Raw genomic sequence first — 72,089 nt, forward strand, 5'->3', positions numbered from 1 at the left:
ATGGGTATAAATCTTGGTCACAATAGTTCTGCTGTGTGTGTGTGTGTGTGTGTGGCTTAGCAATCCAGTATTCAAGTTGTGTAGAAAGTTGCACACTGTACAAATGTGGACATTATCAGTAGAGACTGCATCATTAGTGTATTGGAAGACGATGACAGCCCACGTCACTGCAGTGTCCTGGCAGTGGAATGCCACCTAAAGCAACATTTCATGACAACTGACTAGATTTCTGGAGGGCGAAAACGCATAACGGCAGTATGGTAAAAGTTTATAAGGTGACAGATTAAATGCATGTCAATTTCGCACCTTACATGAAAGTTTCCATACTTCATAACAGGAAGGTGAATATGTCACCTGACATACTTCGGCGAAAATGAGCAGATTTGCCTATTAAAATGTACAGTATGCAATGCAAATGGATGACACGCAATCGACAGTATTAACACACTGAACCTAAATCCTGCATGTCAATGAGCAAGAGGTGAAACAAGCTGCCGGAGGAAACGTTTTGTTTGGGAGCAGATGCGAGTGGGGATGTCACAGGCCGAGTACAACGGAAAGTTCTTAAAGCGACCCGCGGCACGGGGACAACGAACGGGCCAGGTGACTCATCCAGGAGGGCAAGTAGCAGGCCACCGGAGTGGTATAGGAAGGATCTTTAGAAAACTGCATTGGGGAATTTCCAGATGGATACGAACAAACCAGTGGTGCAGTCGATCACGTGAACTGCGCATGGTACCCTCATGATGTACGCATGTAACTTTTAGTCGTCTGGTGTAGGCACAAAATGTCCGATTGGCTGACATGAACTAGGAAGGAGTAAAGTGCCGAAATTTCGACGCAGTTTGATGGTAGGCCCTTTGCGATTAGCAGAGATAGTTTCCACAAAATAAAAGGAACACTCCTATTAGTCGGAAAAAGCTGTGATATGAAGCACAAAAGGACCCAAGTGGGGGACAGTTTTGCTACGAGAGACACAAGACCGAAAATTTGGTGGACTCTCCTCAGAGTCAGCATCAAGCGCAGAGTGGGACGCATAATGCTCTGTACGGCGCAAAGGAGGAATTTTGTGTGAACATTGCATTCACTTTGGCTGACATTTAGCTAGATATTAGCTGTAGCGTCGTTGAGCTCCACCAGCGGAGAAACAAAAGAGCCACATAGTTAATTGTTCTTGTGAGAACTGAGAGGGCACTGTAATATGCACGCTGCTCCATCCATGCGCGTGCAGATCGCCATATTTCAAGACTAGGGATGAGTGCATGTTTTCTCGCCTAACGAGAAACATAGGAGAGTTTCTGCTGATAAAATCAGCAAAGGTTTTGATTAGCTTCTGTAGGACTTTCACAGGACGAGAGCAGCCATGCAACCAACAGCTCATCGCAGCTAAGGTAAATACCGCGAGCAGAGGCATAAAATTGTTGGTTCACCAGCTTGTGTCCACTGTGAACTGGAGCAATCTATGTAATCATTTGCTCAGCCTGTCACAAAAACTAACCATCACAAAAACCAACCATCCTCCATAGACTTGATTGTCATCCTGAATAGTACCGAACTTTGAACAGGAATCAGATGATTTGTCGTAATATTGGCCAACTTCACGGTGTAGTAGTAAGAATGAGTTCGTAAAGAACCTTCTGGTTAATATTTGATATTGTTGCGTTTAGAGTTATTTCGATTAATCAGGACGAAATGCGTTATCTTGATAACTGTCCTAACATTATCACATTACAACCTATGTAAATTCGCGTATTTCTTTTATAATAATTCTGAATTAAAAACAATTTCTGAACAGCTTAAACACCGTTGCGCTCTGTCATAGAATAAGGGATCACTCCTTACCACAGTCATTTATTCTATAAATGCTAACGCACTCACGGGGTGTTTATGCCGATGTCTGACGAAAGAGAAAAGGAGTGGAGTGTCAGAAGTTAACTACGTACAGGGAACGACAAAAATATGTAAGCACCACAAACACATACACATTACCATGACTCATATGGTGTAGGAAAACAGATGGCAATCAAAACAGTTTCCGGTCGCCACGCTATGGTTAAATACAGGTCCTGTATCGTTTTCAGAGGAATTTCATACTATTCTTCCAACAAAATAGTGGCTGGTTCAGGTAACAACAATGGCGGTTGACAGCAATGACGGACCCTTCTCTCCAAAGTAGACCACAGTGAGTCAAAATACTGAGAGCTGGTGAATACTATGGCCAGGGTCGACGTGGCAGCTTATTCTTATAAAACCAGACTTGAAAGATGCGAACTTTATGAATAGAGGATCTGTCGTCTTGAAACACGGCATCACCACTGGGGAATAAGATCTGTTTCATAAAACAGATCTGAAGTTGGTCATTATAGATCGAAAGCGGTAGTTCAATGAAAAAAAATTGTGACAATAGACGTGAAGTAAAGGGAATTTATTTTATATTCGTGTCACTTTTTTACTTGCGACCATGTCGCAGCTAGTGAAATAATTATGGAACTGATCAAGCAAAATGGTCACATAATCTTGGCAGTAATGCGACCATGCAGGGTACCCATTGACCATGGAATATCATCATACGGCTGCCCAAATCATCACCGAATTTCCACCATGTTTCACTCTTGGAACTTAAACTCAGCAAGAAATTGGAAACAATGTGAACCAGATTCATCTGACGAAATGACTTTCTTCCTTTGCTCCACAGTCCAGGTTTTATGGTTTCGGTACCACGTTTTCCTGTTACGTGCATTTATATTTACATTTTAGAATTCAATCTCGCCCTGCAGTTCCCTGGTTATGGGGCTCACTTCGTGGTGTTTTGGTGCTGACATGCTTCGCGAGTGTGACTTTCAATTCTGCAATGATTTTTGCAGATGTTGTACTCTTATTTTTCATCACAATATTTTTCAATGACCGTCTGTCACGACACTCAACACACATTTTTGTACGCACACTGACTTAGTGGATGATGTTTTCCAGTTTTCGTTGTACGCGGAGTAACTCTTTGATACAGTGTCTGTTGAAATACCAAACACTTTGGCTACATTGGTTACGGAAGCACCTACGATACGAGCAGCAACAAACAAATTCACTTGGCTCCGATGCAATGAGGTCATAACTACACAAAACACTGTTCACACCTTGACCGACGCCTGCAACCTATTGAGGACATTGCAGAGGTACAGTTCGTGATTAAATGTAGTAGTGCAACCTGCAGGCTTGACTAGCATCTGCAATCATGTTTAAGGACGCATTTCTCGGTTCCACCCAGTGTAGTTCAAGACAGTTCGAGGCACGTTACTGTGCCTTAAGTGTCAGAAGACCTGCAACCAGAACGGCCTTGGCCTGGCGTGATACACACTTCTGCTTTGTGGTTCGCAAATTACTCGTCAAAGTATCGACGGCTTTACTAGAGGATATTGCAGGCACCAGCGAGAGTCATGTGTTAGTGTCTTGCATTATCAATGTGCGCCAATATTCGTTAGACACACGCGGAAAAACTAATCGCGATTATACCTTCTGCTGCATTGCATAAATCCCATTCAATGTCGACAAGCGTGATTTACCGTCAGAAAACATAACGTTTATATCAATCATACGCTGGCTTACTTGCATTCACCTATATTTTATCCGATGGAACTGAGGAACAGGCTCACAGCATCTGTAAAGCCAAAGTGCGTATGTACTTCTTATTCATGATTTAAAACTTTACAAAGTCCTTCGTTTAAGTTTCCAGTGTCTTCGAAGATATGATGCGGCAGTCCTGAAGGAAATGAGTAATTGAGCAGATACATTTAACAACAAACACACTGAGCCACGTTCAGTTTCCCGAACATTATTCTGTTGAGCGTTAAGTCCTATTCTCTGACAATGAATGAATTACTGGTAAGTAAAAATACTAGATAACTGAAAACAGATGGGAAACTTACAAGAAGGTCACCACATATGAATATTTGCAAACAATTTTGGTGAAAAATTGTTCACCATATGCGGGTAGCTACTTGTGTAATGATAGAGTTACTATACTAGATGGCCTGTGAAACTAATTAGTTTCCATTTTGCTTTTTACTTTATTGTGGAATAAATGCAGCAAATTCTAATCAGGCAGGCTAATTACAGTAATGCATGTGAGTGTGGCGTTTGAAATCAATACAATTGAAGGATTAGATGCATCATCTGTGAGAACGTAATTAAAGCACATCGAAATTGGTTTCATTTCCATGTGGTTTACCCATATTTAACGAGGGTAGTTACCTTCTACAAAAAACTTAACACTTTACTGTGAAGTGCTTAAACGCAAACAATTAACATATTTTCAACAAAACATTTCAGACTGACATATACTCTTCCTACTAGCAGTGATCTCGGGGTTGGTTTGAGACAAACAGAACGTCGGCGGATGACATTTTTATAAGGCGCTTTTGTATTTATCATTACCAGGTGCTGCGTAAACGGGGTGTCTGCGTCAAGCGACTCGTACTTTCCTCGGATATCAACTTGTCCAGAGAACCTGGAAAATCAAGAGTTCACAGGGAAATTGATTTTGCTGGAAAAGGGTAATTCCTAAATACTCGGGGAATTCTGAGAGACTCTAGGGAGAGTCAGCTATTCGTTGCTCTGAGATTCCGCTTCGCCAACAATCGGTTATGGGGCCACATAAGGAAAAGTGAAGAAGTGCTTTGAAGTGTCGAAATATATTTTGCTCGGTGCATTTTGAATCTTGGTGGCAGTTGCAGTTGCATTCAGCACTCGAATAGTTGGTGCAGTGGCTACTGCGGAATCCAGCGGACACGCAAGGAGCAGCAGCAGCTACTGTTTATACACAAGATGATGTTTAGTTTCTGTTCTCACGCGCTTCTGCAAAGATGTGAGCGGTATCCGTATATTTCACTGTGTTGATCAGCGTATACTAAATTATTCTAAGTCTTAGTGCCGGCCGGTGTGGCCGTGCGGTTAAAGGCGCTTCAGTCTGGAACCGCGTGATCGCTACGGTCGCAGGTTCGAATCCTGCCTCGGGCATGGATGTGTGTGATGTCCTTAGGTTAGTTAGGTTTAATTAGTTCTAAGTTCTAGGCGACTGATGACCTCAGAAGTTAAGTCGCATAGTACTCAGAACCATTTGAACCATTTTCTAAGTCTTAGCGTAAATTTTATTGCGTTTGCATTGTATGAGCCAACTTTGGAGTGTAGCAAGAATCAGAAGTAGTGTAACAGTAGTGCGTGGACAGCGTTCAGCAACTTTTTGGGTTACTGTTATATTCTTTATGGTATATACGAGTGTTGATTAAAGATGGATAGGAACTGGAGCAATTGTGTACGGATGCAGTGGAACTGGGAACGGTCTGCAAACGGCTGGAAGCTGTGTTGGCCGCAGTCGATAGGCTTCATGCTGCTGTCCGGAACAACAGTGGCTTTGGTGCACATGGGACGACCGGTTTGGCACATGTGGTGCCTACGGCGTAGCCTGGCATTCCCGATGTCCCAGCGCCTGACAGCTCACTCGTCCTGGTCGGTCCGACAACCACCTGACGGGGAATGGCGAACAGTGGTGGAATCACGAATCTCTGGGCGGAAGACGAAAGTGGGGACTGGCCGCACACCTACCCACTTACAAACAAGTTTCAGGTACTGCCCTCTGCTGAGCTGCATCTGTTACAGCACAGGCAGCATCGTCTATGGAGAGTGGGTCCGATCTTCTTCGGAGGTCCGCACAAGCGCAGAGGGTGGGACTGTTTGTCACTGGGAGCTCCAGCGTTAGATTGGTGATGGAGCGGGCTGCTCGGTAAGAAAGGCCAGTATCCTCTCTCTTTGCTTGCTGGGGGAGGTGGGCGGAGGTTGCGTCCTGGATGTGGAGGATGTTCTGCCAGTAGCGTTTGAGCGCACTGGGTGCACCCGCCTGCAAATTGTGACTCATGTCGCCAATGTCGCCTGGGTTCAGAAGTTGTCCTCTGTTCCTATAGGCGGTTGGGTGCTGTTAAAGACAATTATCTTCGCGTAAAAGGTAAAAGATGAATTAGTGCTTTGTAATATCGTTCCCGAAAACCATAGTAGTCCTCTCCTTTGGCGCCGACTGGAAGGCTTAAACCAGACGCTCTGACGGTTCTAGTACGATCTTGAATGACTACTCTTCCACCTCCACTATAGCAGAAGAGAACTGTTGGATCCTCCCCTCCCCCTTAATGGATCAGGCGTGCGCTACTCACAGGAAATGGTTACTAGAGTGGAGGAGTATGTGTGGCGTGTACATGTAAATCTACAAGACAGATAAATTCCTTGGCAGGCCCATTGACATACTTTCTGATTTCAGACAGGAAATTATACTATCCCCACTAATTACAGAGAGTATCATTAGTTATGGCAGATGAGGAAAGAAAATTTTATTATATTAGATAACTGCAGGAGCGGCTATGAAAAAGTCATTTTTTTTTCCTTTACTGAGTTTCGATTCCCCCCGAAGGCGGCAGGCTGGCAGCAGCTTAGTATGCCGCTCTTCAGCCTACAGAATTTGTTTTAAAAAGATGAAGATAATAAATAATAAAAAATCGGAGACTTAAATGGTAACATGGCGGAAAAATCGTGGAACTTAAAACATAGAACAAAGGGATGATGATGCTAATAAAATACATATGAAGCAGACAGGTAAAATAATAGAAAATAAAAAAACACGTCGACAGTCTGGTTTCTGTTCACAAGAGACACAAAATTCACACCCAGCGACAGCACGATTTCTGTTCGCAACACTTTGGAAAGACGAAAAACACTGAACATTCACTTGAATCCTGCACTAAAAAGTTGGCAAATATGACATACCAGAGCCGAGGCCAGGTTGGGGGAACCTTGACAGATGATGGGAAAGAAAAGGGGGGAAGGAGAGGAAAAACGAAGGGAGGAAGGGGGGAAAGGAGCCAATGGAGTATGAGGACCCATAAAAGAGCGGGGAGGGCTGGGCAGAAGCAGCAGGGAGTGGGGAAAGGCAGAGGAGGGGAATACAAATGGACTTGGGGGGGGGGGAGAAGGGAGGTTGGGAGAGGTTAGGTGGGGAGAAAGCAGGATGGAAGGGGGAGAGGGAGCCCAGGGAAAGGACAGAGGAAAGGAGGGGGGTTGATGATCAGAGTTGATAGGAGGGATAAATGGAGGGACAGAGGGCATCATCCGGGAGGGAGAGTTGATGGAAGCCACCTTGGGAAAGGAGATGAAGGGTGTAGAGATGGAGGGTAGGGGGGACACAACAGTTAAGGTGTGGCAGAGGGCGGGGATGGGAGAGGAGAGGAGCAACAAGGGGGTGCGGGGGGAAGGCGGCGGGAGGTATAGAGTTTGTGGATATGTTCGAGGAATAGGAAAAGATTGGGAAAAGGAATGAGGTCATAAAGGATCCGCGTGGGAGATGGGAGGCTTATAAGGAAGGTGAGGTGGAGTGCATGACGCTCAAGGATCTGGAGGGCTTATAGAATTTGGGGGGGGGGGGGGGGATATCCAGGTGTGACTGGCATAACAGAGGATGGGATGGATTAAGGATTTGTAGGTGTGGAGGATGGTAGAGGGGTGTAACCCCCATGTCTGGCCAGAGAGGAGTTTGAGGAGTCGGAGGCGGTTGTGGGCTTTGGATTGGATGGAGATGAGGGATCCAGGTGAGGTGACGGTGAATGGTGAGGCCAAGGTAGGTGAGGGTGGGGGAGAGGCGGACAGGATGAAAAAGTCACATAGTCTCATAAATGGTAGCAACGACCATATAGTGCTCGGGACAGAAAACTAGCTGAAGCCAGATTTTAACAGCGATGAAATTCTAAATTTCTGTTGGAATGTAGGCTATATCGCAAAGATAGATTGAACGCCAGTGTGGAGGCGTGTTTATACAGGGTGAACATTAATAAAACCGACAAACTACAGGAACGGATTCCTGAATGGAAATGGAGGAAAAAAGATCCAATGAACATGTGTCCTGAAATGCATCGTTGCCTCGATAGATGGCTCTGACGAGTGAAAGTTCCCCTGACCACGTACCGCGTCTTCCTTGTGTGCTGCAGGCTGTGTGATTGACGCAGAGTAAGCAGCTGAATTGTCCGGTATTCGTATCGGAAATAAGCCGAGACGATGTTTGTATACGACCAAGCATATTGAAAAGGTCTAGAAGTAGCACGGCTGTACCAAAACAAGTACCCTCACAGACACCAGCCACATCACACAACAAAATTAAATGGTTCAAATGGCTCTGAGCACTATGGGACTTAACATCTGAGGTCATCAGTCCCCTAGAACTTAGAACTACTTAAACCTAGCTAACCTAAGGACATCACACACATCCGTGTCCGAGGCAGGATTCGAACCTGCGACCGTAGCGGTCGCGCGGTTACAGACTGTAGCGCCTAGAACCGCTCGGCCACCAAAGCCAGCATCAAACAACATCTCAAGCCTTTTTGGGCGTGTGTGTGATGAGTCCTTTCAGACAGGCAAACGTGCAGGGAGGTGACGGACAGTGCGTGCTACGGAGGACCAGGCTCTATTGGATATTGAGACGAAGTCTAATACAAGATTCAGGCAAATGACCCGCCAACAAGGTGTAAGCCAAATTAGTACTATGTTTATCCTGCATGACAACCACTACTATCCTTATCACCTGCAACGAGTGCAAGGATTATCAGCAGCGGATTTCATTCTACGGGAAGGATACTGTTGGTTTTTGCGCCAGACTATCCTAGTTACGCTATTTCTGTCATCAGTCTTCTATAAAGACGAAGCAACCGTTACCAGAACTGGCATCATCAGTCTATATAATCGTTATCTGTGGCCTACAGACGACCCTCGGGGAATGGTTGAGACGTCTCATCAGCATCGGTTCAGCATCAGTGTTAGGCGGTTCTTCGTACCTGGATCTCCTGCGGAATACTTTGCCAGGTCCCCTTGAGAACGTGCTTTTGGCAATACGACAGGTTATGTGGTTTCTTGTATGACAGAGCACCACCCCACTTCTGCATTAAGCTCATCGATACCTCAACATAGTCTTCCCCGGACGTTGGACAGGACGCGGAGGCCCTGTAGCATGGAGCGCTAGCTCACCGAACTTAAGTCCCCTGGATTTTTACCTCTGGGCGCCAGAGGTTCCTGGTGTCCGAACCCGTCAACAACATGTTTACGACGCATGTGCGAAAGAGTGCGTCAGTTGATGACGCGACGTGTGAATGCAAGCATAGCATCCCACGGAGACCACTTTGAACATTTGTTGTGACGTGGATGCTATGCAGCTCTGTACTGTGTTCGAATCCTGCCTCGGGCATGGATGTGTGTGATGTCCTTAGGATGGTTAGGTTTAAGTAGTTCTAAGTTCTAGGGGACTGATGACCTCGGATGTTAAGTCCCATAGTGCTCAGAGCCATTTGAACCATTTTTGAAATAATCTTGATGAAGGTAAATGTTAAAGATGGATTAAACATGTTCAGCAGATGCTTTTATAGACTCCATGCCTCAAGAGCGGTAGTTGAGAGGTAACGTGCAGAAGATTTCGGGTAATCTTCCTTGTCATGTTATAGTGTCAGAGGGATGTTTCGATTTGCCAGCTAAAGGCTGGGATACTCTACTGATTAAGGTGGGTAGTAGGGTCAGGGAATCATGTACAACTGTTCTAAATGCCTGATTCGAAAATTACCTCCAGCAGCTGATCAGAGGACCGAGTCCTGAAAATATTAGATTTTCAGTTCAACAAACAGGTGCGAACTTCTCGGCTAACTTAGCACAGAATAGAGAATCAGAGATCATAAGTCCGTTACTACACCACCGAAAACTCCTGTAAATAGGACTGTAAAGAAGGGTAGACAAATATTTCTCCTCAGCAAGAGATTTCAGATTACCTGAGTGGTCAACTTAAAAAATTTATCTTGGGGAATGAATGGACAAATATCAAGAGTAATCTACAATACGCTTTGTAAAGATATGTGTCGAGCAAGGTTGTGATGTTTGGTTCGACAGTAGGATTACAAAAAGCTGCTACGAAAGCAAAGAGAGTTTCACTGCAAATTTAAAAGTAGTCAAAGCATCACAGACAAACAAAAACTGAATTAATCCAAAATTAGCGTGAGAAGAGCTATGCGTGGGTCGTTCAACGAATTGGAGAGTAAAATTATAGCTATCTACTTGACAGAAAATCCGGAAAAGTTTTGGTCACATGTTAAATCAGTAAACGGAGAGATGCCATTTGCTCACACACGCTATGTGACCATAATGGTTGCGAAACAGATGGTAACAGAGAGAAGGCTTAAATACCAAACATCTTTTCCAAAACTGTTCCGCTGAAGAAGATCGTACTATGGTTCCTCTTTATAACGTGTCACAACCGTCAAAATGACAGACACCGAAACGAGTGAACACGGGATAGAAAAGCAACTGAAATCGTTCAACAGCGGAAAGGACACTGTACCGACAGGATGCCAATTCCGTGCTATATACAGTATGCGTCGCAAGATACGAAGAAAGCAAAGGTCATTCTTTTTTTCAAGAAGGGTCTTCGGACAGACGCAGAAGACTGTGTGCCTCTATTTCTGTCGTCGATATGTAGTAGAGCCTTTTAACATGTTTTATGTTCATTTTTAGAGGCCGAAAATTTCCTCCATAGAAATCAACATGAATTCCGTAAACAACGATCGTGTGAAAAATCGCTCTTTTCGTCCGCGAGACCAAGGCCATTGGAACCCTTCTATGATGGGTGACTACTGTTGGGGTGGTGTTAGGGAGAGTGATGAAACGGCAAACAAAAGAAGAGCTCCGTCGTCGCATTTTTCAAAAACCAAATACGATTGCCGGCCGGGGTGGCCGAGCGGTTCTAGGCCCTACAGTCTGGAACTGCGCAACCGCTACGGTCGCAGGTTCGAATCCTGCCTCGGGCATGGATGTGTGTGATGTCTTTAGGTTAGTTAGGTTTAAGTAGTTCTAAGTTCTAGGGGACTGATGACCTCATAAGTTAAGTCCCATAGTGCTCAGAGCCTAATGAAACATTTTGAACCAAAGACGATTAAAGGTGAAAATATCTTCTGAAATAATCTGGACCTTTTATTGGCATCATGCCCATATATACATACAAAATAGTATTGATTTCAAACGTTCTGAATGTGTATTTTTGTTTGACTTAATTGTGTCAATTTTCTCGATTACCATTTTTTATTCTGCTGTGGATCTAGGAAATGTGACGTCATGGAGAAAAACTGATTTTACCAGTGTGTTCAGAACCCAAAAATTAAGTAAACCCACCCATTTACAAGCCAGAAAAAAAGTTTAAATTTGTTAACTAGTGTAATCGAACCGATGCTCTTCCAGTCGCAGAGCTGCGGGCACCTGCCAGCAATAGCCCCGCTAGCAGCCTAAAGCCCCTTTTACACGATCGACTCGTGATACGTGCATCTACTGCGGCGCCCCTGGCGTTTTATTCCCATACTGAGCCTCGCCTGTTTTGAGTGATCATTTTCGTTTACATGTCAGCGCCAAAACTGCTTGTGTTGTGACAGCTGTCTACTGTGCAATTTGGCATCTGAATGGTGAACGTGAGGTTAAGAGGGACTACCCTTTCTATGGAAAACAGAACTATAGTAACGTAATGCATGACCAAGCAATGACAATAGAGTTTATTAATGACCAAAGGAGAATTTTTAGTGGAAGCTCTTTTCAACGGTCCCGTGGTAAATTGTTCACAAACCTGAGAACTGAAAGTATGGGAAAGTGTCATCCAAATATTTCAGACGTATACATTTATTTGTTCGAGAACATATGTACTTGCAAACACATCAGACAGTATGTAGAACGCAATACACAATGTCTTTTTGCTTTATCCTTTGTATCTCGTTTTCTTGGTAAGTGCCAAATAACAACGAATATTATTTTCGTTGTCAAACAATTCTGACTTTTTCGCTGTTGAAATAATTTTCATTAAAACACGCTTATCTACTTATGTTCTTATTTATGCGTAGCGTAGGTTTTTTTCTCTGTAAAACATGTTTTGCTTTCAGATATTTCGTCTCTCTTGTAGGAGAACACTAGTAGGAAAAATTACCAGTTTTCATAGTGAGAACTCTTGTCAAAGGTCGTGTGATAGATTTCTCATAATGCTGTGGACTGAAAGTATAGGAGATATGTCATCCAAACTTTTCAAAGTGCCACGAAAACAAATCAGACAACGTAATAAAGGTGAAGAAGACACAAAAGCACAAAATCCATTTCTATAACAGGAATAAGCTCGACAGGAATAGGCTATAACTTCCTATGTTAGCAGATGCCGCCATAGTACGTTGTTTCTGCGCGTATGCGCAATGTGTAGCAGACTCGGAAATTCAGAACTCCACACACGCCACAATCTATGAATCAATGGCGTCGTAGACACGTTCCGGTCGTGACTGGTTGCTGATTTACACGCTGGTACGAAAGGCGTACGCACGTCGAGTAATCGATTTCGACTAAAAAGTCGTTCGTGTAAAATAAATTACTGGCCGTCAAAATTGCTACACCACGAAGATGACGTGCTACAGACGCGTAATTTAACCGACAGGAAGAAAATGCTGTGATATGCAAATGATTAGCTTTTCAGAGCATTCACACAACGCTGGCGCCGGTGGTGACACCTACAACGTGCTGACACGAGGAAAGTTTCCAACCGATGTCTCATACACAAACAGCAGTGGACGGGCGTTGCCTGGTGAAACGTTGTTGTGATGCCTCGTGTAAGGAGGAGAAATGCGTACCATCACGTTTCCGACTTTGATAAAGGTCGGATTGTAGCCTGTCGCAATTGCGATTTATCGTATCGCGACAATGCTGCTCGCGTTGGTCGAGATCCAATGACTGTTAGCAGAATATGGAATCGGTGGGTTCAGTAGGGTAATACGGAACGCCGTGCAGGATCCCAACGGCCTCGTATCATTACCAGTCGAGATGACAGGCATCTTATCCGCATGGCTGTAACGGATCGTGCAGCCACGTCTCGATCCCTGAGTCAACAGATGGGGACGTTTGCAAGACGACAACCATCTGCACGAACAGTTCGACGACGTTTGCAGCAGCTTGGACTATCAACTCGGAGGCCATGGCTGTGGTTACCCTTGACACTGCATTACAGACAGGAGCGCCTGCGATGGTGTACTCGACGACGAACCTGGGTGCACGAATGGAAAAACGTCATTTTTTCGGATGAATCCAGGTTGTGTTTACAGCATCATGACGTTCGCATCCGTGTTTGGCGGTGAACGCACATTGGAAGCGTATATACGTCATCGCCATACTGGCGTATCACCCGGCGTGATGGTATGGGGTACCATTGGTTACACGTTTCGGTCACCTCTTGTTCGCAGTGACGGCACTTTGAACAGTGGCCGTTACATTTCAGATGTGTTACGACCCGTGGCTCTAACCTTCATTCGATCCCTGCGAAACCCTACATTTCAGCAGGATAATGCACGACCGTATGTTGCAGGTCCTGATCGGGCCTTTCTGGATACAGAAAATGTTCGACTGCTGCCCTGGCTAGCACATTCTCCAGATCTCTCACCAACTGAAAACGTCTGCTCAATGGTGGCCGAGCAACTGGCTCGTCACAATACGCCAGTCACTACCCTTGATCAACTGTAGTATCGTGTTGAAGCTGCATGGGCAGCTGTACCTGTACACGCCATCCAAGCTCTGTTTGACTCAATGCCCAGGCGTATCAAGGCCGATATTACGCCCAGAGGGTTTCAGTCTGGAACCGCCGGACCGCTACGGTCGCAGGTTCGAATCCTGCCTCGGGCATGGATGTGTGTGATGTCCTTAGGTTAGTTAGGTTTAAGTAGTTCTAAGTTCTAGGGGACTGATGACCACAGATGTTAAGTCCCATAGTGCTCAGAGCCATTTGAGCCATTTTGAACGGCCAGAGGTGGATGTTCTGGGTACTGATTTCTCAAGGTCTATGCACCCAAATTGCGTGAAAATGTAATCACATGTTAGGTCTAGTATAATACATTTGTCCAATGAATACACGTTTATCATCTGCATTTCATCTTGGTGTAGCAATTTTAATGGCCAGCAGTGTAGGATAACAAGATAAAACCGCCGCCTCTGGCCGAGCGCTGCCGAGGTATGCCGACCGTGCAGTGTCTCGTCACTAATGAAGCAGCAACTGCCGCCGTCCTCCTGACACCGCTTCTCGTCACCGTGGGCCACGAGTTCCACACGCGACCACGCCCGTGGAACACGGTCGCTTCCGGAGGAAGACGCGCACCTCTAAGTGTTGAAATTTGTAGGAGTTATGAAGAGTTTGCATCCACACCGTCCGTGATGCTGCATCCACCTTCACCTCCGACGGACTCTTATGGCCGTTGCCAAATCCACCGAACCCACAACGCCCAGGTCGGAGAACCATCGCTGTCCCAACCACCCCAATCACCGTCTAGCTGTGATTGCACCCCCGCACCTCTACAGTAACATGCCCCAAACTTGGCTTCCCCACCGAAGGAATACCCTCAAGGTACAGAAGTAAAATTTGGAGTTCTTGTCCGTTGAGAATCTCGTTACGGGACCCAGCGAAACTGCCCTTAGCGTTCTGGCTGGCTATCCATGTACTAAAACAAATACCTTAGCATCTAAAAGAATTAGAAATGTTAAGAATGTAACCATGAGTACAAATTAATTTGCGATGTGAATGTATAGGGACTCGTTCCACATCATTAGGATCTGTGGTGCAAAAAAATCCATGTTACTAACTACCTAATCTGTGAAGACATCACAGAATATTACCACTAGCAAATATCAAATGGTTCAAATGGCTCTGAGCACTATGGGACTTAACTTCTGAGGTCATCAGTCCCCTAGAACTTAGAACTGCTTAAACCTAACTAACCTAAGGACATCACACACATCCATGCCCGAGGCAGCATTCGAACCTGCGACCGTAGTGGTCGCGCGGTTCCATACTGTAGCGCCTAGAACCGCTCGGCCACTCCAGCCGGCAGCAAAGATCCATAGTAAGGTAGGGGTTCCAAATTTCATCACCTTAGTACGTTAGGACCTACTCGTATGTAAATCATGAAAGATTACGGAAAAGGATACAAATTTTTATTTATACTCCACTTGTAGGCAAGTTTGCAGTTAAATTGTTGTGACATACTAAAGACAATATTTGTCATAAATGTTAACACGGCAAAAACAAAAATACAAAAAAATGCTCGTAATTTCGTCCCGCATGAAAATTCACAATAGTACAATTAGTTCAAACATATTTTCCCATTCTAACGTAGCCAGGCACTTCAGATGTTATAAATAACTTGAAGGCCATCAGTGAGCAATGTCTTCATGTTTTTCAGCCTTCTGAAGATGTGTCACATATGAATTTGTACGTCTGTGTAGAAGAAGAGCATGTTTCGTGATTACGAACTAAGCATTTCGTGCAACGGGTCCGTTTCTCTTCCCTTGCGTTTTCCCATACCAAAAAGTCAAGTAATGCTTACAAATAACTAATAAAACGAATTTTTAGCAGAAGTTCAAAATTTTGTCCCCGATACGAGAATAGGAAATGCAGGGGAACCGAAATTGTGACATTCACATATTTATTATAATCGCCGCTATAGCAACATAGCCCAGACCCCTGATTATAGCAATTACACCCCAGAAACTACAACACAGGAGTGAAATACAGCCCTATATTTGAACACAAATCGCTGCTCTCAGTAAGAACTGCAGGTTGTTAACCTGACTGTTACACTAACTCACCACTGCTTAAAAGTTCAGGAGGACCACGATTCAAACACGTCCAGCGATCCTGCTTTAGGTTTTCCGTGATTTCCCTAAATTGCTTCATGCAAATGCCAGGATAGTTCCTTTGAAAGGGCACGGCCATCTTCCTTTCCCATACTTTCTTAATACGATGGGACCGATGGCCTCTATGTTTGGTCTCCTTACCCAAATCAGCCAACCAGTCACCTTAAAAAATTAAATTTCCTTTTAAACGCAAGCTACACGTGTCTCCCAGAAGAAACACTCTCAAAAAAACAATGGACTCATCACGTATGCATTGGAAGCTAAACATTTGTCACCAGCTGTGGAAACCGAAAATTCCTAGGTGGACGAAATTAACGGCGGGGACGACATAAGCCCCATTATCCGACTCGCGCTAGCAATCGACAAGCTGATCCCAACGTGACCCAGCAAGTGACAAACAGTATCTAATGCAGACATGGGAGGAATGAAAAGCGCGTGACAAATTGACTGTCATTTAGCTTCTTTATCCTAGTAAGATTAGGTCAGCAGGATGTCTCTTACTTATAACCAGGCATTTTAAGATTTTATATTATATTCAGATAAAGACACAGATGCTATAAAATATCTACATTTCATATGTGAACACCACTTAGAAGTAATTATAACATAGATAGTGGAAAACACTAATGATAGAAAAAACAGAGTTTACGTTAGTTCATAAAATGTCAAACAACGAAAGCAGATTGCTATCGGGTAGATTCGATATGAGGGCAACGACAACCTCGAACATGAGAGAAGGGGTGGGAGGGGAACAGAATGAGGAATCTGGCAGAAAATCAAGTAATGAAGAAAAGGGAAAAGTAAGTTGCGTGACAGACTGGAAAACGAAGAGAGAAAGAGGCCTAACTTGTAGAAAATTGAGAAAGCTCAGAATGAGATTTTCACTCTGCAGTGGAGTGTGCGCTGATATAAAACTTCCTGGTAGATTAAAACTTTGTGCCGGACCGAGACTCGAACTCGGGGCCTTTGCCTTTCGTGGGCAAATGCTCTACCAACTGAGCTACCCAAGCACGACTCACGCCCCTTCTTCACAGCTTTACTTCTGCCAGCTTTACTTCTACACGATAGAAATCTGCTTTCGTTGTTCGACATTTTATGAACTTACCTGTTTCGTAAGAGAGCTTCTGTTAAGTTTGGAAGGTAGGAGACGAGGTACTGGCAGAAGTAAAGCTGTGAAGACGGGGTGTGAGTGGTGCTTGGGTAGCTCAGTTGGTAGAGCATTTGCCCACGAAATGCAAAGGTACGGAGTTCGAGTCTTGGTCCGACACACAGTTTTAATCTACCAGGAAGTTTCAATTGAGAAAGGTGCTTTAAGGTTCGACAGAGAAAAAATTTACGGAGTCAATCTAGGAAATTCTATCAACTGAGGGCGGGTCCTGTGCTATCCCACGGAAGTGATAGCTGGGTCACCACAAAGAGATAAAAAAATGAAATATAAAAAAATAAAATTGAGACGACAGTGTTCATTACCTATTCTCACCTCTCCCCATGTGAGGGTAGATCCAGCATTGCCGAACATGATCGTTTCCGTGGTCCAGATGTTACAGTGTGGAGACGGCATACTCACACCCAAGTATTTGAATAGGCTACATTTACCAGTGAGTGTCAATGGGACACGGCACTCTTATCCCGCGTGCGCCCTATCAGGGCGCATTCAGACTTCGCTTTATTTTTATGCATGACAGTGCATGACCGCATGGAACAGCACAGTTGGGAGCTCTTAGAACGAGGATATTCGGCGGATGGATTGGCCTATCCTCTCCCCCGACTCAAATCCTCTCGATCACGTGTGGGGTGCATCGGGAAGTCAAACTGCAGCACTTGCACGTGCACCAGTGACCATCCAGCAGTTGTCAGTTGCGCTGGTGAAGGAATAGAATGCCCTATCACCATAACTCCTTACCAACCTTGTGGCTAGCAAGGGAGCACGTTGCAGAGCATGCACTGCTGTCCGTTGTAATCACTCATCCTATTAAGAACCATGTTCCACCTTTTGTAAAATGCAGGGAACCATCATGAATCACGGTGACTACAGGGTGCTGATTGTATGGTATTGATGGCCCGGAGTTCCCACCTGGAGAAGTTCGGCTGCCGTGTTGCAAGTCTTTACAGTTGACGCTACATTAGGTGAGTTGCGTGTCGATGATGATGAGGGCAACACAACACCCAGTCCCCCTGCAGAGAAACTTTGCTACCCGGCCGGGGATCGAACCCGGCCCCCCAGATACCAGTCAGATGCACTGACCATTGAGCAAAAAACTTCAGTATAATTATTGTCTCTGAATGAAGTGTCGTCTCATTGCGTTGTCCATTCTATACTATACTGTAGCAGTTTTTCTCATGCATGGTCCAAGTTTCATCGGTCTACACTACTGCCCATTAAAATTGCTACACCACGAAGATGGCGTGCTACAGACGCAAAATTTAACCTACAGGAAGAAGATGCTGTGATACGCAAATGATTAGCATTTCAGAGTATTCACACAAGGTTGGCGCCGGTGGCCACACCTACAACTTGCTGACATAAGGAAGTTTCCAACCGATTTCTCATACACAAACAGCAGTTGACCGGCTTCGCCTGGTGAAACGTTGTTTTGATGCCTCGTATAAGGACGAGGAACGCATACCATCACATTTCCGACTTTGATAAAGGTCGCCTTGCGCGATCGCGGTTTATCGTATCGCGACATTACTATTCGCGTTGGTCGAGATTCAATGACTGTTAGCAGAATATGGAATCGGTGGGTTCAGGAGGGTAATACGGAACGATGTGCTGGTTCCCAACGGCCTCGTATCACTGGCAGTTGAGATGACAGGCATCTCATCCGCATGGCTGTAACGGAACGTGCAGCCACGTCTCGAGTCAACAGATGGGGACGTTTTCATGACAACAACAATCTGCACGAACAGTTCGACGACGTTTGCAGCAGCATGGACTATCAGCTCGGAGACCAGGCTGCGGTTACCCTTGACGCTGCATCACAGACAGGAGCGCCTGCGATGGTGTACTCAACGACGAACCTGGGTGCACAAATGGCAAAACGTCATTTTTTCGGATGAATCCAGGTACTGTGTACAGCATCATGGTGGTCGCATCCGTGTTTGGCGACATCGCGCTGAACGCACATTGGAGGCGTGTATTTGTCAACGCCATACTGGCGTATCACCCGGCGTGATGGTATGGGGTGCCATTGGTTACACGTCTCGGTCACCTCTTGTTCGCATTGACGGCACTTTGAACAGTAAACGTTGCATTTCAGATGTGTTACGACCCGTGGCTCTAACCTTCATTCGATTACTCCGAAACCCTACATTTCAGCAGGATAGTGCACGAACGCATGTTGCGGGTCCTGTACGAGCCTTTCTGGATACAGAGAATGTTCGACTGCTGCCCTGGCCAGCACATTCTCCAGATCTCTCACGAATTGAAAACGTCTGGTCAATGGTGGCCGAGCAACTGGCTCGTCAAAATACGCCAGCCACTACTCTTGATGAACTGTGGTATCGTGTTGAAGCTGCATGGCCAGCTGTACATGTACACGCCATCCAAGCTCTCTTTGACTCAATGCCCAGGCGTATCAAGGCCGTTATTACGGCCAGAGGTGGTTGTTCTGGGTACTGATTTCTCAGGATCTATGCACCAAAATTGCGTGAAAATGTAATCACATGTCAATTCCAGTATAATATATTTGTCCAATGAATACCTGTTTATCATCTGCATTTCTTCTTGATGTAGCAGTTTTAATGGTCAATAGTGTATGTTACCTACCGGTGACAGATCATGCGAAAGTTACTTTGCTCCTACACACCAGAGTACCTAATGTGGTGTCACCGCCAGACACCACACTTGCTAGGTGGTAGCTTAAATCGGCCGCGGTCCATTTAGTACATGTCGGACCCGCGTGTCGCCACTGTGTGATCGCAGACCGAGCGCCACCACAAGGCAGGTCTGGAGATACGATAGAGCACTCGCCCCAGTTGTACAGACGACATTGCTAGCGACAATACGGACGAAGCCTTCCTCTCATTTGCCGAGAAACAGTTAGAATAGCCTTCTGCTAAGTCCATGGCTACGACCTAGCAAGGCGCCATTAGCCTTACCTAGTTTGAGAGTTATCGTATAAATGTCTCAAGAAGAACGTTGTAAACCAACAAAGATTAAAAGTTAAGTATAAAGCAGCTACCCACTTTTCTTGCTACCATTCAATAGTTATCCTGTTCCAGACTTGACGCCAGTCGGCGTGTGTGTACGCGTGCCTTTCGGCTCCCTTCTTAGTGTGGCGTAGCTAGCTTGTTACGCCACACTACCTAATGCAGTACCATTTCTGCCTCTTCTCCGCGTGGGCCTAAGCGACAGAGGCGGCTGTCAGGCGGAGAAATATGTCTGGAGGCCGGCACCGATTGAATCGCTTCCCTATTGGCGCAAATTCATTGGCGGGCGGACGGCTGCCGTCACACGCTATCGACAGCGGCGCCTGCGACGCGCGTCAGCACCAGGCTGCTCGTGAAAAGGAAGCTCCACACGAGCTGGTGTGGCGTGCATATCACGGCCCGCCCCCGCGAATACCTGTCGCACACAGGGCGCAGGTAGCGGCTTCCAACCGATACGCTCCTCGCTCCCCTGTCACAATGGGCGCCGAGCTGTGAAATATTCCCCGTAATGGAAAAGGCGTCTTCTCTCGGCTTCTAGAAAGTTTCCAATATCTCGCACGTCCTACTTTTGCCTAAGTCTTACTTCTACTGGGGCTAGTCATACGGTTTTAAGTGTCACTTCGAGAAAATCGTGCTGCAATCGTGAGAGCTGGTGATAGTGTTAGTCCGGCCCCACGCAGTCGCCCGCCAATGCGAAATTCACAGTTCTCATTGCTTTATAGTGAGTATTGAGCTTACGCTCCTCGAGTGTGATCTATAACTGGGATGCAAATTTCAACCCAAAACACTGACTTCTACACCTAAAGTCTCCACCAAGTCATCCATCATTGATAGAAATGTTCAGCATTGGTGGACAAACACCAGCACCACGTTTCGTGTTTGAAGCTTGATTTTCTCAAAGTGACACTTCAAACCTTATGAATAGCCTCAGTACAAGATCTTAGATCACAGAAGACCAGCGAGTGCAATGCTCGTCCTTTTCTCTGACTTCTTAACATAACTGATCGTTGAGTTCCGCCGCTGTGCACACCTATAATGTGAGAACAACAAGCCTATGTGTGCGAGAGTTCTGAAGAGCCAAAGAAACTGGTACACCTGCCTAATATCGTGTAGGGCCCCCGCGACACCCATAAGTGCCGCAACACGACGTCGTATGGACTCAACTAATGTTTGAAGTAGTGCTGAAGGGAACTGACACTAAAAACCCTGCAGGGCTGTCCACAAATCCGTCAGAGTACGAGGGGTGGAGATCTCTTCTGAGCAGCACACTGCAAGGCTTCCCAGATGTGCTCAATAATGTTCATGTCTGGAGAGGTTGCTGGTCAACGGAAGTGTTTAAGCTCAGAACAGTGTTCCTCGAGCCACTCAGCAGCAATTCTGGACGCGTGGGATGTCGCACTGTCCTCCTGGAATTACAAAGTCCGTCGGAATGGATGCAGCTGATCAGACAGGTTGCTTACGTACGTGTCACCTTAGTCGTATCTGGCCGTGTCAGGGATCCCATATTACTCCACCTGCACACGCCCCACACCATTACAGAGCCTCTACCAGTTTGAACAGTCCCCTGCTGACATGCAGGGCCTATGGATTCATGAGGTTATCTCCATGCCCGTACACGTCCACCCGCTCGATACAATTTGAAACGAGACTCGTCGACCATGCAGCATGTTTCCAACCATCAACAGTACAATGTCGGTGTTGACGGGCCCAAGCGTGGCGTAAAGCTTAGTGTCGTGCCGTCATGGGGTACACGAGTAGCCTTTCGGCTCCGGAAGCTCATATCCATGATGTTTCGTTGAATGGTTCGCACGCTGATACTTGTTGATCGCCCAGCACTGAAACCTGCAGCAATTTGCGGTGGGGTAGCCCTTCTGTCACGCTGAACTATCCTAATCAGGCGTCGTTGGTGCCGTTCTTGCAGGATATTTTTCCGGCCGCAGCGATATCGCAGATTTGATGTTTTGCCGCATTCCTGACATTCACGGTACACTCGTGAAATGGTCGTACGGGAAAATGCCCACTTCATCGCTACCTTGGAGATGCTGTGTGCCATCGCTGGAGCGCCGGCTATAACACGAAGTTCAAACTCACTTAAATCTTGATAACCTGCCATTGTGGCAGCAGTAACCGATCTAACAACTGCGCCAGAGACTTGTTGTCTTATATAGGCGCTGCCGACCGTAGCGCTTTATTCTGACTGTTCACGTACCTCTGTATTTTAACACACATGCTTATGCCAGGTTCTTTTGGCGCCTCAGCGTATTTATTATTAGTGGGTCGCTTAACCATGGGTAAGTTGTAGTGCAATGTGTAGTGGAACTTCAGGTCGTAATGACAAGAAATAATTATCTGGAGCTGAAGGACAAATTATCTACGCAATTCTTCGTTTAATTACTTTTATTTTCTCAATTAAATGTATTAAAGTAAATATTATTCTCAACTTGAGTGTGAGAACGCCTGAGAAAACCGTACTGTCACGGATTAAAAATGAGTTACGAGAAGTCTTTGAATAAGATGGATATACTGTAAGTAAGCTGTTTATGTTTTCTCTATGTAAGTAGCCTGTTTAGGTTTTTTTTATGGTAACGCCACCTCTGTATGAAAATCACTGGCTGTGCTGTGTGCAGTCTGTGGCTGCTTTGCATTGTTGTAATACTCGCCATTGTAGTGTTAGGCAGCTGGCTGTGAACAGCGCGTAGCGTTGCGCAGTTGGAGGTGAGCCGCCAGCAGTGGTGGATGTGGGGAGAGAGATGGCGGAGATTTGTAATTTGTCATGAACTGCTATATTTATACATGATGATATCAAGGTAAATACATTGTTTGTTCTCTATTAATATCTTTCATTTGCTAACTATGCCTATCAGTAGTTAGTGCCTTCAGTAGTTTGAATCTTTCATTTAGCTGGCAGTAGTGGCGCTCCTGTATTGCAGTAGCTTGAGCAGCTAAGATTTTTGTGAGGTAAGTGATTTGTGAAAGGTATAGTTTAATGTTAGTCAGGGCCATTCTTTTGTAGGGATTTTTTGAAAATCAGATTGCGTTGCGCTAAAAAAAAAAAAAACATTGTGTGTCAGTATAAGCACAGTCTGATATAAATTGTTCAAAGGGGAAGTTTCATGTGTCGACCCTTAGCCTAGGATACCTCACTGGAATCTTCTGATTTTTTTCTTGTAGTTTGTGTAATTAGTGTAGCTATTGTTTATTGCTAGCGCGTAATTATAGAGAGAATTTCCTTTGTAGTTGTAGTTTTTCATTGTTGTACAGTAAAACAGTTGTGGCATGCATGTAGATTTGCACCAAGTATTTCGCAGCTGCGCTGGCATTTAAGTAGACATTATTTCCATTGCTATGTTATTTTATTTTGCTCTTCAAATTGCGCTTTTCTGTGTTATCGTGTGAAATACTGTGACAATAATGGCGTGTGAAAAACGTAATACTAGGCTCCAAAGTAAACTGAGAAATGACAGTGAAGACGAAAGCAGTGTGTTAGCGCCGCAGAGTAATGAATTAACTAATGTTCAAAGTAGTAATTTGGTAATTGCGCATAGGGAAATGGAGCGGGCGGCAAACAATGGTGTAGACAGTGAAACAGGTAGTGAACAGGGAAGCGTTATCGATCGATTGGTCGGCAACAGCTCGCCTCAGGAATCGGGAATGACAGAACACAATATTGCAAATACTGCAGACTCAGGTTTTGGGTTCCCACCGTTTTCTCAAATGAGTCAAGACACATTTTCCACTTGTCAAAATGTGAATGTTGCCGGTGCAACTTCACTGCCGAAAAGCACTGAGGAACATGTTTCAGACACCAGTGCATTGTTATTACAATTAATGCAACAAATGGGACAAAAGCTTGAAAAGTTAGACACAATGGAACAACATCAGAGACAAACACAGCAACAGTTAGACACAATGGAACAAAATCAGAGACAAACACAGCAAAAGCTTCAAACGTTAGACACAGTGGAACAAAATCTTAAAAAGTTAGATTCATTGGAACAAACACTTGAACAAACACGTGAAGATTTAACTACTGAGTTACATAACATTGAATCGAAATGTCAAAAAGTCTGTAATGACGTAAAAACACAAATTTGTGAGCATTTTCAACCTATTTTTTCGCGGCATGAAAATGCATTACAGAATCACGAAGCAGCCATAAAAGAACTGCAAATTATTGTTCATGAAAATCATGAGACCTTGCAAGCTAAATTTGACTCAGTTGCATCTACCAATTCGGTTACGCAACTTGCAAAAACTCAGGAAAACTTTAAGGACACAGTAGATACTCTGAAACTTGGTTCAGAAAAACACACTGAAGAAATAAGTACACTATCGGAGAAAGTAGCCGAACTTTCGGATCAGGTCACTAACTTATCTACAAAGGTAGATGATGATCTGAATGACACAAGACCCGTAGCCTTCACTGACACAGAAGAGTATGAACAAATAAGAAAATTCAAACAAAATCAGAATCAAATTAATACACAACACCAAAGAGAAATCCGGGAAGTACAAGATCAGCTGACACAGGTAATACAAGAATTACGTATTTCAGAGGACACTGGCGCTCCAACACGGGAAGAGGGACTTAGAAACACGGAAAAGCCGCAAAATAATAACACAGGGCATTTCGGAAGTTACGAAAGAAATTGGCAATGTGCACCGAATTTTGAGATGGAACGGCCGACACGACCTAACAATGACCGATATGCGACTCGTCGACATGATGATTTTGACTATAAGCTGTTCATTACTACACGTAAATTCAAAACATTTAAGAATTTTGGCAACGACATTCATCCACAAGCATGGCTCCATCAATTCTCTCATTGTTTTCCTCCCAACTGGTCGTTGGAACACAGATTAGAATTTATGTGTGGCTACTTAGAGAATGAACCAGCTGTAAGAATGCGATCGGTCATTCACGATTGCCACAGTGAAGGAGAATTTTACCATGCCTTCCTCTCAGCATATTGGTCTCAAGCCACACAAGACCGAGTAAAACATGGTATCATAATGATGAAACATTTCGAACAATCTGAATTCTCCAGTCTTGTGAAATATTTTGAAGACATGTTGCACAAGAATCAGTACCTGTCAAACCCATACAGCCCCTCAGAACTCATCCGCATTTGCTTAATCAAATTACCTGAACATTTACGGCATATTATTTTAGCAGGACGTTGCAAACACGACATTGAAGCTTTTCAGGGACTGTTACAAGAACTAGAAATTGACACTGATAATCGCGGAACGCGAAAACAAGGACACAACAATTACAGGTCACATCCGTCACAATTCCGTGACGACAGAAACAATAACCGGACACGACTGGTCTATTCTTACAACGCAAATCGTGACCAAAATAGACATCACCCATACGACAACCGTTGGCAGAGTAGTAATAGTTACAGGGGAAGATCACCTTTCCGCGGTAATGACTATCACAGAGACAATCAGAGAAATAGACAATATGGGAACCAAAACAATTATTATCAAGGGAGACAGAATAACTTTAGACGCAACGGTCCAGCGCGCAGTTACGACTCAGGGAGAAATTCTCAACCATGTGACCGACAAGAAAGAAACTGTGGAAACTACCGACAAAACGACAGACGTGAATTTCATCAGAACCGGCGTGATTCTAACAGAGCTGGGCCCTCTCGGCAAGGCGAATTTGTAGAAGTTAGGTCTCCTAATCCCAATAACAACGCGCGCCAACAAAGAGACAGACAATGACTCACGCCGCAGGCACCCACGTGCGCCGGCTGGCTGAGAGAAAAATAACATTGACGCTAACCTTGTGAAAAATTACCGACGTATACTGCATGATAATTGCATTCAAGCTGAAATTCTGAGTACTTTGAAGAGTAAAAGATTGTACCACATTTCACATGTAAAACCGTTTATTGAAAGATAATCTGCCTTTTTAACTTTGTCTTTCCCACAAAATTTTTCGCTTCACATTACTAATATGATTTGTCAGACTTAGAATCTGTTTGCGGTGTTTCTGTTTCATATCTGCACAGTTTTTCTGTATTATTCTGCAAAGTAAAACATGTTTTAGTAGTAACTTTTGTGGTATAGCTACAATGAGACAGCCTCTTTCGTAGCACAACAATACGTTACAGCACAGTACGTTCTTCACCACAACAATAAGCGTAATAACTAAGATATCTATAAGCAAAGCATTTCACTTTCGTTTACCATGAGGTAAGCACATTGTCTTCTGCAGAACTTAGCTTTCGGAGGACGATAACTACGACACTTCCACAGAGATTATCTTACAGCAAGACGCATATTTAGCGCTACAGGACACGTATTTGAGTGATTAATTTTGTACTTAAAACATTTATTTTTAAAGATTTTTGAATTACAAAGAAAGTTTTCCGTGATACATTTCATTCCATTGCTGTAATCTGTAACACCTGAGGGTATAATTACATTAATCCTCAGGGGGGTATACGCCTACTTTGTGTACCATGTGTTTGGCAAGCACAAGGAACCCTAGCTAATATGGTATTTGCTTATAGAACTTTACACATCGGTACCATATTTCTCTAAAACATAGATTACACAGCGATCTGATCATTTAACTGAGAGATAAACATGTTTTTTACTATGTCAGTGACACATGTTTACGTAATTACACCGTTGGATAACTTCACACTTACGAAATTGTATTTTGTCTGTACTGTGTGAACCCTTCATATTTTTTTCGGAATCATTGTGATACTATGAGAGCTTTGAATGATGTATTTGGTATGGATTCATGATTTTTAAAGTACGTTTGTGGCAGATGACACTTTTGACATGAGCAGAGAATTTTTTTAATTATTGGAGGAAGCTACTACGATTTTGAGATTTGACTGAGGTGTTATGATGTTATTTTTACGACGACGATGTGTATTATGCTGCTGAGGTATGTTTATGATTAATAGGCTGAGGCTATATGAGTTATTTGATTATGCTTCATATTTATAATGACGAAATATTGACGAGTGTCGATGGATACGTATATGTGTAATAAGGTAAGGAGTAATGAATAGTGATTAGGGACTCTGACTTATGGAAAAGGATGTTGGAAACCAAGAATCATACTTTACAATTATGAAATGTGTGTACATGTGTGAATCATGTGTGAATGTATCACAATGCCACTGAAAATTTTTTTGGACACTGTTATACTCATAGGATTTTGTTTCTACACATTTGCAACGTAAATTCTCGACCTGTGAAATTTTGTATATATGACTGTCACTGTAGCGGAAACTGCTGTCGTAAATATTTCCGTAAGAAAGTTAAGTGACCACCTGCACGTAATGCGTCGCGGGCACCCACCTGGGCGACAGCCGCCCGAAAAAAAGCCATTAGCCTTTCAGCGGCACAGGTAAAAAAAAAAAACAAAAGGGGGGGCCATTATACTCGCTATTGACATTTCCTTGTCGAAAGCATACTGTGGAGCTCGTAATTTATGATATTTACTGAAATGCTTATGAATTGATGGGAAATATTCTTACATCTGCAAACCTGATAATGACAAGTGTCTTTCTACGAGAGTTGAGAGCTACTGACTTACGAAATGCCACATAGCTATTAATGATGTTTTTATGCTTTGGTTTGCGTAATTGCTTATTTCATTTGACATCTGTTTTCCAGCTGTGTTGCAGCATTGGTTTCATAAAATAAAATTAAATGCATTTGCTAATGTGAACACTTTCTGTCAACAGATCTATTAAATAATAATTTTGTGATCCACATTCTTCAAAAAAGGTGCACTTGGAAAGGAAAGAACAATAAGAAGGAACTAGTAACAGTAACACATAATTTTCTTTTCAAGTACATGGTAATATTTTTTTTACAATAAGTTGTTGTGGTGCACCACTTTAATTACTTAGACATTAAGATGTGATTATACATTTCCCTTATCTGCATTGTTATCTTTAGTGTACTATTTTTTTTGCTTGAGCTATGTCATGTTTAGATATAAGCTGCTGTTTGCCAGGCATAGTGCTACTGAACTTTACTTTGTGTTACTCTGCTAAGCCAGACATATTTTTTTGTTTGCTGCACATTGCCTCATATTAATTGTAATGTTGAATTGCTTGGTAATTTAGATTTACTGTAGCTTGCTTTGCAATTTTCCATTTTTTTGGTCATTGCTGTTTGTGTTACTTATTTTGTGCTGCTGCATTGCCTCGTCCCTTAGTTTAGCATCTGAGCTCAGTAGATTTAAGTTAGCCTAAGAGGGGGTAGACTATATAAGAAACTAACTATGATGAACTGGAAGAAGTGCATTGAGAATCTATAGGAAAATGGTTTGGCCAAATAAAAGAAGTAGTGTATAGTGGAGAAAAACTATTTTTGAAAGAGGATATGAACAGAATACAGAAAGCAGGCTTAGATAGGACTTTTTGGGAATAATGATGAACAAAGGGAGATCTCCATGCAAAATACTGCAGTAAAACAAACCCTGTCCTTTCCCTTTTGTGTTAGCCCACTATATGTTTGTGTACCCTTGTGTATTTGTTTTCTTCCTGTCTCTGTGTAGTTTCATAGAATTTTTTTCTTCTTTTAATATTAAGCTACATTCACTATGATGAGGAATACTGTTATCCTCAAATACAATTGGCATTAATAATGTGTTATTTACTTTGTAAAGATGTTTAGACATTATTTATTCTGTTTTGTGTTAATGCTCATGTGTGAAGTTGATGTTTCGAAAGTTACTCTGATCTTTTATGTATGTACTCATGTCATAATTCCTGTAACACTGATGTATATGTTATTTCTATTCTTTTGTAAAGCCCCTATTACTACAAATGTTATCTATATTGTTATGTTTTTAATGATGTATTGTGTACCTTTGTTATTGTATTCTTATGTTATAAAATTGTAATTGTCACCAGTTCATGATATTATTAACTTGTAAGTTACATTTCACTGCACACGTTTCTGTTGGTCATAGTATATGGACAATATGTGAGAAGTAGGGACTGCTAGTGTTTGCACGTGTGTTAATAATTCAGCAAGGGACTGGATAACAGTATTGCTGGTTCTAAGGACAATTCCAAAAACTTTGTGACTGCACAAGTGGTGGTTATGGACTTGCTATATTATTCGCAAGACTGTTCGATGGTGATTGTGCACCTGCACAGTCGCAACAGATGGCTGCTGGCCGTGTCTACAAGGACTACAGTAGGTCTGCATCTTTGATGGCCCACCAATACCATTATTTCTACAAGGACTGCAGTGGGTCTGCACCTCTGGTGGCACACCAGTACCGTAATTTCTACCAGGACTACAGTGGGTCTGCTCTGTGATGACCTAACTACCAATATTCTTCAAAACGTCGACTGACTCTGCTGTGGGTTTACTCTGTTGTGGCCCATTACCTGTCTGCGTGTCGAGTCAGCACTGTCTTTCCGTTGGAAGGACAACACTACGTCTTCAAGACTGCATGGAAATCCACTACTTCTGTGTGCATTTTCTTTTACTGCTCAGACTTTGAGAAAAACACTATATTTTACCGTAATGAATGATCAGGACTGTCTTTATGGACTGTGACAAAATTTTAGCTTTTGACCAACGTTGTATCAATAAGTGTGTGCATTTGATTTCTTTGTTATTGTAATTATGAAAAATTTTATCAAATCATTATTGGCCACTGCCCAAAAAAAATTTGTAAAATTTTTTGTGGGGAGCATGGGGGCTATGTAAGTAGGCTGTTTATGTTTTCTCTATGTAAGTAGGCTGTTTAGGTTTTTTTATGGTAACGCCACCTCTGTATGAAAATCACTGGCTGTGCTGTGTGCAGTCTGTGGCTGCTTTGCATTGTTGTAATACTCGCCATTGTAGTGTTAGGCAGCTGGCTGTGAACAGCGCGTAGCGTTGCGCAGTTGGAGGTGAGCCGCCAGCAGTGGTGGATGTGGGGAGAGAGATGGCGGAGATTTGTAATTTGTCATGAACTGCTATATTTATACATGATGATATCAAGGTAAATACATTGTTTGTTCTCTATTAATATCTTTCATTTGCTAACTATGCCTATCAGTAGTTAGTGCCTTCAGTAGTTTGAATCTTTCATTTAGCTGGCAGTAGTGGCGCTCCTGTATTGCAGTAGCTTGAGCAGCGAAGATTTTTGTGAGGTAAGTGATTTGTGAAAGGTATAGTTTAATGTTAGTCAGGGCCATTCTTTTGTAGGGATTTTTTGAAAATCAGATTGCGTTGCGCTAAAACAAAAAAACATTGTGTGTCAGTATAAGCACAGTCTTGTATAAATTGTTCAAAGGGGAAGTTTCAATACCTCTGAGCTGAGCTCTTCTTCTTCTTGTGGGTGTCGAGCCCAGGCATACTTTACGGACTGTCATTCATGAGTCGTCAACTAGCGGGGCAATGTCGCCTCGTATTATGTATAACAGCAATTGTCCGCTGAAGTTAATTTTAAAAGTGTGTACTTCCTTTATGAGAAATAATAAGTGAGTTACAGAAGAGAAAAATGCGCATCAGAAATTATTTCTAATTCTGTCCCAAAAGAGTCGTAGAGCAAAAGAATTCTCCAACAAGGAAATTAAGTCCATAGAGCTGCAGGGCAAACGAACTTCTACTCAGGATCCAACGAACAATTCATATGTCATCGTCTCTTACACAAAATAAGACATATTGTCAAAACTGTTTGGCAAAACGTATAACAGTAGAGAACAGTTCTGTATAGAAAAATAGTCTGTAGGAAGCAGGCTCACTTGCGCTGCGATTGGTAACTAAATGATGGTGTTGTGAGACAGTATCCACAGGTACCCCAACTTCTAATTCAACACGTTTTAATACATAAGTATACTGTCGTTTTTTATAATTCAATTATATTTTTATTCGACCCTGCTACAAATTTAAAGGATCTTGGAATCTAAGTCAAGACTGAGATTAACAGATAGTTATTCGCTCTAAAGACTGACAAGAATCACAGCAAAACTTAACAAAGTTCCCCGAAACCCGGATCAAATAACAAAATAACGCTAACATTGTGGAGATGTACTAAAAAGTGTGGAAAACTTTACAGGAAATCGCAACAAGATCTGTTCATCTCGGCAGCTTGCAAAATCAAAGTTAATTATAGAACAAAACTGCCAACAAATTAATCAACACAAGTTGTGTAGTAAAGAAAGCCTGAAAGCCTGTAACAAGTTGCTCAGAATATGGATCGCATCGCCGCATTTGTAATATTTACTTATTCCAAAGTCAGCAAACCCTGTGCCCGTCACCACCAAACAGCAGCTGGGAGACGAGTGACCCTTATGACTGGCGGTGATCGAATAACCACAAAACATAGACCTCCCTCCGTAACTCTCTACTTTCCAAAAGAATCTCTATACAGATTGATTTTTTTTCCTCTGTGCACAAACTCTAGGGAATGATTGATGAGAGGATACGGAATGAAAAAGGTCTGATGAACTTATGTCCGGAAATGCATGGTTTCCATGCTAGAGACCATTTATTCAATCACAGTTTATTGCAGGGTCTGCTGTCTAATAGCGCTGTGCCATGCAATCACAGTTATACTATACATGGTTTCCTCCTAGACGATGGTACTGTCGCTCATACGCCATGCCCTATGGCCCTCTCCTTCCATAGTAACTTGTAATGTTGTGTCCGATTCACGTATCTTGCTGACTCACCTCGTAGTGGTTGCGATACAGAGTTGTACACAATGCTTCTGTATTCGAAGAGAGAGCTTGCCGACATGATGTTTACTTACGAAAAGGCAAAAGGCAACGGGCGGCGAGCAGCAAGGTTGTATCAGGAGGCCTATCCCCACCGATAACAACCGCAGCATTTAATGTTTGCAACAGCTGTTTCGCCGTTTGTCTGAGACAGGATTGTTTCAGGAAGCAGAAAATCATGAAGGACGTACCCGAAATGATCGGACACCAGACTTGGAGGAAAATGTTCTGGAAGGCGGTCATCGTGTCACACAGTGCCAGGCAGTTGGCCTGCCAGTACAGGGTAAGCCAAACGACCACGTGGAACATTCTCGTTGATAACTGTTATCAGCCTTATCACTTACAGCGTGCGCAAGGCTTTTTAGCGACTGACTTTCCACATCTGGAGCAGTTTTGTCACTGGTTTCTTCACAAGACAACTACGATTCCACGATTTGTGTCATCCATCCTACTGACAGATGAGGCCACCTTTACGCGAAATGTTATCTTCAAGTTTCATAACAGTTGAGAGGCACCCACTGCCTTGCTCATACTGTGGCATCAGGCAGTCAGACCTGCAAGATGAGTGGTCTGCCAAGCGAGTGGATTTATTCATATTTATCGAGTAACATCAATGACTGATTATGAACTCTAGCACCCACAATTAAGCTACAAATTATTCTCCTGTTTGAATATTACGCAACGGAAACTGATAACGCACATCTGACTATTAATAATTTACACAACTCGGATTGTTCACTACGCTCTGGCAATACCACATTTTCTTTCTTACCCAACGGCTTTGATCAACACGTGGCCATCGTACTGAATATGAATGGCGCACACATCATAAATTCTGGATATCATGACTACACACTATTAGAAGAACAAGGCCACCAATCGTTTTCTTTTCACTATCTTTTTTACTCCGATAAATTCTATTATGATTCAAAGATAACCTAAACACACCATTACATTTTATACAACAATTACACATGACAAACTCCGCCCAGTCGGCATGGCTTTACATTGGTGATTCTCTAACTTATGGTCTCGTAATTATGTAACGCTGCAGTGCACTTTCTGGATAGGATGATGGATCTTTTGCTATATCTCACACTTCGACTCTCACACCCATCATCACGTAAATTTACTCCAGACCGAGCGGTACAAAAAGGAACATGCATAACCCACTGCCTCTGAACCTATCTTGCTACTCTCCCATACAAACCACACATACTTAAATTACATGAAATACATCACACTGGCAACATACAATACATCACAAAGAATAGTCACAACGTTAGAATCACTTCACGTTCAGCTTTCCCACTTCAATTAGTAATCATCCCAGTTTCACACGACACTCCCCCACTTCGTAACTTTTCTTTCCTACTACGAACTCTGGAGGATATATGCACGTCTTCCTGTGCAATGCAAGCCAAGTGGCGTTGCTGGATAGACGGCTGACTCACCTTGCTTTTCTCTCAGAGTATTAGAGTTTGAATCTAGCGTCACACGGAAACAGAACACGCAAAGGTAATACTAATATCATGTTCATCACACACGTGAGTCCTCAACTGATACCATGGACGAGTACTTCTCTTTATCCTCTGTCTCATACACAGATTGAGACTCACACAGTGCTCACCATGTGGAAGTACTCGTCTCTAATTTCAAGTCCTGCATACGCCATTTCTTAAATATTTCCAACTTACAGTACACACGCCAGTAATTCAGCTTAACTTTAGCACTCGGAAGTATTTCAACTTGGTACTAGCACTCGCAAGTATTTCAACTTATTGCTGCACGCGGTTTCATTGTGACCGTTGGTCACTTCCGAAGATTACTACGATCCCCTTAATATTACCTGCCTGACATTTAATTCTCCCCCCAAAAGTTCCTGAAATAGAGAAATAATTATTCCAAACTACTCTTAAACATACCATTCTCTCCACTCTTTTGTCTTTACGGAGCACAGCTAAGACAGGTCTTACCAACACAAGGTCCAGCGCCAGAGTGCTGAAACATGGCCGTTCTTCAGGTCAGCTCGCACCTTCGTCAAGGTCGGGGAGCACCTTGCTATCGTATTGGTCAGCCTCATTTCAGGCGCTCAAAGCTCAGGTAAATTTCATCTCTTTGGTTCCACGAAAGATGACCGAAGGACGGTCTCAAAGATGATTATATATTGCATATTCACTGTGGTTAGCAGACGACCACACATTCATTCATTTCACAGATATCACCAAATTGTATGCAGGGATTTATTTTGTGGGAGTGCACATGTGGTCAATTAAATAAATAAATTGTCCTTCTTTCCTACACTGGTATCCGACTTCGGTGTATTAAGCGAAATTGAGGTTTTATCACAAAAAATATGTTGTTCTGACAAGAGTAACGAAGAATGTTATACCTATTTTCAATGTCGGGTGGTACTGTACCCTTTCACACTCATCTGTGGGATAGCATGCAGAACCCCCAGCGGATCGTCAGCATCGGTGCAACCGGCATGTTTGGGTCAGGATAATTGGCGACCGTATTTTGAGACCAGTCTTCCTTCCAAGTCGCTTAACACGTCGGAACTATCGGCGTTTCTTGCGGGTGACCTTGTCTCCCATGCTGGAAGAAGTACCATTGATGGTTCGAAGGGTTATGTGGCTGCTACATTATGGTGCTCCAGCCCACTTCGCCGTTAACGTCTGGTCGCATCTCAATCGTGTCTTCTCTGTTTGATGGATCGGACGAGGGGCGTCCAGTTTCATGGCCTGCTCGTTCAGAGGATCTGAACCCGTGCGATTTCTGGTTATGGGGCCACCTCAGAAGTATCGTGAATGCAAAGCCCATTCCAGATGTGGAGGCACTGGGAGCAGCGTGTTCATGCTACCTTTGACACTTTCAGATACCGCCTGGCCCATGTGAACGCGTGAGACAGAACATGCTACTACATATACACGCTTGCTTTGAGACAAGAAACGTACCGTAACGGTGGCTGAATGGTACAGCACGTATTAGACCGCAGTCTTTGTAACAGTGTCTGGTCTCTAGCATGGAAACCACCTATTTCCGGAGATAAGTTCATTAGACCTTCTTTGTTCCGCATCCTCTCATCGCTCAATCCCTAGAGTTTGTACACAGTGGAAAAAATGACCCCATATAGAGGGGAATACTCAGTGCTATAGCCGATGTGAAAGACGAGAATATCGCTTATTTTATGAAAAAAAGCATAGGAATACTGCACAAACTCCCCACTCTTGTCATACAAAATGCACCTTAACAAAATAAGAGGTTCGTACTGGGATGGAGCGATGTCCCATCGATTGGTCGGCTTCTTTACGCCTGGCACAATAGCAGTGTGACAGTTCAACTGGGTACAATAATTTTTGGAGAAAAGCAATGGAGCTATCCATTCTGGTCGGCAGCGTCAAAGTGTATCTTCTTTTCATGTCCAAACAGAATAGGCAAAAATGTTTTGTTCATTCATTCACTGTGGCTGGTCGTGGCGGCAAGGTGCCTTCCACTCATTGCTTGGAAACGCGCCCCTGGTCCCGACAAAAGCACACAGCAGGCCGCAGCCTTACGTCCGTGATGAGGGACCTTCGCCCTATCTTATGAGATTCACTGACCATCTCCTGACGACAAAGAAGACACAGAGACCACACCAGAAGAAGACTTCAGTGAGAAAAACACAAAGATTTTCTTCAGCAATTGTGCCCTGAAATCTAGTTTCGTAGGATAGAGCAGATCAAGTTGTGGTTGTGGAGGGGGCCATAATCAGTTACTGTTAGTTGCACAAAACACACAAACTTTTATTTTCCTAAGAACCACTTAATTACACATTGCCTTAAAACAGGCTGTTCCAACCGAGCTCCAGGGAGCCGGAGCGCTCCGGAGCGCTCACTGTGGCAGCTCGGAGCCCGCGTGGAGGGGGAAAGCGAACTCACTGCCCCCCTGGCCGCATGCAGCCGCAACTGACGCAATAATCCGTGTTCAATGACTCTTATGACTAGCCGCGGGAGCCCTCTACCTCTATTGCAGGATACCTTTCTATTCATTCAGAGTGACAGTCGTCCGCAGTGTCTTGTATGTCATAAAGTATTTAATTCTGCAAAGAGGTACAATATACAACGACATTATACACGTCTTCACGCAGCGCACTACGATCAGGTAGAAGGCGTTGCACGCAGAGAACTAGTAGCCAGGCTTAAGAACGACTTACCAGGAGACGTAAATTTAAAAACGGTTTCGTAATACGGAGGGTATCAAAACATGCAACATAGTTCGTATTCTGTAATGCGTTTATAATTTTCAGGTGAATGAGAGCGGAGAAAACACTACTGAATCTGCAATTCGAGCAAGCTACAGGGTCGCTCACATCATTGCGACGAGTGACAAGCCGTTTTCGGTGGGACCACTCGTAAAATCGTGCATGGTAGCAGTTGCAGAATGCTTGTTTCCAAGGGAGGTGCAGGCAATTGAAGGGGTTTGCCTGTAGAAGCAAACAATGTCTCGTCGAATCCTGGACATGGCAGCGGATTTAGAGACACAGCTCAGGAAAAAGGCGGAGAGCTCTGTTGCGTTTTCGCTGGCGCTTGACGAAAGCACCGACATATCGGATTGCTTGCAGTTTGAGCGTGGTGTCGACATGGAGCTGCAAGTAACTGAAGAACTCTTGGATGTGGTACCACTCGATTACACCGCAACAGGGCGTAACATTTTTGAAGCTGTTTGTGAATCAGTGGACAATATGAATTTGCCGTGGGATAAGCTCCATTCTGTAGCGACAGACGGTGCACTACAAATGATCGGGCGTCACCAAGGTTTTGCTTCTCGTTTGAAAAATAAACTCAGGGACGAATTCGGGAAAGACATTTTGATTCTTCATTGTTTTATTCACCAAGAGGCACTGTGTACTGAAACAGTAGAGCTAGGTGGCGTAATGAAAGATGTCGTGAAGTGTGTGAATTTTGTGCGGCGTCACGGTATGAATCACCGCCAATTCAAAGGATTCCTGAAAGATATGGAAGCGGAGTATGGGGATATACCTTACCACAGTACAGTTCGTTGGCTGAGTCGGGGAAAAGTTCTTGATGTTTTCTTTGCCATTCGTGAGGAAATATCCCTTTTTCTCGAAATGAACGGGGAAGAAATGCGTTGTCTGAAAGATATAAAACTGATAGACGTGGCGTTCCTAGCTGGCATAACTATGTATCTGAATAATTTAAATCTGTCATTGCAGGGCAAAGGGCAGCTAATCGTTTATATGCACGACCAGATCAAAGCGTTCATGGAAAAGTTACGTTTATTTGAGAGGCAGATGAGTAATGGACATTTAACGTTCTGCAATCGTCTTGCTTCTTTAAAACTACCTGAAGGTACTACTTTCGGCGATTACCAAACAAACTTAAAGCAGCTCATCACGTCGTTTGAAACACGATTCCGAGACCTCACTAGTTTGGAGATGGAACTTAAGGTGTTCAGCACTCCTTTTTCAGTTTATCCCGACTAGGGAAATCACGGAAAACCTGTAACGCCGGAAATGCATATCCTATTTCCATCTATTGTACTATAAATTTTTTCCTTATTTTGTTACCTGAATATATGACATTTCTGTGCCTTTATATATTGTAATTGTTTTGATATTTATATATATATTTATGCATTTATGTCAATGTAAAATTGGTTTGTTTTGTAAATATTATTTGTATTTTTGCGCTGGGTCTGGCATAGGGAAAACTATGCTATCGAACGATTACATCGATAGGTCCTGTGGAGAACAAAAGTGTTTAGGATCTTTGGTACTGTTAACTCTGCCGCGTGGAGCGCGGGCAGAGCAGAGGGGGTATGGTTGGAGTAGTGCAGTGGAGCAGGTGTGTTGTGTGACGCTCCCGCGAGTTGCCGCGCTTTCGGGGTTGGGCAGCATGTAATTGCGCTCGACTTGCTATGATAGTTTCTGACACGGTGTCGCGGACGGGAAGCATTAGCTGGCGCACATCAAGAGCCCGTTTCGCCTGGTGACCGTGTCGAGAAGAAGGCGCGCCAACATCCAGCTTCTGCAACAGCGACGGCCGACAATGAGTGACTGTCGCCACCTCCTCGATCGACGGCTTCAAACCTTCAATCAACCAACAAGGAAGACTGGAAGCACGTAAAGTTTTAGAACTGTATGTCAGACCTCAGCTTTTCAAACTGTTCCATTTTCGTAACTATAATTACAGCAACTTAGCATGAACATTTGTTGCTCATTGTCCCAATTGCATTACCAAGCAGGGTCCCTTCCTTTTTCGGAATGAACCCGAGTGTCGTTGAAATTCAAACGCCAGCATTACAGTAATATTAGTCCATTTCACTGCTTTAATTTCAGAGTTCAGTTAAAGTATTCATAGCTGGCTCCAATATTTAGATTACTCAAGCACAAATTAAGAGTGCGAGTTTTGTTACCGTATTTTAGCTTACCTGTGACTGCAGCTCAGCTTGGTACATACTAAATTTTACTATTGTTAATTGTTCAGAATCATTTAATTCAAGTTCAAAGTTAAATCTCTTATTTCTAAATTGCGCAGATTCAAGTAGCTTTTGAAATAATTGTTGAGGTAGCCCAAGACTAACCGTATTTTACTGAATTTCGATGTGCTTCAGAAACAAAGCTCACTATTAATTTCAGTCACTAAATTAACTTTCAGTTTTCCGGTTTTATTAATTCTTTTGCTAAATTAAGTCAGAGTGTAGCGAAATTTATTACTTCTGACAATCTTTCAGTTTTCACACTACACGTGTCAACCTTCAGTTGCCGCGCTTCTAGTGCTAATTATATGTGTAACAACCTTTCTTTTTCAGTTACTATAGTAATTGTCCATAGGACTGGCGGCCGAAATTTCCCCCAAATCTCTAATATCTAATTACCGCTAGTTAATTGTTAACGTAACGGCCGCGTATTTACTTTCTTTATTAACTTAACCCTTTTTCAAAATTAATATCCACCAGTTTCATTTGCATTTTTCCTTTCATTTAGATGTAACCCTTTCCTCCCTCTTTACCGACAGATTAACTTCGGTGACGATTGCTTTTCCCAAATTTCCATTAGGTACACGCGGTTTAATTTTTCACTGTCAGTAAGGTCCATAAGTGAGGGGGAGGTTAAAAACCTAAATCAGGATGACCGGAGGAGGGGATTGAACCGTCGTCCTCCCGAATGCGAGTCCAGGGTAGCAGCCTATGGTGTGTTGGAATCGGCGAAAATTTGCAGCCATATTCCTGTGTGGTCTTTAACTATTAAATTGGTTGTTACGTATCAGTGAAGTGCACCAGCGGTATTTTCTGCCTTGTGGCCGTTAACGCCCCAGTTACCTGCCCTGGGCGTTAGCGTAGTTTTCCGGCAGTGTGTTTTTCCTCGCCGTGTTGATGCTGTCCGGCACGGCGTGTAGTTCGGACAGCCTTTTAGTTGAATGAATGAGATTTTCACTCTGCAGCGGAGTGTGTGCTGACATGAAACTTCCTGGCAGATTAAAACTGTGTGCCGGACCGAGACTCGAACTCGGGACCTTTGCCTTTCGCGGGCAAGTGCTCTACCAACTGAGCTACCCGAGCACGACTCACGCCTCGTCCTCACAGCTTTACTTCTGCCAGTACCTCGTCTCCTGCCAGTAAGTTTCATATCAGCGCTGGAAACATCCCACAGGCTGTGGCTAAGCCATGCCTCCGCAATATTCTTTCAGGAGTGCTAGTTCTGCAAGGTTCGCAGGAGAGCTTCTGTAAAGTTTGGAAGGTAGGAGACGAAGTACTGGTAGAAGTAAAGCTGTGAGGACGGGGCGTGAGTCGTGCTTGGGTAGCCCAGTTGCCAGCCGGCACGGTAGCTCAGCGTGTTCGGTCAGAGGGTTAGCTGCCCTCTGTAATAAAAAAAAAAAAACAGAGTGAATGGATCAATAACGAACTTCAACGGGCGTCAGGGGACGTCCGCCACGAACAATTGCAACGAACAACATCGAAAAAAATAATAATAATAATTGGTAGAGCGAAAGGCAAAGGTCCCGAGTTCGAGTCTCGGTCCGGCACGCAGTTTTAATCTGCCAGGAAGTTTCAGTTGTTTGTTCATATTTTTTTCATAAGAGTGATTATTGTGCCTTGGCTGTTTTTAGATGCCAATTTTGAAGACGTAGTGCGGCTGGTGTCTTCGTCCTCGGCTGATATTTTCCGCTGTCGTATCGTTGGTCGGGCGGAAGGGAATTGATTAGGTTGTTGGTCGGTCCTTCAGCAGATGTCCGTGGGTTGGGTTGCCATCCTATTATTTAAACTTGCTCTTGGCTGCCTGTCTCGCCTCAACTTACGTTAGAGCTACCTCCTCAGACTGACTCTCAGAACACTTCTGAGCATCACTGTTCTGTCGATTTTAGATTTTGGTTTTCATTTTAATCTGATGTACTGTGTGAGGCCTTCAGCCACCTATTAACTTAGTTTGTTTTAATTTTAAATAAGGCCTTCAACGGACTTAAATTAAAGATTTGAAGATTGATTCGTTTAGTAACTAAAATTTTGAAAGTTTGTTCCATCTGAAGTTCTTGTTATCCAGGCCCTAAGTCCTGAGTTGTTCAATGTCTTGTGTGTGGCCTTGATTTGTTTAATAACTAAAATTTTGAAAGTTTGTTCCATCTGAAGTTCTTGTTATCCAGGCCATAAGCCCTGAGTTGTTCAATGTCTTGTGTGTGGCCTTCAGTCGAGTATTTACATGAATTTTTTTTTAAGTAAGGCCTTCAGCCGCATGTATTCTTCAAAGCAGTTTTTTTATAACTTGTCATCAGGCCTTCTGCCATTCTTGTTTTCGGTGTGGTTTTGGACCTTCAGCCCAGGAGGTATCGCAAGTTTTCTTAACTAGGCCTTCAGCCATATTGTTTTAATTTGATCCTTTTAAGGCAGGCTGTTCCACCTCGTCGGCTCCGTTGTCTCCGTTGTGAGCCGTGGAGCGCTCCCTGCTCCAGGGAGCCGTGTCGCTCACTGTGACCATTCAAGTGGGCCGGCACGATGGCACGTGGCACGGCTGGCTGAGGCAGGTGGCAAGGCAAGCGTTTTGATGTGCCAGCTGGGTCTTACAAGATCGACAACCTCATACTCTTAGCTGCTAAGACGTGCTGACATGATACACCAGGAAATGCGATGTTCAGGAAATAAATAAGAAACAACCGTTTTACAATAAATTGGATACTAAATTTATTGGGCCTCTGTAGCTTGACAGTTTCTTTTCATTACAAGATCGGAAATATCAGGCGTCAAAGTGTTCACAGCATTAATGCGGAGGATGGCCTTCATTATTGCATCCTGAAGAAACGATCGTTCCTTGCTTTTTACTCTTTTCGTTGGTGAGAATAGCTACTCACAACAATGCGTACATCCAAACATGCACATGATCTGAGCGGCATTGTTGTGAAGCTTGGGAAATGTTATTTTGCTGTAATGGACGATACCATTGAGAGAAATCCAACGTGTTATAGTACCTCTCTTTCAACAAAGTTGAATTTTGCAAATCTATAATCTCCAATTGAAGCGACGATTAGTACAGTATACGTAACACGATCACAATGATAGTAACAAAGGCCTTATTGTTTAATTAGTTAAAAAGTCGATAAAACAGATCAATTTACACATTAAGGAGGACTATCAAATGCTGGATGACAGATAAATTTTCAGATTCAACGTTCCATTAATTTAGAATAGCCACAAGATGATGAAAATTAGTAGAAGTTCGGGTTCGGCTGCAGACACGCCATTGCGCATGGACACCAGCTGCTCCCGCATCCGTTGGTGTGGCGGTCAGGACAGGTCGCCCAATTGAAATCTCAGGAGAGCAAACCGCACTCCCGACTAGGAGGAGCAGGAGCTGTGTTAACTGCCACCCACAGTAAAGTTGGCAAGAGGAACCTTCTGCTCTCGGAAGAGGCACACTACGGAGCTGCGTCCGAGTTCACAGAACCACGGAGGGACGCTCTCCAAGTCCTGTTCCGTTGCGCTTCCTGCTCCGAATCACGTCGCTACAGACAGCAGTGCGGGATTTGCCACCATCTTATTGTACCTGTACTGGTTACCATCACCTTGGAAGCTGTCTTGTCTGGAGTCTGTCAGTTTTAGTTAGTATGCAGCGCATTAGAATGCTGGTGACTACCTTGGTCGTCCATATTACGCTACGAGGTGCATTCAAGTTCTAAGGCCTCCGATTTTTTTTCTAATTAACTACTCACCCGAAATCGATGAAACTGGCGGTACTTCTCGACGTAATCGCTATGCAGACGTATACATTTTTCACAACGCTGACGCCATGATTCCGTGGCAGCGGCAAAGGCTTCGTTAGGAGTCTGTTTTGACCACTGGAAAATCGCTGAGGCAATAGCAGCACGGCTGGTGAATGTGCGGCCACGGAGAGTGTCTGTCATTATTGGAAAAAGCCAAAAGTCACTAGGAGCCAGGTCAGGTGAGTAGGGAGCATGAGGAATCACTTCAAAGTTGTTATCACGAAGAAACTGTTGCGTAACGTTAGCTCGATGTGCGGGTGCATTGTCTTGGTGAAACAGCACACGCGCAGCCCTTCCCGGAGGTTTTTGTTGCAGTGCAGGATGGAATTTGTTCTTCCAAATATTTTCGTAGGATGCATCTGTTACCGTAGTGCCCTTTGGAACACAATGGGTAAGGATTATGCCCTCGCTGTCCCAGAACATGGACACCAACATTTTTTCAGCACTGGCGGTTACCCGAAATTTTTTTGGTGCCGGTGAATCTGTGTGCTTCCATTGAGCTCACTGGCGCTTTGTTCCTGGATTGAAAAATGGCATCCACGTCTCATCCATTGTCACAACCAACGGAAAGAAAGTCCCATTCATGCTGTCGTTGTGTGTCAACATTGCTTGGCAACATACCACACAGGCAGCCATGTGCTCATCCGTCAGCATTCGTGGCACCCACCTGGATGACACTTTTCGCATTTTCAGGTCGTCATGCAGGATTGTTTGCACAGAACCCACAGAAATACCAACTCTGGAGGCGATCTGTTCAACAGTCATTCGGCGATCCCCCAAAACAATTCTCTCCACTTTCTCAATCATGTCGTCAGACCAGCTTGTGCGAGCCCGAGGTTGTTTCGGTTTGTTGTCACACGATGTTCTGCCTTCATTAAACTGTCACACCCACGACCGCACTTTCGACACATCCATAACTCCATCACCATATGTCTCCTTCAACTGTCGATGAATTTCAATTGGTTTCACACCACGCAAATTCAGAAAACGAACGATTGCACGCTGTTCAAGTAAGGACAACGTCGCCATTTTAAGTATCTAAAACAGTTCTCATTCTCGCCGCTGGCGGTAAAATTCCATCTGCCGTATGGTGCTGCCATCTCTGAGACGTATTGACAATGAACGTGGCCTCATTTTAAAACAATGCGCATGTTTCTATCTCTTTGCAGTCCGGAGAAAAAAAATCGGTGGCCTTAGAACTTGAATGCACCTCGTATTATGCAGCTTGCTCCACCGGCAGCTGGCACTGTCCCTGTCTTTGCGTTCGTACCCGTGACTCCTCATGGTTAACTACTTTGTTCCGTGATATTTACTTCCAAGAGTTTATCTAAATTCTCCAGATACCACTCTCTACCGACAGGACGAGTTTTCATTTGTTTCCTAAAGGATTTTCGTGTCTTTTTCTTAACCTACAATAAGGATAGTGTGTGCCGAGTAACCCAGAATTGTGGGTCAATTCACTTCCATTTGTCACCAAGACTACTTCCTATTTATTATGTTTTAACAGACAATATGTCGAGCCTTGTGGAGTAGTGGTAGAGGGCGAAACCGAGAGTCCTCGGGATCGAATCCCGGTCGGCCACGGACGTTCTCAGTGTCCCCTTAGACTATCTTCCACCTCTCAACGATGTGAGGAGTCCCCAAGAACGAAACGTGGTTCATATTCCAAGTTAAGTTGTAGATCCCCCTTCTCCGGTTGGATAACTGGGCAAGGTTAGAGACACGCAAGTAGCCGAAGAAGCACTCAGCACTCCTTCTTCAGGCCAGAAGTGCCCAATCAGGACCATCCCACCGCTTTGCCATCCTCAACTGAGGATGCGGATAGGAGGGGCCTGTGGTCAGCACACCGTACTCCCGGTCGTTATGATGGTTTTCTTTGACCGGAGCAGCTACTATTCGGTCGAGTAGCTCCTCAGTTGGCATCACGTGGCTGAGTGCACCCTGAAAAATGGCAACAGCACATGGCGACCCGGATGGCCACCCATCCGAGCGCCGACCACGCCGAACAGCGCTTAACTTCAGTGATCTAACGGGAACCGGTGTATCCACTGCGGTAAGGCCGTTGCCGGAGTAGTCGAAGAGCCGTCTAATGTAAAAGGCTTGAACAGGCTATTGAGACATACGAAATTATTGTTACTAATATTAACGGACAATTTAATTCGACTTATTTAAAATTTGATTCCTCTTACTGGTATGTAATTTTCCCCCTTTCCCCATCTTTCTACATGTTATCGATTCTGGTAGCTGAAATTGCAGCACTAGGAAAAGTACATTGATGTTTCCATGGTCAACGGACAGAATAGTGGTTAGTGAGAGTACCATCATCTGCTAACAGGGAAACAGTGACAGGCATTTTCTCTGCTATCTTTCATTAATCGATTACATACCGACGTGGCGTCACACACTCTAACACCATAGCATCTCTAGAAGCATCTACGTGCTCGTGTGACAGTTTGATCGTTACAATCTTGACCTATTACCATCACGTATATGAACGAACGCAACGCGCTCTGTAATATTTCTGGCTTAGTCAGCCCTCATATTAGGCTCCAAGAAGCTGTTCCCAGATGCAAGAAGTGACGAAATGTGGTGTGACGTACCTGTGACAGATGTTAGATTCGGTACCATTCCCGTGAGAAAGACTGCCTGCATAATGCTACTGCTCTGTAATTGGCTGCTGTGTTCGGAGCAAGGGCGCCAAAACGTTAAAGTGTAGTTATTATTATTAGTTAAACTACTCATTGGAATGACTTCACTTTGTAATATAAATATCTCTCAACAGCTGACTATCAATCATTCATTTTAGAATGATTAAAAACAATTTAAATAAAAAACAAAAGACTGACGAAATTGCAGACGAAGCACTTCGGAAGCGTTTGGGTCACGCCTTTACTGGTATGGCGCGCAAAGTGTTTCGGGCTGTTCGTCACTCTGGATTAAACAGTCGAGAAGAACAGACATGTTGTCTGTCGTAGGATGTGTTTCCAATTTTTATTTAAGTTCCTGTTCATCACTCTGGATTAGGCAGTCGAGACGTACAGTCATGTTGTCTGTGGCAGGATGTGTTTGCCAGTATTCAGTATTAAAAGATTCACTCCGGTAGTCGTGAGGCACAGACACGTGCCACAAATAGCGTAAAGATACATTCTCGCAAACATTGTGTTTGATCATGTACTTAGCTGTATCATAAGGTGTTGTATTAATATCATGTAGTGTTCTCGTGTGGCTATATTAAAATGCACGAGTGGCATCCCAAAGAAGTCTAATTTTTCTGTAAATAGTTAACATTCTTAGGTAATTTCAAAATTATGTCATGGATTGGACCCAAAACATATGGTAATAAGTCCACAACTTGACGAAAGTAATGGTAATCCTATGAAAGAAGGAAGAGTTTTCTCCCTGTCCCTTTCATTCTGCACGTTTTTAATTAACTACCAGAAAGGTAGGTGACCTGGGAAGTAATGTATGTTCGCGAAAAAGAAAAACTTGAACTGTGCATCTAAATGCCGACTCCATAAATATTCTTGCTCAATGGGGTGTACTAATCTGACGGCCTTTATCTTGTATAGAGTACACACTGGGATGAAAACGATTTATACCAAGCTAAAAGTGAGTTACACAGAAAATTCAAGTCACATTCCAGTCCTATGTAGTCACTGTATAATCACATGTACTGGGATATGACTGAAGCTCGAAATTAACTAGATGGAGTAATAATGTCCATATCTAGCTCAAACAAGGAAAAATCAGAGAAGGCAAGTAACGTTTATTACATTCTAACAAACTCGTCTCCGTAAACGTAGTCGCTAATATAGTCCTGCAGGGTGACAATTCAGCGGTAGACGCTTCGCATCCTGAAAATGGGACGAGAGAAAATGGCGTAAAAATCCACAACACCAGAGTTTGTGCCCAAGTCTTGCAATAAATTCTAAACCTCTTCAATAGAGTTTCAGAAAGCAAGGATATGTGATTCGATTCTGATCTTTTTTTCAAATGGAGACATTAAGTTTGACGATCATATTCGTGCTATTCGAGAAGCTTTGTACACTGAAGAAACTGGTACACCTGCCTAATATCGTGTAGGGACCCCGAGAGCACGCAGAAGTGCCACAGCATAACATGTCATGAACTCAACTAATGTCTGTAGTAGTGGTGGAGGGAATTAATTCTATGAATCCTGCAGAGTTGTACATAAATCAGTAAAAGTACGAAGGGATAGAGATCTCTTCTGAACAGCACGTTGCAAACCATCCCAGATATGCTCAATAATGTTCATGTCTGGGAAGCTAGTGGAAAGCGGAAGTGTTTAAACTCAGAAGAGTGTTCCTGAAGCCACTCTCTATCAGTTCTGGACGTGTGGGGTGTCACATTGTCCTGCTGGAATTGCCCAAGTCCGTCGGACTGCACAGTGGACATGAAGGGATGCAGGTGATCAGACAGGATGCTTACGTACGTGTCACCTGTCAGAGTAGTACCTGGACGTATCAGGGGTTCCATATCACTCCAATTGCACACGCCCCACACCATTACAGAGCCTCCACCAGCTTAAACAGTCCCCTGCTGACATGTAGGGTCGATGGATTCATGAGGTTATCTCCATACATACCCGCTCTATACAATTTTAAACGAGACTCGTCGGCCATGCAACATGTTTACAGTCATCAACAGTCGAATGTCGATGTTGACGGGCCAAAGCGTGGCGTAAAGCTTAATATCGTGCGGTCATCAAAGGTACATGAGTGGGCCTTCGGCTCCGAAAGTTCGTATCAATGATATTTCGTTGAATGGTTCGCACGCTGACACTTCTTGGTGGCCCAGCACTGAACTGTGCAGCAATTTAAGGATGGGTTGCACTTCTGTCAAGTAGAACGATTCTCTTTCGTAGTCGTTGGTCCCGTTCTTGCAGGATCTCTTTCCGGCCGCAGCGCTGGCTTGATGTTCTAGCGGATTCCTGATATTCACGGTACACTCGTGAAAATGGTCGTACGGGAAAATCCCCGCTTCATCGCTACCTCGGAGATGCTGTGTTCCCCACTCGTGCGCCGCTAATAACAAACAAAATGTTCAAATGTGTGTGAAATCTTATGGGACTTAACTGCTAATGTAATCAGTCACTAAGCTTACACACTACTCAACCTAAATTATCCTAGGGACAAACACACACACCCATGCCGTAGAGTCCATGACTGCAGCGCCCAAGACCGCTCGGTTAATCCCGCGCCACAGCTAATAACACCACGTTCAAACTTACTTAAATCTTGACAACCTGCCATTGTAGCAGCAGTAACCGATCTAATAACTGCAGCCAGACACTCGTTGTCTCGTATAGGCGTTGACGACCCAGCGTTGTATTCTGCCTGTTTAAATGGTTCAAATGGCTCTGAGCACTATGGGACTTAACTTCTAAGGTCATCAGTCCCCTAGAACTTAGAACTACCTAAACCTAACTAACCTAAGGACATCACACACACCCATGCCCGAGGCAGGATTCGAACCTGCGACCGTAGCGGTCGCGCGGTTCCAGACTGTAGCGCCTAGAAACGCTCGGCCACCCCGGCCGGCTGCCTGTTTACGTATCTCTGTATTTGAATACACATGCCTATACCAGTTTCTTTGGCGCGTCAGTTTATAAGTACCGGCATTCATCCTATTCCTTCTCTTATCACATAACACAAACATGACACTGCACTAAAAGTATACTCATTACAATCATCTACACTTAATACACAAATGCTAACGTCTTTGTCTCATTGGTAACACCGGTTCCCATCACATAAGCGAAGTTAAGTGCTACCGGGCTTAGTGAACATTCAAATCTGCAGAAAGCTGTTGGCAAGAGGGTGCATTCAGCTCTTGTGAGTCCTATTGAAGAGCCACTTGACTGAGAAATAGCGCCTCCGGTCATGAAAGCTGACAACGACCGAGAACGGAGTGTGCTAACGACGTACTCCTCCATACCTGCATCCAGTGATGCCTCCAGATGATGATGACACGACGGTTAGTTAGTACCGTTGCGCCCTCGGTGGTCTGTTCGGACGGAGTTCCTCACACACTACGTGAAAGGGAGACAATGTTCTCAGACGAAGAAAACCCTCTGCGGCTATACGGATGAACTTTCCCCTGGGAATGTCCTAGCCAGTACAGCCGTAGAACTCTTTGTTGTGTCCTCTATGCTCAGTACGCTAATTGGTGTCGCCATGGTTCCCTTAGATCGGACATCACCTCATTGACTCCCAGCTCTTTCTCTTACCCGTTAATCACAAAATATTATTAGGAATCTTCACGGATACTTTACATTGGCTGTAAGCTCACTGGCCCAGAAAAGCAGCTTTGTCAAATGCCAGAGTGTTTGCGTAGCTGTTAGCTTCTGGCAGCAACTGTAGCTATTGCGGCGGTGGGAAATTGGAGTGACGTGTAGGTGGACTGTTAACCTTAAAATTCGTTTTATATGGCACGACAGACGCCCGTCGTTACGCAGAGCTGTGTGGAGACGTATAAAACGCTCTTAAATCGGACAATGGCTAGCAATCTTCCCACTCCCCAATACACTTAATAGTCTGCGGCAATGGCGCCTGCGAGACGTCACGCAACCTAAAGAACTCAGCTCGCCTCGGTAGCTCGGAAACGTATAACGTAGCTAACAGCATTTGTTTGACTGAATGACGTGAATCATCCAGGCCCGAAGTGTAGGAAGGCCTTCGTCAATACCCGAAGACCTCCCCGGCTCCCCGGATTCGGGGAATTGCATTAGTGTGAAACTACTTTGACTTGACACAACCAATTTCTTATTGTGATTTCCCCAATAGCTCCCCCCCCCCCCCCCCCCCCGCCCTTTCTCACCCCGTAAGTTGCCTGCGTTGGCTTGACCTTTCTGTTAAACTCAAAACGAAGAATATCACATAAGTGATTGACTTCTCAACACTTTTGTCACCACGGGCTCATTCGTTTGTACAGTATAAAGAACGAGTGTGTGCAGTGTTATCGATAAGCCCAGAGCTTTGCTTGCTGGTCCATAATTCTGTTCGTAAACAGGTTTCGCATACTGGAAGTAATATAAGGAAATACACGAGGGAGTAGATTGCTAACTGTATTTTTTTGTCTTACTGGAAGTTGGGAACGTTGAGGTACTATAACTCTTGTTTACATGTAATTTCAAAAATGTTCAAATGTGTGTGAATTCCTAAGGGAGCAAACTGCTTAGGTCATCAGTCCCTAGACTTACACACTACTTAAACTAACTTATGCTAAGAACAACACATACACCCATGCCCGAGGGAGGACTCAAACCTCCGGCGGGAGTGGCCGCGCAGTCCGTGACATGATGCCTCAAACCGCGCTGCCACTCCGCGGGGCTACCTTTAGTTTTAAATGAGTGTTTATGTGTACTAAAGTCTAAGGACCAATAAATTTATTTAAAAAAGTCATGTGGTACAACATAAATTTAATTCACACATCAAAAAAGTTTTGCGAGACCTCGGTTCCGAGAGTTCCGGAACCTGTACAGAAAATTGGAATAGAGATCAACATAAACGTCATTTCCTCCCTTTTTACTGCTCAGGAAAACCACACATTGTATAATGTACCATCATACAGTGAGACCTTCAGATGTGGTGGTCCAGATTGCTATACACACCGGTACGTCTAATACCCAGTAGCACGTCCTCTTGCATTGATGCAAGCCTGCATTCGTCGTAGCATACTATCCGCAAGTTCATCAAGGCACAGTTGGTCCCGACTCTCCCACTCCTCAACGATGATTCGGCGTAGATCCTTCAGAGTGGTTGGTGGGTCACGTCGTCCATAAACAGCCCTTTTCAATCCATCTCAGGCATGTTCGGTATGGTTCTTGTCTTCAGAACATGCTGTCCACACTAGTCGAGCGATGTCGCTATCCTGAAGGAAGTCATTCACAAGATGTGCACGATGGGGGCGCGAATGGTCGTTCATGAAGACGAATGCCTCGCCAATATGCTGCCGATAGTGTTGAACTATCGGTCGGACGATGGCATTCACGTATAGTACAGTCGTTACGGCGCCTTCCATGACCACCAGCGGCATACGTCGGCCACACGTAATGACATCCCAAAACAGCAGAGAACCTCTACCTCGGTGGATAGTGCGTCTAAGGCTTTCAGCCTGACCGGGTTGTCCAAGCACGTCTCCGACGATTGTGTGGTAGAAGACGTATGCGACGGTCATCGGTGAAGAGAACGTGATGCCAATCCTGAGCGGTCCATTCGGCATGTTGTTGGGCCCATCTGTACCGCGCTGCATTGTCGTGGATGCAAAGATGGATCTAGCCATGGACGTCGGGAGTGAAGTTGTGCATCATGCAGGCTATTGAGCACAGTGTGAGTCGTAACACGACGTTCTGTGGCTGCCTGCCCTTGGGCGGCCAGAGCGAGGCATGTCAAAAACAGTTCCTGTCTTTCTGTATCTCCTCCATGTCCGAACAACACGTTTCACTCCGAAATGTCTGGACACTTCCCTTGTTGAGAACCCTTCCTGGCACAAAGTAATAATGCGAATGCGATCGAACCGCGTTATTGACCGTCTATGCATGATTAAACTGCAGGCAACACGAGCCGTGTACCTCCTTCCTGGTGGAACGACTGGAACTGATTGGCTGTTGGACCCCCTCCGTCTAATAGGCGCTGCTAATGCATGGTTGTTTACATCTTTGAGCGGGTTTAGTGACATCTTTGAACAGTCAATGGGACTGTGTCTGTGGTACAACATGGTTGTTTACATCTTTGGGTGGGTTTAGTGACATCTCTGAACAGTCAAAAGGACTGTGTCTGTGATACTACATCCACAGTCAACGTCCATCTTCAGGAGCTCTGGGAGCTGGGGTGGTGCAAAACTTTTTGTTGTTGTGTATATTATAAAACTGGATGTACTTGTACATGCATGTATATATTTATGTATGTTTTAATGTTCCACATCTTCTCCTAAACCACTGAACCGATTTATCGTTTGTCCGTGAACGTAGAAGATATGTGATGGCCTGCAGACTATACATACAATTTGACAAGGCAGAGCTACTGTAGTTGTGGTGTGCGTACTGTAAGACCTTCGGTACACACACCATCAGATTATTTGACTTGTCGCTCTAACGAAGTAGGCGAGTGTCAGCAATGTGTCTCGTGGTCTTATTGTGGCGTGTTTATCATCTGCCATTAGGTCAGACGATAGAAATGCCACTTGCACGCTTAGAGTAGCAGATTGACGGTGACCAACTTTAAACAGAACTTGATTAGTTTTCTGGATGCTATTTAAAATTGACAATCTGAAGTTCCTTTGGTCTTGGTACGTTAATCTTATTCTCACATATCTCTGATACTTAACAAAGTGTCTATACATTTCTCTTCATGGCTATGTACAGGAATATGATAATCTTGTTAGGCGCAGACTGTAACTTGACTACAGACTAATGCAGACTAATGCAGACTGACTAATCGGAGGTCTGTACACTCGTTATAATACCTCGAGCGTTCAGGTATCACTGCACGAGTGTGATCCGCGAGGAGAAAAGGTTCTGCGTTAGCAGCAATCTCATTGGCTGCGTTACATATTAATACGCGGATCGGCGGAAGCAGAATTTGGTCCGTCTCGAAGACAGCGCCATCTCGTTGTGAGGAGATGGACGAGCGCTGCGCCTGCGCTGTTGTGCTTAGCGGGGCGCGCTCTAGTGGAGAAGTTGTGTACGCACTGACTACGCAGAACTATGTACACAACAGTACCCTAGACTTAAAACTACTTAAACCTAAATAACATAAGGACATCACACACATCCATGCCCGAGGCAGGATTCGATCCTGCGACTGCAGCAGCAGCGCAGTTCCGGACTGAAGCGCCTAGAACCGCTCGGCCACAGCGGCCGGCTTTTGCTCGACACTTAGTTGAGGCGATGTGACGGCCTAAACACTGAGATGTGTGAAAAATGTAGCATCATGTATGACGTTTTAATTTATTACTTCTTTACTACTAACTCTATTCTTAATACATTTCGGAGACAGTGGCCACATATACCACTCGATGCACATGCAAAATTATACCATTGTACAGCACATAAGCTGCGTGAAAACGAAACTGCAGAGCAAAATTCGCTAGAGATATTTGTGAAATACGTGTACAATTACATGTGAAACATGTTAAATATACGTGAAACATGATAAATATATGTGATACATGTTAAATATATGTGAAACATATCTGACATGTGTGTACACGGGCAAAGCCACGAGTAGAATACTCGTCCTAAACTCCTGGAACGATTTAACTAAATTTGATACACGTATTAGCTACGTTCCGGAAAGGAATACTGTGGGAATAAAAACGACCAGCACCCTATTGGAATGAGCATAATAACGTGGAGAGAGCAGGAAGGAGAAGTAGATGGAGAGAGCGAACGGGAAGAAGAAGATAGGCGGAAAAGAGGAGATGAATGGGGGGAGAGGGGGAGGAGAAGGACAGAGAGGGGGCAGGAGGAGATCAACAGAGAGATGAAGGAGGAGATGAATGAGGGGATTGGGGGAAGAGAAGTACAGAGAGAGGAGAAAAACCAGATTGACTAATAGAAGATTAGAATAAAAAAGTACCCCAGCAACGCCACGTACACCGCTAGTTTTATTATATGCGAAGGTATAAGAATCAAAGAATCTGTTTGACTGACGAGTTGCGCTAGTTCACATATTGATCTTATATTTATTTTTCAAAGAATCATCGTTTTAAATCGTCCATGATATTCTCAAAGATTAAGGGACTGAAGGGATAACCTACTCTTAGCTCGTCTGACTGTATGTAAAGACAGTTCTGGAAGTGAAAATAATTCTGATTCAATCAGTTGCAGTAGCAGAGATTATGTCGTGCAGTTTCAAGGAAGTTTAAAAAAATGTTGTTCAGATGTGTGTGAAAGCTTATGCGACTTAACTGCTAAGGTCATCAGTCCGTAAGCTTACACACTACTTAACCTAAATTATCCTCTGAACAAACACGCACACCCACGCCCTAGGGAGCACTCGAACCTCCGCCGGAACCAGCCGCACTGTCCATGACTCAAGGAAGTTTACTTTAGATCTCTACTGTATGTGTACCAACAGGCTGCTAGTATTTTATCATCAGCAGGTACATTTATGAACAATCCAGTTGTCGTCAAACAATATTACTTTGGAATTTCGTCGGAGTATTAAGTACTTAATTACCCCCACCAAAGCTATGGCGTTTCTGACGCGAAATGGGAATAGAATATTTTTAAATTTATACCACTTCTGTCTGGTGGGTAGCATCAACCACTCATTAAAAATAGAAAATGGGCCATCATCTCGTATTCGAGCAAAACTTCAGATTACTGCAGAAATATAAACTCCCGCAAACACATACCTGCAGTTTATTCTAACTGGGTAAGTTTTCAATAGTGGAGACATAGTTGAACCTTCAACAGAATGTGAAGTATGTAAGATCACTGTAAGTTCTGTGGAAAGTTGTAAGTTAATATGGTAGAGCTGCGGAAAATAAACTGGCTGAACACTAGAGAACGTGGGGCCTGAAACAATTCTTTCAGCTTATGGTCAGTTTGTTCAAACTGAAAACTGTACTTATGATGTACTATACGATGAATATGTCAAAAATCCACCGCCGTTGTGAAATGTTACTGGTCTGTACCCAGGTTTCAGCTAGAGTATTCTAGCCTTCTTCAGAAACATGAAATAAACTAATACATACCAGAATAAGGCACGGTCAAACATAGAAAGCTAAAGTACCATAGGGGTCTTGAACCCACTATTAACTAATAATTAACCTTTTCCCTTAAGAATTTTGTTCCACGTCACTCTTGTGACTACATATAGTGGACGGTCGTACATTTTCTATTTGTAGTTAGTGTATGTTTGGTTACGTTATTACAGGTTTCCTAAACACAACGTTGACCATCTGTGAATAAAGTCATAAAAGATGCCCTAAGCTTTACAGACCCAGTCAATCATAAATGCGTAGGAATGTAGTGCTATAACATAACAACGTTAGTCAAATTTTGCGTTGACAGATTGAAGTATTACTCCATGTATAATGGAAATTATTTTATTTCCACCTTCTCCTAACCCTGAGAAGTTCACACGTTACGGACATATAACCTTGTTCATCCCCCGCATGAGATCATGCAACGATACAACATAGCGGTGATCATATGCGGCCGGCCGAAGTGGCCGTGCGGTTAAAGGCGCTGCAGTCTGGAATCGCAAGATCGCTACGGTCGCAGGTTCGAATCCTGCCTCGGGCATGGATGTTTGTGATGTCCTTAGGTTAGTTAGGTTTAACTAGTTCTAAGTTCTAGGGGACTAATGACCTCAGAAGTTGAGTCCCATAGTGCTCAGAGCCATTTGAACCATTTTTGATCATATGTGGTTTTTAATCTAACAAGCTGAACTTAACGTCTAAGTAAATTTCTTATCAGTTAATAAGGTCTCGGTTTACAGTTAACGCTCATCGGGATTCTATCTACTCAGTGCATTGTTCTCTCACTAATTTACGGTTTAACGTTATAGGTAATTTCCCAATACGTAACATAAAGACAGCCAATGGCAGGCACGTTTGACTTTCCGTGAGCGCATGCGCTTGATCCGCCGTCTTGCTCGGTACATATCCGCGTGCCACAGTGATTTCCAACGCAGCGTCCGCGGCTAACCGACCGCTTTCCCCGAAGTGGGGCCGGGGCTGTTCCTCAGCTAAGTAACGTAGCTTGACATGGTACCACAATACTTCAGCTTTCTATGTTTGACCGTGCCTTATTCTGGCATGTATTAGTTTATTTTATGCTTCTGAAGAAGGCTAGATTACTCTAGCTGAAACCCGGGTAAAGACCAGTAATATTTCGCAGCTGAGGCGGATTTTTGACATATTAATTTATCACAGTTGCTGACAGGGCTGCAACATGTTAAAAATTCTTACTATATGATGTTCCGCATACGGACGAGGAAAGTAGAAACATGACACAACTGGAAGTATTATAGATCAAACGAAACCTTGGACAGAGTTCCAGCTTAGTCACATGTACAGGGTGTTTCAAAAATGACCGGTATATTTGAAACGGCAATACAAACTAAACGAGCAGCGATAGAAATACACCGTTTGTTGCAATATGCTTGGGACAACAGTACATTTTCAGGCAGACAAACTTTCGAAATTACAGTAGTTACAATTGTCAACAACAGATGGCGCTGCGGTCTGGGAAACTCTATAGTACGATATTTTCCACATATCCACCATGCGTAGCAATAATATGGCGTAGTCTCTGAATGAAATTACCCGAAACCTTTGACAACGTGTCTGGCGGATTGGTTTCACATGCAGATGAGATGTACTGCTTCAGCTGTTCAATTGTTTCTGGATTCTGGCGGTACACCTGGTCTTTCAAGTGTCCCCACAGAAAGAAGTCACAGGGGTTCATGTCTGGCGAATAGGGAGGCCAATCCACGCCGCCTCCTGTATGTTTCGGATAGCCCAAAGCAATCACACGATCATCGAAATATTCATTCAGGAAATTAAAGACGTCGGCCGTGCGACGTGGCCGGGCACCATCTTGCATAAACCACGAGGTGTTCGCAGTGTCGTCTAAGGCAGTTTGTACCGCCACAAATTCACGAAGAATGTCCAGATAGCGTGATGCAGTAATCGTTTCGGATCTGAAAAATGGGCCAATGATTCCTTTGCAAGAAATTGCGGCCCAGACCAGTACCTTTTGAGGATGCAGGGACGATGGGACTGCAACATGGGGCTTTTCGGTTCCCCATATGCGCCAGTTCTGTTTATTGACGAAGCCGTCCAGGTAAAAATAAGCTTCGTCAGTAAACCAAATGCTGCCCACATGCATATCGCCGTCATCAATCCTGTGCACTATATCGTTAGCGAATGTCTCTCGTGCAGCAATGGTAGTGGCGCTGAGGGGTTGCCGCGTTTGAATTTTGTATGGATAGAGGTGTAAACTCCGGCGCATGAGACGATACGTGGACGTTGGCGTCATTTGGACCGCAGCTGCAACACGGCGAACGGAAACCCGAGGCCGCTGTTGGATCACCTGCTGCACTAGCTGCGCATTGCCCTCTGTGGTTGCCGTACGCGGTCGCCCTACCTTTCCAGCACATTCATCCGTCACGTTCCCAGTCCGTTGAAATTTTTCAAACAGATCCTTTATTGTATCGCTTTTCGGTCCTTTGGTTACATTAAACCTCCGTTGAAAACTTCGTCTTGTTGCAACAACACTGTGTTCTAGGCGGTGGAACTCCAACACCAGAAAAGTCCTCTGTTCTAAGGAATAAACCATGTTGTCTACAGCACACTTGCACGTTGTGAAAAGCACACGCTTACAGCAGAAAGACGACGTACAGAATGGCGCACCCACAGACTGCGTTGTCTTCTATATCTTTCACATCACTTGCAGCGCCATCTGTTGTTGAAAATTGTAACTACTGTAATTTCGAAAGTTTGTCCGCCTGAAAATGTACTGTTGTCCCAAGCATATTGCAACAAACGGTGTATTTCTATCGCTGCTCGTTTAGTTTTTATTGCCGTTTCAAATATACCGGTCATTTTTGAAACACCCTGTACATACACTGTGCAGTCACCTTAATGTGACCACTGCCTATGATCGACATCAGAATGCAATAACCACTCACAGACGGCAAATGGAAGCACTATCAGTGGAGGCTATATAAAGGGCGTTTGGGAGACGCTGAAAGCAGCGCTGTCGTCGTCGTAATGCGAAAAAGGTGCGAATTTTCGGACTTCCAAAAGAGCATGGTCATTGACTTTCGGACAAAGGTGGAAGCTTTTCCCAAAGAACCAAATTTGTTAACGAAATTAGAATTATACATTAATACCTTCAGCTCCTGATGGGCGTTGATATATATCAACGGGGACAGGGGAAAATGTGTGCCCCGACCGGGACTCGAACCCGGGATCTTTCGCTTGCATAGCAAACGCTCTATCGAGCTGAGCCACCGAGGGCACAGAGGATAGTGCGACTGCAGGGAGTATCTCACTCACGCCTCCAGCGTGACCCACGTTGTAACCTTATATGGCCACACACTACATTCGTAGTGTCCCTGCCAAACATATTCATTACTCGTGGAAGACATTCTTACCAAGTCCCGTAAGAGTTCGGGTAATGTGTGTGCATGCGCACAGAAGAAGAAGGTCATGGCCGGTATTGCCAGAACTGTATACTTACGTCGATATGGTGTCTGTTCTTTCGGACATGTCAGAAAGAAAAAACACCATATCCATATAAGCATAAAGTTTGTTAACTGTTCTTGTATCGCCATGGTTGAAGTACACGATGCGTGGCAAAATGGCGCTATCCAAAACCGGCTCCGAGGCAACTGCGGTGCATCACCGATCGCGGATGACAGGGGTGAACGGAGATTGCGGAAACGTGTACGGGCGAATAGACGTGCAACTGTTGAGCAGCTAAACGCTCAGATCAACCAAGAGGCTACCAACGGTGTCTCCTCAACGACCATTCAGAGAACGCTGCTGTGTACGTGCCTCCGCAGAACGTGGCTGGGGCCGGCCGTGTGGACGAGCGGTTCTAGGCGCTTCAGTCCGGGACCCGCGCGCCTGCAACGGTCGCAGGTTCGAATCCTTCCTTGGGCATGGATGTGTCTAATGTCCTTTGGTTAGTTAGTTTTAAGTACACTACTGGCCATTAAAATTGCTACACTACGAAGATGACGTGCTACAGACGTGAAATTTAACCGACGGGAAGAAGATGCTGTGATATTCAAATGATCAGGTTTTCAGAGCATTCACACAACGCTGGCGCCGGTGGCGACACCTACAACGTGCTGACATGAGGAAAGTTTCCAACCGATTTCTCATACACAAACAGCAGTTGACCGGCTTTGCCTGGTGAAACGTTGTTGTGATGCCTCGTGTAAGGAGGAGAAATGCATATCATCACGTTTTTCGACTTTAATAGAGGTCGGATTGTAGCCGATCGCGATTCCGGTTTATCGTATCGCGACATTGCTGCTCGCGTTGGTCGAGATCCAATGACTGTTAGCATAATATGGAATCGGTGGGTTCAGGAGGGTAATACGGAACGCCGTGCTGGATCACAACGGCCTCGTATCACTAGCAGTCGAGATGACAGGCATCTTATCCGCATGGCTGTAACTGATCGTGCAGCCACGTCTCGATCCCTGACTCAACAGATGGGGACGTTTACAAGACAACAACCATCTGCAAGAACAGTTCGACGACGTTTGCAGCAGCATGGACTATCAGCTCAGAGACCGTGGCTGCGGTTACCGTTGACGCTGCTTCACAGACAGGATGATGTACTCAACGACGAACCTGGGTGCACAAATGGCGAAACGTCTATTTTTCGGACGAATCCAGGTTCTGTTTACAGCATCATGGTGGTCGCATCCGTGTTTGGTGACATCGCGGTGAACGCACATTGGAAGCGTGTATTCGTCATCGCCATACTGGCGTATCACCTGCCGTGATGGTATGGGGTGCCATTGGTTACACGTCTCGGTCACCTCTTGTTCGCATTGGCTGCACTTTGAACAGTGGACGTTACATTTCAGATGCGTTACGACCCGTGCCTCTACCCTTTATTAGATCCCTACGAAACCCTACATTTCAGCAGGATCATGCACGACCTCGTGTTGGAAGTCCTGTACGGGCCTTTCCGAATACAAAAATGTTCGACTGCTGCCCTGGCCAGCACATTCTCCAGATCTCTCACCAACTGAAAACGTCTGGTCAATGGTTGCCGAGCAACTGGTTCGTCAAACTACGCCAGTCACTACTCTTGATGAACTGTGATACCGTGTTGAAGATTCATGGGGAGCTGTACCTGTACACACCATCCAAGTTCTGTTTGACTCAATGCCCAGGCGTATCAAGGCCGTTATTACGGGCAGAGGTGGTTGTTCTGGGTAGTGATTTCTCAGGATCTATGCACCCAAATTGCGTGAAAATGTACTCACATGTCAGTTCTAGTATAATATATTTGTCCAATAAATACCCGTTTATCATCTGCAGTCCTTCTTTGTGTAGCAATTTTAATGGCCAGTAGTGTATCATTGGGGTCCACGTCCACTCCCACATGCAGTTTGTTTTTCCTCATCACGACGGCATCAACCAGCAGGACAGTGCAACATGTCATACAGTTCACAGCATACATGCATGGTTCGAAGAGAAGTAGAATGAGAAGTACTCCTCTGGCCAAAAATCAAACGACAATCTGCGGGACTATCTCGGTCGGACTGTTCGCGCCGTGAATCCTCAGCCGAGAAACCTAGCTCCACTAGGCACGACACTGGAGTCGGCATGACTCCAGTCATTACCTTCCAGGATCTCACTGACCCTCTTCCTGCACGTCTCGCAAGGGTCCGAGCTGCAGAATGTGGTTATTCAGACTTCTGACAGTTACAATTACTCTGAAAGTGACTGTGAAGTATGCGGCAGACAGTAGTTAGGAATTTTCCGCAGGTTAATGTTTCTTCCTGTTCCAATTGCCTCTGGAGCGTGGGATGGGTGTCTGCCTTAAATGGCTGTCTGCACTCTGTAATTAGTCCTTATCCTCGCAGTCCCTCCGGGGGCGAAAAGTAGTGGTTGAAGAATTCTTCAGGGTTTCTTGAAACTTTGCATGAAGACTTTCGCGAGATGTTTGGCATCTGCTTAAAAACCGACTATCAATTCAAGTCTTCGGGGACGCTCTCTCGTTAATAAAGGAAACCTGTGACCATTAGTGATGCCCTTCTTTGTATTCGTTTATTATCCCCTGTTAATGCACTTTCGTATTGAGACCATGAACTTAAGCAGTATTCTAAGATGGGAAGCACAGATTTTTTAAGCGTTCTCCTTTGTTGAGTGACTGCATTTTCCCTGTATCCTGTCAATGAACCAAAATCTGCGACCTGCGTTACTACGGTTGAACCTACGTGATCATTCCATTTCCTATTCCTACATATTGTTACATCCAAGTATTTGTATGACTCAAACTGTTCAAATAGTGACTAATTGTATGAACATAAGGCGTTTCATTTTCCGCTCTTATAAAGTCAGAAAATTCACATTGCACAGAAGGCAAAACTAGACACACAGTGGCAGGATCAAGTTTATTTTTAACTATTTGATAACTTATTTCTGCGTAAAATCTCTGTGTAAAATCTTTTTACATCAGTAACCCTAGTAATACCCATATTATCTGATATTTTCCACTATCTCACAGTTACCTTATTCTGTCTGCAGTTGCAAGAATCAGTTGTCGCCTGACGATGTCCTAGAGCTTCTTAAAAAGATCCCCGCCAAATTAAAATTATTACAGGAGACCAAGAAAAATGTGAATTTCCGTCTTTTTTAACATTTTCGGTACAACCATACCCCCCTTTTTTATGGCAGTCGAGATATGTAGCACGTGACGTGTGTGTTTGTGATTGAAGAGCGCTTTAACTATGGGTTTGTCAACAGTCCCAGAAAAATAATTACAAAAAGATAAAATGCACTCACTCTCTCCAAGTCTCTCTCATATCCATCTACACATTCACATTAACGTATAACGCGCAATTTTACTCAAGTAAATTAAAGCTCACTGTGGTCGACATAATAATCTTGAGACGATTCAGAAACTGTATACGAGCTTATATTTAAGCTAATTCTCATCTATTTTTCCGTCTCAGTTGCACACTTTTTTTAACTTGATGACGTGTTTCGATCAGAATGAGATTTTCACTCAGCAGCGGAGTGTGCGCTGATATGAAACTTCCTGGCAGATTAAAGCTGTGTGCCACACCGCGACTCGAACTCGGGACCTTTGCCTTTCGCGGACAAGTGCTCTACCAACTGAGCTACGCAAGCACGACTCACGCCCCGTCCTCACATCTTTACTTCTGCCAGAACCTCGTCTCCTACCTTCCAAACTTTACAGAAGCTCTCCTGCGAACCTTGCAGAACTAGCACTCCTGAAAGGATATTGCGGAGACATGGCTTAGCCACAGCCTGGGGGATGTTTCCAGAATGAGATTTTCACTCTGCAGCGAAGTGTACGCTGATATGAAACTTCCTGACAGATTAAAACTGCGTGCCAGACCGAGACTCCAACTCTGGACCTTTGCCTTTCGCAGGCAAGTGCTCTACTTGCCCGCGAAAGCCAAAAGTCCCGAGTTCAAGTCTCGGTCTGGCACACAGTTTTAATCTGCCAGGAAGTTTCGTGTTTCCATCACTTTGGAACATCTTCAGATCTAAGTTATTGCATCAGCAACCCGTCTTATCCGATGCAGTAATCGAATTAAAAAGGTTTGTAACTGAGACCGAACAGTAAATGAGAATTATCTTATATGTATAATCTAAAACTCTTTTAAAACGTCTGTAATACAAGAGGACTGACCACCAACAAAAATTATCGATGAAGCGGCCACCCTGGAAGCATACACTGGTATACATATTTTAAGGACGAAAGTAGCTTCCGCCCGATGTGAAGTAACACAGCTCGATGAAACTTGGACCATACAAAGAAAGAACTGCTATACTTTAGTACTGAACGTAAATGAAAGAAATACACAATGAACCGAACAGAAATGACACTTTTATTTAAAGATAATAATTACACTGAAGCCAACGCGATTCATGATGGTCTCTTGGACAGTAGAAAAGGTGAGAAATAGTTCTTAATGCGATGTCTAATCACCACGGACGTCTATGCATGCTATGTAACGGGCTCCCGTGGCGGCCACAACGTTGGTAGCAGTTCCTGTAGGAGCAGCGTTACTGGAAGAACGGACGTCCACAACCGCGGCTGACAACGGCTGTATGTTTGTTGGTGCTTGTGGACGTGTTGACCTCTCCACAAGGCAACCCACACGTGCTCGATGGGATGTAACGCGGGGGAGGTGGGGGGAGGATAAAGGGCAGACCACTCAGTTCGCCGAATATCTTCTCGTTATAAAAGTTCCTACACCTCCGCAGTTCGCGGCGCTCGCAGGTTATCTTGTATAAAAATGAAGTCAGCGCCGAATCCATGCCTAAAAAGACGCTCTTGGGGAAGGAGCACAGTGTCACAATAAATATTACAATGAGTGTACGTGTTCATAGATTTGGAGATCTTAGCACACTGGACTCGCATTCGGGAGGACGACGGTTCAATCCCGTCTCCGGCCATCCTGATTTAGGTTTTCTGTGATTTCCCTAAATCATTTCAGGCGAATGTCGAGATGGTTCCTTTGAAAGGGCACGGCCGATTTCCTTCCCAATCCTTCCCTAACCCGAACTTGCGCTCCGTCTCTAATGACCTCGTTGTCGACGGGACGTTAAACACTAACCACCACCACCACCATTTGGAGATCAATATCCACTTGCAGGATTGTGCCTCCTCGTACCGTAACACTTGGACCACCAAAACGATAATGTTTCTGTATGCCTTACGTGTTCCCATCTTTCTCCTTATGAGGGTACATTCAGTGTTATCGAACATGGTGGACCAGGTGTTACAGTGTGGGGTGGCTAAATATTGCATGGGTGTACTGACCTCCGAACAACAAACAAAGCTGAAGCAGCTGTCATTTCGCCGATTTTAAAAGTCGTAATTAATCTTATTTCATTCGCAAGTAATTAAACTGCAAAACAGCAGTGACAGTTGGAAATTATTAACCCGAAGAAAGTTTTTACGGAGCTAGTCATAATTTAGTTATGATTTTGCGACTGCAGGGCCATTCGAGGTTTATTTCCGTATTCTCTGATGAAATATTTCATCTGACGTTATTGTTCCAGGAGAGGCGCAACTCTTCACTTGATAAGGGCAAACATTCGCTTAATTACATTTCATTTTGCTCATTGACAGAGCTATTTTTACTTACTCTGTGGCACATAATGAAACGCAGGCGGTAGCTATATATCAAATAAACTCACTGCAGTTGACAAATGAAAATGTTAAAACGTGTTACTTTATGGAGAAAGTTGCAAAGTAATAAAGCGTTTACTTCAGCAATACAGGGAACGAAACGAGAAAGAGAAACGAAGCATCAAGCGCAGCCGGTAGCCTTAGCTTTTCGTATACAGATTGCAGCCTATCTTTCAAATTCTGAGAACAGGGAGGCATACTGAGAGGCAACAGTTGGCGATCAGTCCTTGCGTCATTGATCAACATGTGGCGCCATTTCAGTGTCAGTATGAAATGGTACATGGCCATTTCACATCTCTGCCAGCTGCTACTACTGACTTTCTCAAATCAGGGCCGATTCTTCTCAATGAAGTACTTCCTCAATTATCCTCACAAGACGTCACAATGTTTCAGATCCATCATCAAGAAAAAAGCACCAAAATTGTTGCAAACCCACCAGCAAGAAAAAAGAAAAACACATACTACAGACACGAAATAAAATACTCAAATACCATCTTTTACAAACACAGCAGTGTATATTATTTTTTCTGGTTATTTAGTTGTAATTACTGCTTCTGGTCAAATTAGATCACCTTCAGATCTAAAATACAGGAGAAAGTTGGTACCATGGGTTTTAGCTACTGCACGTTATAAATAATAACTCCAAAAGTATAGCAAACTGAACAAAAAACAAATAAAATGACGAGAAGTATGTAATTGAGGTCCAAGGCAGCAGTTATGGCAGAATTGATGTCGTTTTTAAATTATTGACCATCAATTTAGGTTTCTTCCACACGGCAAACATCGCCGCTGCTGATCAACAAGGAAGCAACGTTACATACAGAATCTGGTTTAAAAAACACAGTCCACAAGTACTATTATATCCGTAAGCAGTGGTGATTTTGTGACTACGATGGTGTTTAACAGTATCAAAATCTTGTGATAAGATGATAGAATCGCCCTTGAGATATCTTCGTAATACATGTTGCAAGTCGTACTGTCTTAGGTACTACTTACATAAGCTGTAATGACATCATCTATAAAAATAAGAAAAAAAGTCACCTCTCATTTCACTCCTTCCACTGACTTAAATTTTTTTGATAATACGGCCTGCAGCAGAGTAGTCTCTAATATTTTTGTAGCATAACTTGCTAAATGCATCCCAGCTGGCTTTCCGTAAATCATTATTTACGGAGGAAGCTATGTATCATATAACAAATGTTCTGAAGACAGAACTTAACGCTAAAAACCATCACTTTGGTGTCTCCTGTAAGATCATAAAAATATGTCGCATTATGCCATTCATTAACCTCTTTAACTTATGGAGCCCCAGCTTCATAACAGAAAGTAGAGCGCCCCACTGACAAATTGCATCCCAGGAATAAAACTGAACTCATACTGGAAGAACGTAACATATAGACCATGGCCACTTCTTTTCTTAATCTACATAAATGATCTTTTTTCGACATTGAAATTCTGTTCAGAAACTGTAATGTCTGCTCGTCACGCAGGCAGGCTTATCAAGAGGCCTAATCACATGTACAAAAGACAGCCCAGATAATAACCGGTAATCCTACAGCTAGATGACTGACAGCATACAGACTTAATGACTCATATTGCGTAATTTCTAGCAAATGAAGAGAAATGGTTCAAATGGCTCTGAGCACTATGGGACTTAACATCTGAGGTCACCAGTCCCCTAGAACTTAGAACTACTTAAACCTAACTAACCTAAGGACATCACACACTTCCATGCCCGAGGCAGGATTCGAACCTGCGACCGTAGTGGTCGCGCTGTTCCAGACTGAAGAGCAAATGAAGAGAACAGTTAGAATTATAAGCAGACTTTACTGGCAATACAATAAATTACACACTTTTAGTGAAATTCCTTAGGGTCCGGCTAAATGCAGTTCAATTAAAATGTAAATAAACTAAACAAGAAACTCCATTTCGACATGTTTTACACCTACAATACACTTCCATCACAGTTCACTGAAGACTGTAGATTATTTTCAACTGTTCACTTCCCTAATCTCTTACACAATTGTTTGAAGCAAAGAAACTACACATTTAGCAAAAACGAGAAATAAGTGTTAAACAACTGCAAATCTTGCAGAGGCTTTTGCAAAGTTACTAGAATTCCTAGAGACACATTGCAATATAAATAAAACAGTTTGTCAGTCACTTGTTTATTTTGTCACTACTCCTTTCAATGGTTCAGACCATTATCTTCAAGTGGAGAATGCTTATTTACATAGCTGGTGTTGGAGAAGAGTACAGACGTCTTTTCACAGTAGCAGACCACGGGCAGTGTAGGTTACGTTGCATCTTATGCAATAATAAAAATTGTTATTTAGAAAAGGTACTTATGAGATTAGAAAACATTATTTTCTGACAGTAAATTAAACTCACAGGGATCGAGAGTCGTAAAAAGTCTGCATACTGCTGCCGTATGTATGTCCTCCCCACTGTACATAACGTTTACACTGTCACTTCAAAGATGTTGCACACGTTATATATATGCCTGTTTTTACTGGATACCAAGATAAAATATTGAATGGTTTCTACAGAAATATACTGTTCTTAAAAAATATGTATGGGGTGCACCAGAATATGGACATGTATATAATTCAGTTATTATATTGGATAGTTACATAAATATGTTATTCTTGTATATTTCTTAAATATGAATGGGCTGCAGCATTGAACGCAAAAGTAAAAGATTAATTGCTTATGTACATAAATATGTTTCCTTTTATTTTAAAAGAATATGAATGGGTATGGACATGTGTACAGTTCAATTATTGTATTAATTTCTTATGTATGAAAAGATCACAACAGGCCATGCACATGTATTGTAGGTTGAATTTACTGAGATGTGAATGAGAGTGGTTACATTAATAGCTCTGCATTGAAACTATAAAGTGGACAGTGTTTTAAGTACTTTTTCGAAGCTTTTGTAAACGTTGGTTGAGCCAGTTTCACTGTTGTCACTAAGTAAATGTTTCCCAAGCTTCCTTCTGTGAATACAGATTCCTAGTTCTTCATACAGAGACATTCTGTGTCCTTCGTTCACTATATGTAGTATTTCAGGGTTGCTTTCTACACTGTCAAATGGATGTCCTGTATCTTTTATATGATAAGCTGTTACAAATTTGTGTGGTTGTTGTCTCAGAAGGCATTGGTGTATTCTTTTTATATAAAGTGATGTACTGGTAGCTTCCTCCATGACTGTAACGGCTGACTTACGTTCAGGTCTGTAAATGCATGCAGAGAAAAATATACGAATATTTCGACTCACTGTGGTGTTGAAACACAAAGTTTGCATACAACAATAGTTCAAACGGAATATTATGTTGAAGGCAGACAGGACATTATACGAACTAGTTCACTACCGATTGCTAGGTGCAGCTCGTTCAAAAGATCACAAGATTTTGAAGTAATGGCAAGCGATCACGAATAAATTTTATAATCTTTAGATAAGAGAATAGGCTGACAGGAAAACATCGCTACCCCAAAAAATAATATATAGTTGCTAAATTTCAGGAATAAATTTGTCTAGGTAACATATTTCAGCGATTAACATTGCGTGATCACAGGTTATGTAAGCGCGAGATCATCATTGCAAATGTGAAATGTTGGTACATTAATAACCAGTGTAACTGCCACATATTGAATGAAAACGTGCAAACGTGCATGCTCTGTGTTGCACAGATGCCGAATGTCAGTTTGTGGGATGGAGTTCCATGCCTTTTGCCCTTGGCCTGTCAATACAGGGACGGTTAATCCTGTTTGTGAATGACGCTGGAGCTGTCGTACGACGATGTTCCGCATTTGCTCGGTTGGAGTCAGATCAGCTAATCAAGCAGGCCAGGGAAACATGTCGATACTCTGTGGAACATGTTGGGTTACAACAGTTATATGTGGGCTAGCGTTATCCTGTTGGAAAACACACCCTGGAATGCTGTTCATGAATGGCAGCACAACAGGTCGAATCACCAGACTGACGTACAGATCTGCAGTCAGGGTACGTGGGATAAGCACGAGAGTGCTCCTGCTGTCATACGGAATTACACTCCAGACTGTAACTCCAGGTGTGGGTCCAGTGTGTCTAGCACGTAGACAGGTTGGTCGCAGGTCATCAACTGACCTCCTAACCAACGTACAGCCCTCACTGGCACCAACGCAGAACCAGCTTTCACCAACTGCTTTAATTGCAGTTGCAGATGTAGTCAGATGAGCCAGAGCCATGTACCGAACACAACGGTCTTCCCTCTCGGTAATGCCACGTGGCCACCCGGAGTCCTAACATCTAGCAACTGTACATTTTCGTGATCTCCGCTGCCAGCAGTCACATACAGTGACTACATTACTGCCAAGTCTTTATGTAATGTCGTAGAAGGAACATTCAGCTTCTCGTAGCTCCATTACACGACCTTGTTCAAATTCAGTAACGTGTTGATAATGGCGTCTTTTTTTACCTGAAAGCATTCTTGACCACCATGAACTCACCACGTCCAGTCTCAAAGGTAACTAACGCTCACGACCGTTACAGTGTGTTTTAAAGCAAAACTTATTTGCATCCTCATAGAGGCGCTCAAGCGCCACTCTAATGCGATTGGTGCGAAACTTGAATAGGCATCATTTTCCAGACGTAGTAACACGTCTGCCAACTCCTTCTTGGTGCAACGATTTTTTCAGTCGGTGTATAATTGCATTTAAAGCTTTTTTAAAGCCACCATGACGCACACGCCCCGCGACAGGGCCATGTGGATTTCTTCCCACGTGACATCCTCCAACAATGTGGCGTCGCTTTGCACCCTACCCGAAGGTCGTGCAGGACGTCCTCAGTGTCATTGTCACGTTGATCTGCTAGATATAGAGTGCGGCAATAATCTGTGAGGGCATAGAAGATGGCGCTGTATGTCTCTGAGCGTTGCCCGTCCGCAGAAATAACTGCCGTGATGATTTGTCTCGTACGATGTCTCCGTTCTCTGACGATGTGGTAAAGAGAGGCGCGTTACTCTGGGATGGAATATTGCATTCTCGCTCGAACCCGCGTGCCGCCCAATCTGTCAACCGTGATCTACAGAAGCCGTGACTGTGTCCGACGGACGGCCGTTTGGCGCTCTGGGCGAATGTTGTTGGGACGCTAGTTGTCGCAAGACCCTGTAGTAAAGCTCAGAGGTCGATCAGAGCCAAAGCGACCTGTCTCGTCCATACTCTGGTTTGGTGCAGTATCTCCACCATAGTGTTCTGGAATCATAGGTATGACGCCGCCGCTCACATTTGTGCCAGATAGCAGTGACGGCTACACGGCAAGCCTCTTCCCGGACAATGTTGACGTTAAGAGTCCAAGGTCCCCTACTACGGCTCGTCGTGGCAGAGTCACGGCGTAGAGGAAGGCTTGATGGTCGGTGAATGCAGTGGGCCACAGCTCAGCACCGACAGTCACTCCCTGAAGACCTCGAGAAACGTAAATCCTGTCCAACCTGTTGGCCGAGTGGCTGGTGAAGTGTGTATATCCGCGTCAGTCGCCGTGGATTAGTCTCCATGTATCGTGTAAAGCGAGATCCCTGACCGTAGCATGAAGAGCTGCACATGGGACATGGTGAGGGACCTGATCCTCAGGGCCGCCCACCACGAAGTGCTCTGTAGCGCCTTGAAACAATGGGGCTACCTTAGTGGAGTAATAGAGTGTTGGCTCTCGACGCTTCGCAGTACCAGGCGGGGCATACAGATTCACAAGGCGGTCTATGCCGATGGTGAGCGCAATGCCTCTCGCTGATGGAAAATACTGAATATATCCGTTGGTTCGATGCCATCGCGTAGCATGTCCATACCACCACCACCACCGTCGGAAATTGGGTTGACGTAAGACGCGTATCTACAAACATCCAGGGGCAGATCAGGCCGTACGTCCTGAAGGAACACGATATCAATGTCCGCCGCTCGAATGATGTCAATTAACAACTGGGTTTTGATCGTGGAACTAATGCCGTTGACATTGACTGTACCTAGCCGATACGCCTGGGACATTTGATAGTACGATGACGTATCCTACAGTCGTTTAAGCCAATAAGCGCTACGTCGTCCGACCGACCGTACCTACCACCCGCACAGTATATGTTATTGATTGGCTGAGACAAGATGTCTGTCCGACGATCCGTCGGCCGTCGCTCGAGTCTGATATCATTCATCTCCATCTCGGACGCCCAATCACCAAGCTTGAAGGGTAGTACGTTAGGCGACGTTCATCTGATGTCTTAGCCGTAAAATCGCCGGGGGGTCGTCGGTCAATTGCGCAACGTCAACTTGGCTTTGTCCTTGGGCGGACGTTGCCAGCAGCGAGTCAGGAACCGTTGGAGTGAGGTCCACAGCCCGGGCCGCAGATGGACTTTCCTCATCCTCCTGCAACGTGTCACCATCCCGCAAAGCATTTCCTGCCGACAGCCTCCGCTTCTTTCGTCGCTTGGGCGACTTCTGCTTGCGGGAACGCGTGTCCGCGACCTGTTGGTCACGACAAACAGTAGGCACCTCCCGCATCTCCGTGTCAGAGCTCGAATCGATCTTCTGGTGCTCTCATTCCCCACACGGCTGGAGTGCAGACGTGGTGGCTGCTGTCGTGCACGGCGACGGTTCCGATGGAGACTGTGTCGTCGTGGTCACGGGGGTCGGTAACTGTAACGGAACAACTTCCAAGTTCGTCATGTTCCTCGCTGCCTCGACGTTTGCAATAGCCAACTTTGTCGGTTGCGATGTAGGCGTCGTGTCTAAAAGTGGTATCTGGACGAGACATCACTGCAGGCATTCAGAGCGTACATGTCCTTCCTGCCCTCACCCTGAACAAGTCCGCGATCGATCGTCATAAATGACGATCGCTCGACAGCCAGCAACAGTCACGTATGATGGGATGTGTTTGCACAGTTCGATTCGCACCTGACGCACTCCATTCAGTACAGGAGACGTCTCGAACGTAGGCCACTTTTCTTTCACGTGACTTAGTACTTCCCCGTAAGGCCGCAGAGCGGTCACGACAAGCGTGGGCGGAACTTCGAATGGCAGCTCGAAGATTCGGATGTTCCGAACGCCAAGACCTGCACGGTCGACAGTCACTACACTCACGTTGTCGTCCGAGTGGTGGAAACGATATCCATCGGTGGAACGGCGAATAAGCCGTTTGCACGCCGCTTCATCGACAAATTTCAGGTAAACTGTTCTGGGGACGATCTAAAGATGTATACGGAGAAGTTCCTGTGGATCGACGTGCATTACTTCACGCAGGAAACGCTCTATTTCGTATGGCTTAGGGCTTGCGTACTGTACATGAAACGTTACTTTAATCGTGGCCTTTCTATAAGAAAGGGGATCTGTTTACACTGCAATACCTCTACCCGCGCGAGTAAACAGCGGCCCGCTTGCGGAGCGCCGCACAGAGCCCCGCGCACGTCCGCTTCGCAACACGGCTGAGAGCCGACTCATGACTGAGCTACCCAGGCTGCGAGGACGGGTCGTGAGTCGGGCTTGGGTAGCTCAGTTGGCGCAGACAGTCAGCTTTTAGCTATGACACCGTGGGGATGGGTTCGGCGCGCCGCGCAGCGCTCCGCAGGCGTTGTTGTTTACCTGCTAGCGCACCGTCGTGCGTCGTTGTATTAAGTGACGGCACCTACCCGCCATGGCGATATCATATCGACAAGTTATAATCAAACTAATGTTTAACGAATAGAACACACGACGAAAGGCCCATGAAATAGAACGATTTCTATGAGATGTGATGGACATAGAACCGCAACAACTGATAGGCATCCATTTGTCTATTGTATCCAGCAAAGTATAATTCAAACTGATAGAAGAAGCGGCCGGTGACAGACTCCTACATAGATCTACCAACGGCTTCTGCTTCTGCCACGCTGACAGTAATGTGAGCCTGGTATCAGTTGACCATGCTGGTCTCGGGGTGTGTACCACACGCATCTTTGAAGTGCCATTCGACGTTCCCGCCAACCTTGTCGTTGAAGCTCTGCGGCCATATGGCACAGTTTTGAGCCACACAGAAGAAAAGTGGAATTCATTTGAAACGTACCCTGTACTTAATGGGGTACACCAAGTACACATACAACTTATGAAGCACATTCCATCACATTCCTTCGTTCGCGACTGCCGCGTAATTGTTATATATGGTGGCCAACTGACGACCTGCTCAGGCTGTGGCTAGGAGGGACATCTCCGATCCCTGTGTCTGCAGTTTTGCCTTTCCAAGTGCCCCACACTGAACTTTCTCAGTCATCAACGATGACCTCTCTCCTGCTAAAGTATGTGGAGGCCGCATGACATGTGATAGATGATCAAACCTTTATACCACCTCAAGCCACTATAAGTTCTGATGGAGATCCGACACCAACGTCACCGACACCCAATGGTGCGGAGATTCTTGTAGTCTCTTCACGTCGTGGCATCGGGAGCACCCAGCTGCTGTCACTGTGGAGATCAGAAACAGTGTTTCCTGAGGACTGTGTAGAGCCCTGCCCTACAGTGGATTTCAAGTCGCAGACCCTAAAGAAAAACACGCCCAAGCAGCACAAGAAAAGACGACTGCCAGCTGAAAATGGGGTGTGAGACTGGTGCAAGACAATGACTCTGTAGGCAGCATCTGCCATTTCAATGGATAACAGTGGCCTCATTCACCAACAGACGCCAGACAGTATGGGGCACTCGCCAATTCCTGGCAGTCCTGAATACGAGGCATGTCTGGTCGATCTCCAGAACCTCAGCTCCTATGTAAGTGGCCAGATAACTCTGATTTCCCAATCCTCTCTTGGTGAGTGGGTAGACAGCATGGAGGTATATGTCATGCAGCATAAATCGATAGCTCCTCCATTAAAATGTAGACTTTCACGGCCGGAAATATCATGTCCATTATAATTATCCGGGCTGTTATTGGTCGGTTGATGAATTCTGTGTCGATTCCCAACGTTTCGTCTCCGACTGCGGAGTCAGTGGGTGTGTTGGACATTCCATTGAGCCACGGACCCTCTTGAAGATGTCTCCCGCAGTCGGAGACGAAACGTTGGGAATCGACACAGAATTCATCAACCGACCACGGCATAACAGCCCGGATAATTATAATGGACAGCTCCTCCATTGCCCATAGTTGACATTGAGTTTTGAGGGCCCTGCCTGTCAGGAGAACATACGGCACAGTAATGCATGTCATGAAGCTGGGCAGATGTGTGGTGTCTGACACCACCATAGACTTGCTCCCATGCATTGCCTCCACCACTTTTGATGTCCTATCCTACCGCAGTCAATGACAATGGTGTCCACTCCACC

At 44.3% G+C, this 72,089-nt stretch overlaps 3 non-coding genes and 1 pseudogene across 3 annotated transcripts; all 4 read right to left on the minus strand.

Annotated features, from left to right (window-relative positions):
* Positions 1 to 16,689: 16,689 nt before the first annotated feature.
* On the minus strand, positions 16,690 to 16,764 carry Trnas-cga. Its single transcript has one exon. It is a non-coding gene; the product is annotated as a tRNA-Ser (tRNA).
* Positions 16,765 to 39,111: 22,347 nt separating this feature from the next.
* On the minus strand, positions 39,112 to 39,186 carry Trnas-cga. The gene has a single exon. It is a non-coding gene; the product is annotated as a tRNA-Ser (tRNA).
* Positions 39,187 to 43,824: 4,638 nt separating this feature from the next.
* Positions 43,825 to 43,942, minus strand: LOC124790394 (annotated as a pseudogene).
* Positions 43,943 to 56,801: 12,859 nt separating this feature from the next.
* On the minus strand, positions 56,802 to 56,876 carry Trnaa-ugc. The gene has a single exon. It is a non-coding gene; the product is annotated as a tRNA-Ala (tRNA).
* Positions 56,877 to 72,089: the final 15,213 nt, after the last annotated feature.

Source organism: Schistocerca piceifrons, chromosome 3 (assembly GCF_021461385.2).
Source record: "Schistocerca piceifrons isolate TAMUIC-IGC-003096 chromosome 3, iqSchPice1.1, whole genome shotgun sequence".
Classification (NCBI taxonomy): domain Eukaryota; kingdom Metazoa; phylum Arthropoda; class Insecta; order Orthoptera; family Acrididae; genus Schistocerca; species Schistocerca piceifrons.